Consider the following 72,089-nt stretch of genomic DNA (forward strand, 5'->3'; position numbering starts at 1 on the left):
TGAAGAGTGGCCCCCACTTGCCGCAACAAGAGAAAGCCCTCGCACAGAAACGAAGACCCAATGCAGCCATAAATAAATAAATCAATTAATTAATTAAAAATATATATATATATAATGTCTCCAGTGCTTCTTTTCTCAATCTATATAACTTAAGTCATGCCAGTATAACTATAGAAAATATGAAACTAGTATAGCCTGGCTATGGAGTGCAAAGTTGACAGTTATTGACAGTCATAACTAAGCAAACATCTTTACTGATCTTCAGCTTTTCAAAAGCAAACAGTATGTAAAGGATGCCATCAGAAAAGTGAAATGATTATCTACAGAATGAAGAAAATGTTTGCAAATCATATATCTGACAAGGAACTTGTATCTAGAATACGCAAAGAATCCTCACAATTTAATAGAGACAGATACCAAATTTTAAAATGAACAAAGGGTCTGAACAGACATTTCTCCAAAGAAAATATACAATTAGCCAATAAGCACATGAAAAGATGCTCAACATTATTATGTACCAGGGAAATGCAAATCAAAACCGAAAGGAGATAGCTCCTATCACCCACTAGGATGACTACAGACAAAAAAACAGGTAATAATAAATGCAAGGATATGGAGAAATTGGAATCTTCATTTACTGCTAGTGGGAATGTAAGATGGTACAGTCACTTTGGAAAACAATCTAGCAGTTCCTCAGAAGTTTAAACATAGAATTACCATATGACCCAGCAATTCCACGCCTAGGTATATACCAAAAAGAATTTAAAACAAGTATTCAAACAAATATTTGTACACTAATGTGTACAGCAGCAACTATTCACAATAGTCAACAGGTGGAAATAACCCAAATGCCCATCAACTGATGAATGAATATAAATAAAATGTGGTATATCCGTACAATGAAATATTGTCCATCAATAAAAAGTAATGAAGTACTGACATGCCACAACATGGAAGACCCTTGAAAACATTATGCTGATAGAAGATAGTCACAAAAGACCACATATTATATGATTCCATTTATATGTAATGTCCAGAGTAGGCAAATCTACAGAGACAGAAAATAGATTAGTGGCTACTGGAGGCTGGCGGGATGGGTACGGAAGGGAAGCAAGTGATAACGGATGTGGGTTTCTTTTGGAGTTGATGAAAATGTTCTAAAATTGATTGCAGTGATGGCTGCTAAACTCTGTAAATATACCAAAACCCACTGAATTGTACACTTTAAAGAACTGAATTGCATAGTATGTAAATCATATCTTAATAAAGCCATTATCAAAACAAAAAATAGACAAGGCACAGAAGACTTCGTCGTGCTTATCGTGCTTATAGAACACAATCGCACCAACCCTGACGTCTGACAGAAGCTGTAGGTATAACAGGAAGGGAAGGGGAGAGGAAAGATAGGTCAGGATACTGATATTCTCATTTTACAAAGGGGAAGGAGGTAAGAGTCCTTGTCATTGGTTGATGGAACTAAATTAGTCCATATAAGTAACAAAGATTGAACTATAAATATAATCATCAAAAATCTGGAGAATAAAGGAAATAAGAAGCAATAAGTAAGCTAAATTATCATTCGTCATAACAGGAAGTCAGTAAATAAAAGTGGCATAAACAGATTATTTAGTGATATAAAGACAACCTGTAGAACTAGAAACAAAAATGAACAAAAGTGATTATTTCTGGAGAGTACAGGAGTGGGCGGAATAAAAACAGAATGGGGACAGAACATGTTTTTCATGACAAGCTCATCTATTCTATTAGTTTGTTAATACCACGTGGAATCGTTACTTTGCACATCGTTTTCAGAAACAAATCAAACTTGGCATTACTTGAGTTGAAGAATCCACGTGAAGTAAGAATAAACTTGACGTCAGGAAAAATACTGAGGCGGATCATCGTCACTGAGTGAAACTGTGATTTCAATATATTACAGCAAAACTGACTCAAGTGTCATAGCCAAGGACTGCATCCCTAGTTAGGCAGTCCGGAAATATATGTTAGATCCTTAAGAGAACAAGAAACTCGTACAGAGCCCCTACCCTCTCTGTGGCAGTTAAGAAGCGTCATAAGGTCAAAGCTTCACCATGGCAAGAATATTCGAAACTCCTAACAACTTTTGGATCCAAAGACTTTTTCAATGAAAGAAAGCACACAGGGCATTCTCAGGACACGGCAGGATTTCCCAACTGGGAAAATACACTACACAGTTACTTAAACATAATCAGGGTTACAATTCTGACACTTGGAACTCAAGATTCCAGGCAGCCAAACTGGGGCACTTTTGAGAATGTCAGATGGTAGAATTAGTCATGAAGCCAGGCGACAGGCATGACCAGGAGTGACCAGCTTCATGCCTGTTGCCTGGCTTCATGACTAATATAATTCGTAATGCCAAGTTTGATTTGTTTCTGAAAATGACGTGCAAAGTAATGATTCCACGTGGTATTAACAAACTAATAGAATAGATGAGCTTGTCATGAAAAACATGTTCTGTCCCCATTTTGTTTTTATTCCACCCACTCCTGTACTCTCCAGGGTACCCCAGAGATCTAGGGGCCTTACAGGCATGGAAGGGGACTCCATGGTTATCAGAACCCAGGGGGCTACAGCACGATAAAGAACTTGCCCCCCACGTTCCCACTCTCCATGGATATCCTTGTGTGTGTGAGGAGATCAAGGTGCACATTTTGGGGAATTGGTGGGCCAGGGGTTAGGACTCCAAACTTTCACTGCCGAGGGCCCGGGTTCAATCCCTGGTCAGGGAACTAAGATCCCACTAGCCACGCCGAGCAGCCAAAAAAAAAAAAAAAAAAAAGGAGCATTCTGCAAAAGAGACCAAAACTAACACATTAGCTCAGTAGTTGGGTCAGGCTCCTGTTAAGTCCAGAAAAACCAAAATGCACATCTGAATGTCATGGCGAGAATAAACCACAGTTCTGAACCTCTAAAACACTGCCCCCAAATCAAGTGGGAACGAGCTAATGAGTTCCTGACTCTCCTAGATGTTCCTGCTCAAAATCTTCTTTTGCCCAGAATGCGGCCAAGCACTCTCTGCCCTGCGCAGGATATGTGGTTGGGTCATAAGAGATCTTGTCCCCAGGATCTGAGAAACCCTGGGATGGTCAGGCTTTGGGCTGGAATCTCTCCCGCAAAGACCCAGGGGGCCACCAACGTGGCTGGGGGAAAGGGGAGGCAAAGCAGACCCCCTCCTGAGGGCCCCTCAGATTCAACCTGCAGACCTGAGGCCCACCTTCTCTTCTGAAAAGCAAGCATTGGGTGGAAAACCCCATCCACTCCATTTCCGTGGTCCTGACAGCTCCACAGGGAGGACTCCCAAACCCAGGACTCCCCCTGACCTCCCCTCCCCCAGAGTTGACCCGGTGACTTTCCAGGGCTCATTATCCCCTCCGCAGAGGGCAGAGGAAGCCAGGAGCAGGAACTAGAATGGATCTGTGTTGACAAGGTGAGCATGTCCTGGCCCAGGAGGAGGGCGGTTAGGCAGGCAGAAGAGCAGCCACTGCGAAGGCAGGGTATCCTGTCTCCTCCACGGCCACAGAGAACTGTGTTTGGGGTTTTTAAGGACAAGCAACTGAATCTCCTTCGCCTCATCCCCCATCCACTCCCCGCCCATCCCAAGCCAAGCTTGGTCCCAGGTCCACTGTCTCCCAATCACGTAACTCCTCACACACCTGTATGCTCACCTATATACTCATCCTTTGGTCTTTAATAAAATCCTTCTGTAGAAGCTGGAATTAAATAATGCAGGGGGGTATTGTTTTGTTTTGTTTTTTAACCAAAGACACTTTCCTCCTCCCTTTCATTTCTCCTCCTTCATGAATTCAAAGTGGCCCGAGGCAGAACACACGCAGTACCTTCTTGCTTGGCTCCAAAATGCTACATCCAAGTCTCTCTTTACGGAAAGAAACTGCGACAGCACCAAGGCTCAAAGGGCCTTGGCCCATTCGGAAACGGAGGATGCGCTCAACTGAAAGCACCTTCCCTCCCATGTGGCTCCTCACTGAATCATCACTCTCCGTTCAGCATCCTTTGGATGCACACAATTGATTGGCTCTTATGTTGTGCCAGGTGGTTTTTTTTTGCTGCTATTTCAGTGAACTGAGACCCCACTTGCAGCCAAATGCAAGGCTCTGAGCTCAGCCTCGGCCCAACGAGGGAAGAATCTCTCTCCACCTAGCAAGAGCTCCAAGGTCTTCTAGAAGAATCTCACACGAGTCCAGGAGGAATCGCTCCATATCCACGGTCTAGGCCTTTATGAATGTCTTAATGAGGTCCCTGGAGACCACAGAAACAATGAAAGTCTCAAGCTAGAGGGGTGTGGAGGGTGGGAAGGGGATGGAAGGGGAAAACCCACCTAACTATTAATATTCTGTACCTTTTACACTAGAGCATTGTTTTATTTTCCAAAAACTCTGTTCCTGGCTGAGTATTGCTTTATTTTTTGAGTGCCTCCTTTATTTAATTAAAAAAAAGAAATTTAAATAAGTGATGTGGCCTACAATGACGATAGCTTTTTTTAAACACAGGAATGATTATATAAAATTAAATATTTAGAGATGAAATGACCCGAAGTTTAGAATTGTGAAAAACAGAAGAATTTGGCTGGGGGCCTTGCAAATCTGTTTCTTCTGGTCCCATAGTGAGGGGGTGGGGGCGGAAGAAGGGGGACAATGGAAACATACACTCTACCCATTTGCTTAATTTAGAAAGGAAAATGAATATGTATATATGCATATATGTATACACACACACACACATCCCCAGTGAAACACTGTTTTAGATACAGGAGTCCAAATGACTGGACACAGTGAAAATAAGGCTCTTTCTCATCCACAAGCCTGCACCTAGGGATTCAGGAATTCCACAGGACCCTCTGTACACTGCCCACAGGAACCAAATTCTCTCTCTGCCTTCTCACCCTCAAGCCACCTGTACTCTCAGGCAGAAGTTCCCTGCCATCACTGGCTTCTAGGCAGGGCTTGGACGTGATTCCCACGCTCTTACCTGCATTCCTCATTTGGGAAAGCATAGGCTTGAACTTCGCATCTATTAAAGTGCTGTCTCACAATACGCGTCTCCTTCAGGCAGTAAGTAACCTCCTTGCATCGCGGAAAGGAAGGGAGAGGTGTTACCACGCGCACCTAGCAGGCCCTCTGCAAAGCTCTGGGGAGGAATTCCTGCCCAGGCGCTCCAGAATGCCCGGGGTACCGACCCGCTCACCAGAACTCCAGGAATTTGGTGGGGAGCATGGGGGAGACAGGCCAGCACCAAGTCTTCTTTCTGGTCTTAGACGGGGAGGAGAGGAGTGGGGAGCTGGGAGAGACAACCGCAGGGGGAAAGGAGAGGAAGTCTTTGTCCTAGCTCTTTGGATGCGCACTAGAGTGCAGTTAAATTGTCCGCTAATGAGATTTCCTGACCACGTGCTCCCTTTTAAGTCCAGGCCCCCAACTGATTTGATCCCCAGGCAGCAGCAGGGGGCAAAGCTGCCTTCAAGCATCCCTAAGGGCCAGAGAATTCCCAGAACAAGTGCAGGAAGGATCAGAATCATTTCTGCGACTGGAATTTTAAATAAGTAGGTTGTCACATTACTCCACTGGCATCTAGCAATAATGCTACTGACCCGGTAGCTCGTATGAGGCAGCCTCCACTTGGGGTGGCTGAGGCAGGCCCAGGGGAGCAGAGGGCATGGGGAACATTCCCTGTGGGCTTCTCTCCCACTGGACAGACTGCAAGTCCCTCGCCTACTTCTTGTTTGTTTGTTTGCTTGCTTGTTTTGGTCGGTAAAGGCCCCTGGGATCTACGTTCAGTGAGGTGTTACTGGACCCAACTCAATAATTTGCTCCAACAGGCAAAAGGGTGTTGGAACAGGAAGCATTTTTTTCAATATCTTATTCTGTAGCCAAGCCTGAGATGGTCTTTTTCAAACTATTTATTCATCTGATTGTAGGTTACGGAGGGGCTTTTCTTGTTTTCGTTTTTCCTGTCTGAAACTGGCTTCTCTCTTTGCCTGAAGGAAATCAGCAGTGCTGATGGGGCAAAGGAAAAACAAGTCAAAACACATTGACAGCATTTTGAAGGTATTCAGTGAAATCAATTCTCCTACTTTCCCTAGTTAGACGACAACCTCCACCTGAGGTATATTTCTCTTCTATTCGAAGATAATTACCTAGGAACTTCGGCGTTCACCACTCCAAGACAACCTCCCTGGCGGAGCTTTTTACGGTGGGGTACAAAAGAGCATATTCTAGAAACCAGCGATTTACCAAACTTCTGCTACAAGACACAGCTCAAATTTCACTTCTACCAGGAAGTACTCCCTCCCGGCCTCCAGGTATCTCTTTGTTCAAACCTCCCTCCATCCGGGTATTATTCACTTTGCACAGCGGCCATTGGTTCAGCGCAACCACTTCCCACCTGGACTAGGTTTCCTCCTCCAAACCCAGGCCTGGGTCTCAGCAGAGCCTTAAGAAAGAAGGAAGGAAGAAGAAACTAAAACCTAATGGAAATTCAAATACAAAAGAAAGGAGCTGTAAGCGATTAGATAAGTAGAGTGAAACCTAAGAGCAAGTACAACACGCCCTGTTTGAAGCTGAAAACAGCAATCCTTCATGCTTTTTAAAATAAAATAGGAGTTGGGAGAACAGAAAACTGCAGAAAGGGGAAGAGACGCGGGGCCATCCTCTGCAATAGATTCCCTCTAACAGGGAAACATTATTCCAGTGTTTTCGTACGTAGCAGTCACTGCGCCAGTTGATTTATATTGTCGTTTAACTCCCACTCCCACTGCCACAAATGGGGATACTCATCATCCCCACTTTACAGACCCGGAAACTGAGACGCAGGGCGATTAAGTAGCTCGGTCTGGAACAGATCACCCAGCTCGTGATTGACGCTGAGTAGGCACTGGAAGCCGGGTTTCTGACCTCAGCGCCCAAGCTCTCCACTTCTGTTACAGCTCAAACAAAGTGGACGCCAAGTCAGCACGCGTGGGTAACCCGATCCGCTCTGACTGAAGAATGCCCCACAGCTGCTCCGCGGGGCTGCGTGGGTACCACTGAAACGGGCACGGATTGGCCAGCGTCCCCAAGGGCTCGCGCGCGTCCTTCAAGACTTGCCAACACGCAGGAAAAGGCAGACTCGGAATCCACCTGGACTGGCTCGGGGACGAACCCAGAGGATGCCACTGGAAGGGAGGTGAGCGTGGCTCAGTCAGCGCCCCGACGGCCGCCAATGCGAGAGGGCCTCTGGGTGTAGGGAGCCTGGGAGCGCCGTGCGCAGCGGGGACTGGGCACGAAGGCGCCGTCTGGGCGTCTATTCCCCGCAGCATCTCGCCAGGAGGCCCGGGGAGGGGGCGTCACCTGACAGCATGCACCAACTTCTCCCAGCTCGGAGGGGGGCTCGCGGCTGCAGCCGGGGGAGCGCAGTACGCAGCTCTCGCCCAATGGCGAGGTCTGTAAACAAAAGCGGGCCCCACGCGGGTCCCCAGCTGGGCGATGAGCGGTGCGGCGCGGCGCAGCAGCATCCGAGCGGTCGAGCCTGCAAGAGAGCTAGGCGGGACCGCGATCCGGCGCGGGGACCCGACGCACAGCCCCCAGGATCCCGCGCCCGGACGAGTCATTGTCTGCGCCCGCGCAGGAGACCGCTTTAAATGTCCCCTCCCAGGTCTGCGGCGGGTCCCCGGCCCTGTGTGCCAACCCCCAGGCTCTCCGCCCCGTGAGTCGGGTCCCGAGCGTGGCACGGATGGCCAAGGTGACCGCCCAGTCAGCGTCGCCGAAAACCCAGGCCTGGAGGTGCCCAAGTCAGGGACGGAGACACACACAGGGACACACGCAAGCACACGCACGCCCTCCCCGAAGTTGATAAAAATCAGCCGACAAATACAAAGTGCCGCCGCCGCCGCAGGTCAGCGCTGACCTCCTGCTGCCGGGAAGACCGAATGCCAACGCCTGGACACTGTCACTTCCATTCGGCGCCAGGCACCTCACCTGGGCGCCACTGGCTCGTCTCCCTCCTGACTGCTCCCTCGAGCGAAGGATGTCTCCCCTTGCCTCCCCTCGCTAGCTCCCCACCTCCCGTGTGGGAACGCGAAAACAATACGAGTAAAGCTCAATCGGGGGGAGCTAGGACCCGCCGGGAGCCCCAATGTGCCGGAGACTGGGGTCAGGACGTGCCCGTCACGGGCAGAGAGGCACCGGGAGTCCTTACCGCCGTCCCTCGGGGCGGCTCTAGCCAGCCGGCCGGCGCTCCCCAGGCTCGCGGTACTCACCCGCGACGTTCGTCCCGGATCTCCGCCAGGGGGCTAGGGACAATGCGGGGCCGCGGGGCTCCGGGGGCTGCGGACACAGAGGCGTTCGCGGCGCTGCAGAGCTGCGCGCCCGACGGCGGCGGCGCTGCTCTGCCCGGCCTCGCTTCGGCCCCTTAGCCGTCTGCCAATGGGAGCTGTCAGGGTGCCTCCGCCAGCCGCCTCGGGGGCGGGTCCGTGGAAGCCCGTGGGAAACCGAGTTCCGATTGGGCCGCCTGACAATCGCTCCGCCTCCGGACAGCCAATCAGAGACGGCGGACACAGGAGCGGGGCGTTCGGAGTTGGGCTGGAGTGACAACTGGCGCACGCTGGGTACCCGGGCTGTATCCCCGCCCGCGGCGCGCGGCCGGAGAAGTTCCCCCACCACGCACGCCGGAATTGCCTTCCCACTAGGCTCCGGCGGCGCGGCCTGGAGAGAGCAGGGGAAGGCAGCGGAGGCGCGGCGGCTGGGGAACAGCGAGGAAGCCCCTAACAAAGCAGCTCTGGGAGGGCAGAGCGGCCTCCGCCTCCTCCCGCAATAGGTCCGCGAAGCTGCCTGTCACTGTGCATAGGTGGAGGTGGCCAATGACGTAGAGAGAAGGAGCTCGAGTTGGCGCGCGCGCGCGCGCGCGGCTTGGTATCAGTGGGATTGGTCCGAGGTAAAGGATTTTCCTGCCACCTAAGGCGGAGAGGAAAGAAGAACGGAACGGGGGGAGGGGAAGAGCCAAAAAACATTGTACCTGCGACACGTGGTCTGGCTTGGGAGGCGTGTGCCTGACTCTAGGGGGAGACAGGAACTTTTGGACGAGAAGAAAAAACCCTAATGTAATCCCTTCCTGTGGATGCTGGGAGGTGTTAGAAGCTAACCAAGCTCCAGGTAGGGCACGGTGGCCTTAACAGAATCCTGGGGAGTCCAGGACTCACCGGGTTGACTCACCTTGCCCAGCAAGTACACTTGAAATCACAGGCTCACATTCACCTCCTGAGCAGTATGCGACTCGGGCTAAGTTCACGCAGACCTACCTCCTGGTCTCTTCTGTAAAATCCGGAAACGACGTTTGCCATTTACCTTTGGCGAGATTGTGAGGAAGAGGAAACCCGGACTCCGGCAGTAGAGACGCTAACGAAATCTCTTCCCCACACCCGCCAATGCCCCCTCCTCACCTTAAGAGCTTTGGACACCACCATTAAGAACAAAGGCTGGGGTGAATATTCACTACAACCTGATTCAGTGGACCCAGTCGCCCTGAGGGAGTGGGGAGGCCTGTGCCCCTGGGGTTAGCTGGCTGAAAACAAAAAGAATCCGCAAAAAGAGATGCCTGTGTCCTAGAGCATAAAACTAAACTGGAACACTGAAAGTCATCCTTGACTTCTCTTCCCTCCTCCTTCTCCCATCTTTTCTAGCCTCCTCCTAAATCCATGCCCTCTTCCCGATCCTCTCTCCCCCAACCACATCAAAGGTCTCCCATCTCTTTCCACCCCGGGCCTTGCCTCCTGAAATCTACTCTCCACACTTTCCACTTTGCAAAATCATCCTTCTAAACAGAAAAATCTCATTTTGCTCTCTCACTTCTGGGTCTCTTCCTTTTGCCCAGAGCCCACCTCACTCCCCACCCGACCCTCATACTTTCCCTTCACTTGACTAATTCCCACCCATTCTCCAGATCCTAGCTTAACAGCCAGTGCATCCATGCAGCAGACTTTTGCTGAACTCCAACTGCAGCATACAGTCTTGTAGACACTGGAAACCTGCCGAATCCAGTTAAGGTCATGCACCCATATCTCCTACCCCCAGTGCTTCCACCAACCCCTGTATTAAAGGAGGCTGAAATTGCCAGTTAATTATGGTCTCCTCCACCAGCACAGCACTTCACTGGATCCAGATTCTTAGCTACCTTGCTCTCTGCTGTATCCCAGTGCCTAGCACCGTACTTGGCACATTTGGGGCTCTCAAAAATACTTAATCAATGAATTATAGAGGAGCAAAAAAAGAGGCAAGAGCTTTAAAGATCCGAAAGGTTTCTAAAACATCAGTTTGAGGAGAATGGTTAGGATAGTAGATCTCAGAGTGGTATGTCCACCAAGTCCCATAATGGGTATTGCAAGAATGTTGAGTGAAGTTTGAGAGATTTTCCAAAAGACACACTTTCAAAGAAAGACCTCATCTCAGCCAAGACCTTGCCCAAACTTCTCAATGGAGACTCATTCCTTTGTGAGGCTTTTCATCCCAGGAGAAAGAGCAATTTCTTAACCTATTACAAGCCACCATCTTGGAAGGGGAATATATATATGAGAAACACACACACGCCAACACCAAGACTATTGCATGTCAGAGAAAGCAATCTTTGTTTTATTATGCCTCTGATACTTGGGTTTCTCGTACAGCAGCTGAAATTATATTTAAATAATATAATGAGTATCTGTCACTTGTAACTCCCCTCCCCCCCAAAATTATTTCTTCTCTGCCTCACTGAGGTCTACTGCCATCATGGCCCTCCTGTTAAGGAGGTAACATGGTTGCAAGACAGCTTCAGATGAGTCCTCAGAATGGTCATCTGCTTGCCTTGGGCATAGCTCTTTCGGCTCCTAAGAAATCGGAAAAGCGGTGGAGAGGAAGAACCCTGGAGTTACACTGGCTGGTTTGAATCCAAGCTCCACCGCTTTCCAGCTCCAGAGCCTTGTGCAACTTATTTAATCTTTCATAAGCCTCGATTTTTCATTCTGTGAAACAGGAGTAATACCACCTAATCCACAAGGATGTTGAAGGGATTAAAAAGAAGTCAAGCACAGCACACAGTATGCACTCATATAAGAAGTTAGCTATTGGGCTTAGCTAAGTTAACTAAGCTCTCTGACCCATAGTTCCCTCATTTTTTAAATTGGATAATAACATTTCATTAAGTGGTTGAAAACCATGAAGGAGACAGTAGAAGAGAAATGCTTAGCCCTGCCCATAAAGGGGAGATGGATACATAGGAAACCACCATTTGGGGCTTTTTGTCAATCGTTCTCTCCCTCAGCCCCACCTACATCAACACATTAGGACTTTGCCTCTCGGAATCTGCTCAGGGCTGACTATGGGAGGGTTTGTTCCCACAATAATGGTGTCACCACTGAAGTTAATGAAATTAGGCTGACCTAGCCTTTGGGTACATTTCTTGCCCTTGAAATCAAAAAAGCTACTACAGGTATCTGTACTGTTTCTTGTCTCTGCTCAGCACAGAATGCTGCTGCTTCACACCGTGGCGAAGAGAACGGGGCGTTTTGATTAAAACACAGACAAATGCCATCTGGCGTCCCATCTCCTGAGGGCACCGTTGACATCTCAAAAGAACATAGCATTGGCAATAAAAAAAAAAAAAAAAGTGGAGTTTTAAGGGTAGAATTAAGGGTTTAGGATAAAAGAACCCACAGAAGTTATATTTCTAGTTCTTGGCCCTAATTTCAACTACAAGTCAACATTTTCTTCCCCATCACTTCCTGAAAGCCTCACTAAATACAGTCATAGCTAAGTCACAGAAAATGGCCTTTCTCACTATCTCCCCGTATCTAAACCACAGAGATAAGCCCACACCCTCTCTCCTCTCTAGGCAGCCCTGCGCAGCCTCTGTTTCTACCTCCACCTTCCATTCGAACAGATGCTCCCAGAGGGCAGGGCTGTGGTCTTTTTCATTTCCTGCTGTAATCCTGCTGTGGTGTCTAGAACTGAGCCTGGCACAAAGTAATTGCTCAGTAAATATTTACAGAGTGAATGAATTAGCCTCTTGTGTTCCCTAAAACGAGGAGTTTGGCACTTATTTTCTCTTCTGTCATTTATTTGTGGATGACCTCTTTTTAAAAGGACGTGAGGCACCTTATTAAAAACACACATACCTCAGGACTTCCCCGGTGGTCCGGTGGTTAAGACTCTGTGCTTCCACTGCAGGAGGCACGGGTTTGATCCCTGGTTGGGAAACTAGGATCCTACATGCCACGTGGCGTGGCAAAAAAAAATTTTTTTTAAAAAGATATATTTGTCACAAAAGCACTTACTGGTTGAGTTATCATTTACTTGGGCACCCACCAAGAGAGAGGTGAGTGGTTTTCCAAAGCAGCTATTGTGAGTTTGCTCTGACTCATCCTCAATCTCTTGCCAAGAACCCCCTTCACCTGATAGATTGCCTCAAAGATTAGTAGACAGTTTGAGTTAAAATCTAGAACAAGGATGGTCACTCCTCTAGAGCTATGAGAAACAGCTGGAAGATGGCTTTAAAACCTAACCTAGGGACTTCCCTGATAGTGCAGTGGTTAAGAATCCGCCTGCCAATGCAGGGGACACAGGTTCGAGCCCTGGTCTGGGAAGATCGCACATGCCACGGAGCAACTAAGCCTGTGTGCCACAACTACTGAGCCCACATGCCACAACTACTGAAGTCCACGTGCCTAGAGCCCGTGCTCCACAACAAGAGAAGCCACCGCAATGAGAAGCCCATGCACTGCAATGAAGAGTAATGCCCTCTTGCCACAACTAAAGAAAGCCCGCATGCCTCAACAAAGACCCAACGCAGCCAAAAATAAATAAATTAATTAAATAAATTTATTTTTTTAAAAAGGGGAGGGGAGGAAAGAAGGAAGGGAGGGAGGGAAGGAAGAAAACAAAAAGGGGCACAAATTGGGACTTCCCTGGCAGTCCAGTGGTTAAGACTCCACGCTTCCAGTGCAGGGGGCATGGGTTCGATCCCTGGTCAGGGAACTAAGATCCCACATGCCAGACAGCATGGCCAAAAAATATAAATAAATAAATAAATAAATAATTTTAAAATACACATTGACTACAAAAAAAAAATAACACACACACACACACAGAAAAAGAGGCACAAATCAATAGGCCAGCGTTTCCATCTGGCCCCTAAGCTGACTCTCCCTCCGCTCCTTCTACCATATTGTTTCCTCCCTCCTTCCCCAGTACCCAGGACCAGCTTCACAGGCATATGACCTGTGCACCCCCACAGGGTCCTGCACTCAGAAGGGCCCCATACTTGGTTTATTGCTCTGCCAATGCTGCCTTTAAAAATCCTAATTTTTTTTTTTTTTTTTTGGCACATTGGGTCTTCGTTGCTGCACACAGGCTTTCTCTAGTTACAGCAAGCGGGGGCTACTCTTCGTTGCGGTGCACGGGCTTCTCATTGCGGTGGATTCTCTTGTTGCTCTAGGCCCGTGAGCTTCAGCTGCTGTGGCACGAAGGCTCAGTTGTTGTGGCTCACAGGCTTCAGTAGTTGTGGCATGCGGGCTTCAGTAGTTGTGGCTCACGGGCTCCAGAGCGCAGTCTCAGTAGTTGTGGTGCACGGGTCTAGTTGCTCTGCGGCGTGTGGGATCCTCCTGGACCAGGGCTCGAACCCATGTCCCCTGCATTGGCAAGCGAAAAATCCTAATTTTTGAACCACAAGCCTGCAATTTCCCTTTTGCTCTGGGCCCTACAAATTAAGTAGCCTGTCCCTTCTACACTTCTGCCACTCCGGGGTGTCTCACCCTTGGTCCTCCTTGACCCCCAGTTTGTACCTTTCCCACAGCAGGCACTCAGTATAACTAAATTAAGGGGTTGAACATAAATGTAAAGTAGCATTTGTCCTTTATATGCCAGAATGGACGGAGCATAGCCAGGTGTTATGTAGAGAGATGCCCTCGAGAGCTTTTATTTTTTATTTATTTATTTATTTATTTTGAGAATTGAGTTATTTGGGGTTTTTTTGGGTTTTTTCTGTTTTTCTTTTTGTTTTTTTTTTTAATTTTATTTTATTTATTTATTTATTTTTGGCTGTGTTGGGTCTTCATTTCTGTGCGAAGGCTTTCTCTAGTTGCGGCGAGCAGGGGCCCCTCTTCATCGCGGTGCGCGGGCCTCTCACTATCGCAGCCTCTCTTGTTGCGGAGCACAGGCTCCAGACGTGCAGGCTCAGTAATTGTGGCTCACGGGCCTAGTTGCTCCGCGGCATGTGGGATCTTCCCAGACCAGGGCTTGAACCCGTGTCCCCTGCATTGGCAGGCAGATTCTCAACCACTGCGCCACCAGGGAAGCCCCCTTGAGAGCTTTTAGATGAGGTGCAGCAATGAACACTCAGCTTACAAGGGGACACACTTGGATCTTCTCACTAGGGAATTCCAAGAAGACGAGCCAGGACAGCCCAGGGGCCACGAAAACCCCAGAGGAGGATACACACTCCCGTCCTGTGAGGGTTCATTTTATGTGTCAACTTGATGGAGGGCATGGGGGCAGGGGCGTGATGTCCAAACATTTGGTCTAGGTGTGTCTGTGAGGGTGTTTCTGGAGGAGGTTAACATTTGAATCAGTAGACTGAGTAAAGCAGATTGCCCTTGCTAATGCGAGGGGGCCTCACTCAGTCAGTCGAAGGCCTGAATAGAACCAGAAGGCTGAGCCTCCTGTGAGTACGAGAGAATTCCTCCTGCCTGATGATGTGAACTGAGACATGAGTCTTTTTTTCTTTTCTGGCCACACCACGCAGCTTGCAGGATCTTAGTTCCCCAACCAGGGATCGAACCTATACCCTCCACAGTGAAATCACAGAGTCCTAACCACTGGACAACCAGGGAATTCCCTGACACATGGGTCTTTTCCTGCCTTCAGACTCAAACTGAAACACCAGTTCTTCTTGGGTCCCAGCCTGCAGGCCTTCAGACTGAAACTGACACCACCAGCTCTCCTGGGTCTCCAGCTTGCCAATTACAGATATTGGGACTTCTCAGCTTCCATAATCACATGAGCCAGTTTCTTATAATAAATCTCTTCATATATCTATATTGATCTATATAAATATAGATATCTCCTATTGGTTTGTTTCTTTGGAGAACACTAATACCCATTCCAGTAGTGTTCCTTACAACCATTCACCCATTCAGTGTTCATCTATAGCCTGGCTACTCAAAGTGAGGTCCATGGACCAGCAGTAACATCACTGCCCAGTGTCAGAAAGGCAGGGTCTTGGGGAGGCCTTATCCCAGACACACTGAGTCTGAATCTACAGCACAATACATGCTTCAGGTGATTCATCTGCACATAGTGTTGGGAAACACATCAGCCCTCTTGGAAAATGCAAAGTCACCTGGGAGGAATGACAATATTAAAAACAACTTCTTAGTAAAGAGTTTGTTTAACCAAGGCTCTCTTCCCTAAGGACAGATGTTGGGAGTGGGGTGAAAGAGTGTTCAGAAGAGGACTTGGGAAGGCAGGACACTTTCCCAGTCATGACAAGCCTTCAGTTACAGAGAAAAGACCAAGGAAGCCTCAGTATGCAAACTAGCAGGCCAGACCAAGACAAAGAAAGCCAAGGTCAGAGAGGCCAGGCCAGGCAAATCAGGCCGCATCACAGCCAAGGAACCTAGCACTGCCTCCCCCTTGTAACGTGCTTGGTTGCATTTTATTTTCTGTTTTCACTGAAATGGCAGTTTGTGGAGAAACTCTCCCACTTGGCTGTGAACAGGCTCCGAGCGACAGCAGCACTCTGCAGAATTGGCAGGGACGGAGCTGCGGAATGTTTCAGAAACTTCAGGGCAATGGGACAAACAAACAACCGGGGGGGGGGGGGGGGGCGGAGCAGGGAACCCTCCTCAAAATGAGGAGAAAGAGTTGAGAATCAAAAACAATTACCAGGGGCTTGGGCGCAGTGGTTGGGAATCCGCCTGCCAATGCAGGGCACACGGGTTCGAGCCCTGGTCCGGGAAGATCCCACATGCCGCGGAGCAGCTGGGCCCGTGAGCCATCACTACTGAGCCTGCGCATCTGGAGCCTGTGCTCCGCAACGGGAGAGGCCGCGATAGTGAGAGGCCCGCGCACCGCGATGAAGAGTGGCCCCCGCTTGCCGCAGCTAGAGAAAGCCCTCGCACAGAAACGAAGACCCAACACAGCCAAAAATAAAAATAATAAAATAAACAATAAATAAAAATTAAAAAAAAAAAAAACAATTACCAGGACAGAAACAGAATCATGGACATAGAGAACAGACTGGTGGTTGCCAAGGGGGAGGGGGATGAGGGAGGGATGGAATGGGAGGCTGGAGTTAGCAGATGTAAGCTTTTATGTAGAGAATGGATAAACAGCAAGGTCCTACTGTGTAGCACAGGGAACTGTATTCAGTATCCTGTGATAAACCATAATGGAAAAGAATATTTTTTAAAAATGTATATATATGTATAACTGAGTCACTTTGTTGTACAGCAGAAATTAAAACACCACTGTAAATCAACTATACGCCAATTAAATAAATAAATAAATAAATAAATAAATAAATAAATAAATAAAACAATTACCAGGAATGCATCCACGGGTCTCCAAGTGAAAACCAATCTGATTTTATTTTTTCCACCTCCACCTGCCCCAGCCTGATCTTTAATTCATCTACATGGGAAAGAACAAAAGCTCATCTTAAAACAAACTGTAACTACTGTATGGTGGTGGGTCTCTGGATGATTTACCAGATCGTAGCCTATTGGATTCTCTCTTCACTTAGTTCACAGGTGCTGCTGGCCCAGTGAGGGTGAGGGTGAGGGTGAGGGCCGGGCAGAGCCTTTCCCACCCTTTCCCACGCCTCCAGCACCTGGGCAACATGCAATAAACAGAACATGCCAGAGCACATGTCTGCAGCTCCGCCTGCCTCAGACCACACATTTATTCTCCATTCTACAGAAGTGTCCTCCTCCCTAGTCTCACAGAAGTGTACGGAGAAGCTTGGAACGTGGCCATGCAGCCTCAGCACAACAGTCACTAGGCTTCAAGGGTAGGCACATCGGTGCAGTGGGGCCCCAGAAATCAACCTCTCCTCTCGGAATAAACACACACACACACACACACACACACACACACACACACACACACACTGCCTCGAGCCAAATCTTGCCTCTGTTCCTTCCCAGCTGTGTGACCTTGGACAAGTTACTTAGTGTCTCTGGGCTTAATTCCCCTTGTATTAGTCATCTTGGGCTGCCATAACAGAATACTGTAGACTGGGTAACTTAAACATTTACTTTAATTTAAAATAAATTAAAGAGGGACTTCCCTGGCGGTCCAGTGGTTAAGACTTCACCTTCCAGCGCAGGGGATGTGGGTTCAATCCTTGGTCAGGGAGCTAAGGTCCCACATGCCTCGTGGTCAAAAAAAGAAAACATAAAATAGAAGCAATATTGTAACAAATTCAATAAAGACTTTAAAAATGGTACACATCAAAAAAATCTTTAAAAAAAATAAAGAAATTAATTTTCCTTACAGTTCTGGAGCCTAGAAGTTCAAGATCAAGGTGCCGTCAGGGTTGGTTTCTGGTGAGACCTCTCTTGCTGGCTTGCAGACAGCTGCCTTCTCACTGTGACCTCACGTGGCCATTCCTCTGTGTGCACACTGAGAGAGAGCTCTGATGTCTCTTCCTCTTCTTATGAGGACACCAGCCCTATTGGACTGGGCCCCCACCCTTATGACCTCATTTAACCTAAATTATCGGGACTTCCCTGGCAGTCCATGGTTAAGACTCCATGCTTGCAATGCAGGGGGCCCGGGTTCGATCCCTGGTCGGGAACTAAGATCCCACGTGCTGCAACTAAGCACGTGTGCCGCAACTACTGAGTCCGTGTGCCGTAACTAGAGAAGCCCGTGTGTGGCAACGAAGACCCAGCACAGCCAAAATGAATAAATTAATTAGTTAATTAATTTAAAAAATAACCTTAATTATCTCCCATAAGGCCTTATCTCCAAATAGTCACATTGGGGGTTAGGGCTTCAACATATGAATTGGGGCAGGGGCGCTGTGGACAGACACAGTTCAGTCCATCACAGCCCTCATCTTTAAAATGAGGCTCAGGATATTGTCCCTCTCACAGGGATGTTATGAGATGAGGTGATACAGGAAAAACTTAGAACAGTACTCAGCCCATGCTGGGGACACTATGGATCCCGGACTGATTGACAAAAGGCTAGACTCTTTTTTGACAAGCTCACTAGGCATCTCTCCCTGGATACCCCAAAAGCCACATGAGCATAATCTCATCCTGTCTACTTCACACCTTCCCCAAACAACCACAAACAAGTCCCACTAACCTCTTCTGTTTCCCAGGTCAATTTCTGGCCTTACCATCTAAAGAAGCAGAGCCCAGGCTGGAAAAATGGGAGGCAGCTTGGACTGACCCTATCCCTTCCTCCTCTACTTCCACCTTCTACCCCTCTGTCACACACTCTCTGGAAAAGTCTCTCTGCTAAGTATAGAACAAAGGCCTGGCACTTTTTTACCTGGCACTGAAGTCCCATTCTGCCTTCCTGATTTCCCACAATATTCCTAACATGGACATGGGGTGACCCAGGGCTCCCCGAACAGCACCTTTTCTCTCCTTGGTCCTCTGCCTGGTCTACCTCTTTCCGTCCAAGTTCTCCTCTGTCCGGTGGGCTCCTGCTCACTGTTCAAGGCCAGGCTGGCCCATCACCTCCTTCGAGGGGCTCTCTTCTTCCTCATGGTTACCAATCACCTACGATGTGTGAGGCATTACATTATGCAGTTTATTTTATTTATTTATTTGTTTGTTTATGGCTGCGTTGGGTCTTTGTTGCTGCGCGTGGACTTTCTCTAGTTGCGGGAGCGGGGGCTACTCTTCATTGTGGTGCGTGGGCTTCTCATTGCAGTGGCTTCTGTTGTTGCAGAGCATAGGCTCTAGGCATGCGGGCTTCAGTAGTTGTGGCTCACAGGCTCTAGAGCGCAGGCTCAGTAGTCGTGGTGCACGGGCTTAGTTGCTCCGCAGCGTGTGGGATCTTCCCGGACCAGGGCTCGAACCCGCGTCCCCAGCATTGACAGGTGAATTCTTAACCTCTGTGCCACCAGGGAAGTCCCATTATGCAGTTTCTAATTCAATTTTTCATTTTATATTTACACCAACTTTCCTATGTTCTATAGTTTCCATTTAAACCATAAAGAGACTGAGTAGTTTGCCAAGGTCAGAGGGCCACTGCCTCATCCCCCCAGGCTGGATCTCCAGTTGCTTTCCTAGCCCTGGATTGCCCGGCCTCCCAAACAGAACCTGTCACTCCATCTTCAGAGCTGGTGCAGGCAGCCCACGGGTATGATGCTTATCACATTGTATTCCAGGGAAGAGAGGACAGCTGTACCTACTCCTAGAGGGTACAGCTCCTTCATAATCACGTTCCCATGGCCCAGTCCAGTGTCTGCCCAGAGGCAGAAGACTAGTCAGTTTTGGAGGAATCCAACGTGGGATACAGTGTCTGCAGGAATCCCGAATGGAAGACCTCATGTCCCATCCTGACCCAGCGTCCCATCTTCTCAGAGAGTCTGTTGGTCCATTTAGTGTAGCCAGGGATGGTCATCATTACCATACTTTTTGGGGGAGGTAAGGAATGCACACTGATTAGAGACAAGCCCTGATTTAACCAGCATTTAAAACTGCCTGCTCTGTGCTGTGTAACATCCGGGGCTGAAGACGGGGAGAAATGCAAAGGCGGAGAAGCCACAGCTTCCCCAGACTTCCAAGGCGCACAGGGAAAGAGGCAAAGGGGTCAAGCAAGAAATGAATACTGCCGGCCAGGGTGGAAGGGCGGTGCTGAGCCTCTGGCAGGAGCCAGCATCGGGCTTCCACGCTGGGATCCGAGAGTTTCTGTCTGGGCTGCTGCTAAGTCACAACTGTGATGTCTCCAATGGGGTCCGAGAGTCTCGCTTTATAAGTACGTACTGTATTCATTTGCTCAGGCTGCCCTAACAAGGCACTGCAGACTGGCTGGCTTACACAACAGAAATGGATTCTCTCGCTGTTCTGGAGGCTGGAAGTCTGAGATCAAGGTGTGGGCAGGGCTGAGACCTCTCTTTTTGGCTTGCAAGTGGCTGCCTTCTCACTGTGTCCCCACATGGTCTTTCCTCCACGTGCAAGCATCCCTGGTGTTCCCCGCTGTCCTAATCTCCTCTTCTTATAAAGACACCAGTCAGGGGGCTTCCCTGGTGGTGCAGTGGTTGAGAATCTGCCTGCCAGTGCAGGGGACACGGGTTCGAGCCCTGGTCTGGAAAGATTCCACATGCCGTGGAGCAACTGGGCCCGTGAGCCACAATTACTGAGCCTGTGCGTCTGGAGCCTGTGCTCTGCAGCAAGAGAGGCCGCGATAGTGAGAGGCCCGCACACCGCGATGAAGAGTGGCCCCCGCTTGCCACAACTAGAGGAAGCCCTCGCACAGAAACGAAGACCCAACACAGCCATAAATAAAATAAAAAAAAAAAAGACACCAGTCATATGGGATTAGGCCCCAGGCTAAGGACTCCCTTTTAGGGTAATCACCTCTTTAAAGGCCCTGTCTCCAAATACAGTCCCATTCTGAGGTACTGAGGGTTAGGACTTCAACACAGGAAGTTGGCGGGGTGGGGGGGGGCACAATTCAGTCCATAGCAAGTATCAGCTCCCCACTACTTCTTTTTTTTTTTTTTTGGCCGCACCTTGCGACATATGGGATCTTAGTTCCCTGACTAGGGATCAAACCTGTGCCCCTTGCACTGGAAGCACGGAGTCTTAACCACTGGACCGCCAGGGAAGTCCTGCCACCACCTCTTCTGTGAAGAATAAACGCACAACAGCTGAGGATTTGTAATCAGCATCAATACCCTTTCCCCATCGTGTTTGGGTCAGTTTTCTTATCTGAGTAACTCTTTGTTGGATTGAATTGAATTCTTTGGGTGGTTACAAGGGTCACTGAAGAGGTATCTTCTCTCCTCAGAAGGCTTTCTTCTCTTCCTTTTGAAAAGGAGGGGGGAAATGTGTTATGGAGACGTCTAAGTGTTTTCTTTTAAAAAGCCTGAGAGTGAAGGACAATAATGATTGTGGAGCTTTAGAATCAAAAAAGTGTAGAAGCCCCAGGGAGGGTGGGGGGAGCACCACGCCCAGGGCAGGAGGCAGAGACACCCCAGCTTGGGAAAAGCACCCTTTTCTCACAGCGTTCTGAATATTCTGAATTATTGCATGTCTGTGACTCAGCTCTGTCTATAGGTGCCTTTCAATAGCTGCATTATTCATTCCTCTCAGCATTTACATTTTTTTTTCTTTTTTTCCTTCTAAAACAAGTGTTGCTTTTATCGTCTCAAAACTTGTGGTATGTAGGAAGCAACATCCCAGGCTCTTGGAATCCCTGTTATTGCAAATGATTTTCTTTGATTGATCAAACCCCAGTGCTCTAACATATAAATTGGTAACTGAAAAACATTATAAATTGCAGCTACCCAGGCTTTTTTCCCCATGAATTCATTTATCACACCTATATTATCTGGGGACAGCTGATGGAAATATAAAAGGCTCACAACTATTTTTCCCCTATTCGCTACTCCAAGATAATTCCTGATTGGAAATAAAGAGCTTGGACATTGTTGCAAGTCATTTCTAACAGCCAGCTAATAAAGGACAAAATAATCCCTCCTGGTCAAAAAAAAAAAGTGTTTCATGTAATAAACACTAGTTTTTATCCCAAAGAAAAAATGTGTACAAAACAGGACTAACTGGTACTTTGCAGAAGTGGGTCACATGGAAAAAAATATCTGAGCATAAAACAGCTGTGTACCTTGATGGTATCAATATTATTTTAAAAACTAAAGAAGTTTCATAAGTGAATTTTGTTTCTCCTTGACTGACCTTCTACATTACTTTCCTATTGCTGCCATAACAAATTACTACAAACTTAGTGAAACAACACAAATGTACTATCTGGAGGTCAGAAGTCTGAAATGGGACTCAAGGGGCTAAAATCAGGGTGTGGGCAGGGCTGCATTCCTTTCTCGAGACTCCCGGGGAGAATCTGTTTTCTTCCCTTTTCCAGACTGCTGAGGCTGCCCATATTCCTTGGCTCATGGGTCCCTTCCACCTCTGGCCAATGGCATCTTTCTCATGCTGCGTCACTCTGACACTGCGTCTGTGCTGCCTCCTGCACAGGCTTTTAAGGACCCTTGTGATTATATTGTGCCCACCTGGATAATCCAGGATACTCTCCCCATTTCAAAGTCAGCTGACCAGCAGCCTCATTCCATGTGCAAGCTTAGCTCCTCCTTGCCATGTAACATAACATAGTCACAAATTCTAGGGATTAGATAATGGACATCTTTGGAGGCCTTTATTCTTCCTACTACACCCACTTCATGGGAAATAATGAAAATAAGGTGCATTTCAGGAGCCGTGCATGGTTTTTTTTCTTTTTTTTTAAACAAGAACTTTATTTAAACAGCAACACGCTTGACTTGAAGGGAAAAGTATCTAGGATTCATTTCTTTTAGAGTAATTTATCCCTACTTAAAGAAAGATTGCCCTACATGTAACAGCTACGTACAAAAAAGTTATAAAATTGTCCTTGGTTTTACAATGATAAATGAAAAACATTAAAATTCTCCAATTGAACAAGGTATGCAAGAATTTTTATGTTGTTCTTTTTTTGTTAAACAGTGAGAGCAAAATAACTTACTGGAATATAAAGATAAGAGCTGAATGAGCATGCCACTAATGGAGAAAAGGGGGTATCTTCACAGAACCAGTATTTTTCCCCATTCCATCTCCATTTGATGTCGATCAAAACATACCGTTGGCCGTTTAGTTAAAAAAAAAAAGGCAATATGCTTGTGCACATACACCAGTTACTTTAGGTACAATAAAGGAATGGGGAAGGGGAAAATGAAAGAATAGAGAAACTATACTGTAGTAGTCAGGATGTGGTGGAACCAAATTGCAGTTTTCTAATTGAGAACGTCTTCTTGGTCCGGAGGAACAGAATTCTGGACTAAAGTAGCAGGTTCCCTTTTGAGTAGACACCTCCTGTGTGCTGCTGGAACACATCAATTGCATCTTCATCCTCCATTTCCAACTGTGCAGGTGTGTCTGTTTCATTGATTGGCTGCCCATCAAATCGGAATCTGATCTGCCTCATTGACAAACCCTGTCGTTCACAATAGGCTTTCATTCGTTTACTAAGTGGTGTATGCCTCTTAATCTTCAACTGCACCACGGAGCCATCCTGCCCCGCCACCTTCAAATTAATACGATCGTTGTTCTCAGTCTTGACTCCTTCCTTGGGCTTTTCGTCAGATGCTGGCGACAGGGATTGCAAACTCACTCAGGTTTGACACTTGAAGGGAGAGGCAGTTTGTTTGTTGAACAGGCATTCCAGAAGGCTCCTCTGCAGATCAAAACCACAGTGAGATATCACCTCACACCTGTCAGGATGGCTATTATCGAAAAGACAACAGTTAACGAATGTTGACAAAGATGTGGAGAAAAGGGACCCCTTGTGCACTGTTGGTGAGAATGTAAATTAGTGCAGCCACTGTGGAAAACAGTATGGAGGTTCCTCAAAAAAATAAAAATAGAACTACTGTATGATCCAGCAATTCCTCCTCTGTGTATTTATCTGAAGAAAATGAAGACACTAACTCAAAAAATATATGCACCCCCATGTTCATTGCAGCATTATTTACAATAGCCAAGACATGGAAACAACTTAAGTGTCCATGGATGGATGAATGGATAAAGAAAATATGGTATAGATACACAATGGAATATTATTCAGCCATAAAAAAGAATGAAACCTTGCCATTTGGGACAACATGGACGGACCTTGAGAGCATTATGCTAAGTGAAATAAGTCAGAGAAAGACAAATACTGTATAATCTCATCTACATGTAGAATCTAAAACAAAACAAAACAAAAACAAAAAACCAAGCTCATAGATATAGAGAACTGAGAACTGATTGATGGTTGACAGGGATGGGGAGTGGGAGGTATCAGTGCAATGGGTAAAGGGGGTCAAAAGGTTCAAACTTGCAGTTATAAAAAAGATACGTCCTGGGGGTGTAATGTAGAGCATGATGACTATAGTTAATAATACCGTATTGTGTATTTGAAAATTGCTAAGAGAGTGGATTTTAAAGTTCTCATCATAAGCAAAAAAAATGTTTTGTAACTATGAGTGCTGATGGATGTTTACTGGACTTGTTGCGATCATTCACAATATATACAAATGTCAAATCATTATGTTGTATACTCTAAACAAGTATAATGTTATACGTCGATTATATCCCCCCCCAAAAAAAAATGATAATGCTGGTCTGAAAAAAAAGAGGTTCCTGCGTGGCTCTTACACGTTTCCTTTGTTAGGCCCTCTGTTTTGAATAGGTGTGTGTAAAGGGAGGCTCTGTTCAAATTAGATCTCTTGAAGAAAAATCTCTGGGGAAAATGTCTTCATCAAACATTGCTACTATCCGAGCCCTGGTCTGGGAAGATCCCACATGCCACGGAGCAACTAGGCCCGTGAGCCACAACTACTGAGCCTGCGCGTCTGGAGCCTGTGCTCCGCAACAAGAGAGGCCGCGATAGTGAGAGGCCTGTGCACCGCGATGAAGAGTGGCCCCCGCTTGCTGCAGCTAGAGAAAGCCCTCGCACAGAAACGAAGACCCAACACAGCCAAAAATAAATAAATAAATAAAAGAAATCATGTTCTCATGTGAAAAATTTGAAAAAAAAAAAAAAATTGCTACTATCTTAGGTTGGTCTTGCTCATTAAAATACACTTACTTGGGACATCGAAAAGAGAGAGAGGGGAGCTAAGGGTCACAGGTCATGTTCCGGGGGGCAGGAGCAGAGTTAGAACTTAGCCTGCAGGGAGAGCCCTCGGCATCGACAGCATGTGGGGAGGAGACAGGCTGCATGGGATGGAGGGAGAGGTCTCCCTGCCATGCGGTCTCAACAAAGGCCTCAGCCCACCCCGTGGGGAGGTCAGAGCGGGGCTGGCCCTTCAGGACAAAGTGCGGTGGGATTGGGGGTTCACTGGATGCCAGCTGCCCTGAGAAAGGGGTGTATCTTGTGGAGGCAACTTTCTGGAGTGAAACCAGTTTCCAAAGAAGGTGCATAGCCGCGAGCTGTCAGTGGACAAACTTCCCAGCAACTGGAGGAGAGAATTCTCCCGTCCTGAAGGGGAATTCAGAGTCTACATGAGCTTCTGCTCTCCTGGGCAAGCCACTAACCTCTCAGTGAAGGGGACCACCACCTGTCTGGCCCGGAAAGACCCCCGAGGCCTGTCTATCCTTCTGCACCTGCTCCGTCTCTGCCCTGGGCTTCTGTGATCTTACCTCTCAAATAAGGGACTTCTTTCGATGTTGAAAAGTGACAACCCTCTCACTGAATCAAGCCTGTAAATCTGGTTTAGTTTGGCGCTCAGTGTTTTAAAATTTTAAGACTTTGTTGCCAATATGCAAACAATTGAGAGACTTCCCCAAAATTCAGGTTTCTGGATTTTTTTTTTAGAAAGCAGATCTGGCCACACTCACCCTAAACCCCTTCAAGGCCACAGTTGTCGGACATGTCACAAGCCCACCAATGTGTCAAGATCCTCACCAGGCCTCCAGCCCCTGGGAACACATGCTAGATTTTGAAAAATATTCAGTTATTTAAACGTGGCTTCTAAGTTAATGCTCTTTTGTTTTTAACGTCAACAAATCAGCTAACCTTTTATGAAACCCCAAATGAACAAATCTCTCAATTACACATACTTAGCTAAGTAGTGAATATGAATTTTTTTTTTTTTTTTTTTTTTTTTTTTTGGCTGCGTTGGGTCTTCGTTGCTGCGCACGGTTTTTCTCTAGTTGCGGCGAGCGGGGGCTAGTCTTCGTTGCAGTGCACGGGCTTCTCATTGCAGTGGCTTCTCTTGTTACAGAGCACGGGCTCTAGGCACGCGGGCTTCAGTAGTTGTGGCACGCGGGCTCAGTAGTTGTGGCTCGCGGGCTCTAGAGCGCAGGCTCAGTAGTTGTGGCGCACGGGCTTAGTTGCTCTGCGGCATGTGGGATCTTCCTGGAGCAGGGCTTGAACCCATGTCCCCTGCATTGGCAGGCGGATTCTTAACAACTGCGCCACCAGGGAAGGTCCGAGAATATGAATTTGAAAGTGAGGAGGAAAGAAATCAAGCCCAATGAAGCATACTCCGTCCAGAACAATCCCCCAGCAAATGGTATCAGTGGATATGAGTAACACTTTGATTTTAAAGAAACCAATGTCAGTGACATTTGTGACATGTTACGGAGTAATTGCAATGTTTGTTATGGATCAAAACCCTTAGTGTGAAGCAAGAGTAAGAAATGACATTAAAAATTATTCTTTTGCTAGAGAGCACTCTATCTGCAAAGCCAAGCTACTCAAGGTAAGTGGCAAGTAGGAGTTTTGACGTGTTCCCTGGTGATTTGTGTTGACATGTGACTTATTCTACATCTTAGAGTCATTTTGACTCAGCACATGAGCCACCATTGGTGCAAAGCCTTCAGCATTACTTGTCTCCACTGTGAGGAGGCCTACCATGAAAATGGTATCGCTGGTAGATGGGAGGGATTGTAAAGATGCTCTTGGTGGCCTTCACTCTTTCCTCCTTGTTAATGGAACACAGATTTTGCTCAGGTGGAATGCGTCCAACCCTGGCACATCCCTAGGGGATGGATCCTGATTGAGCTAAACATGGCAAGGATATCACATTCCATTTTGATGGACGGTTACATTTCCAGCTTCTCTTGCAGCTATACCGGCCAAGTGTCCTAGTCTCTTTACTGACACTTTAGGAAACCTGCTGGGGTGCTTCTGAAAAAGATAATTTGTTTCCTGGTAAAAAGGGACAAATGTAAGAAGAGGGCTTGCTTGTGGCTCTCTTCCCCTTTCTTCCGGAGCTGTGGCAGCCACCTTACAACCATGAGGTGACGACCATTACATGAATGAAAAACCAACCAGGGTGAAATGAAAAATAGAGTCTGAATACTGGATGACACGGATGATCACCTGAGCCATCCCTGTAAATGCCTACTTCCAGCCTTTTTGCTGAGACAGAGGTATATTATCTAGTTCATTAAGTTTATATTTTTATACATTTTAAATTATTTATTTAGATTTTCTATTATGAGCAGCTAAGAATATTCCTAACTGATGAAGAATTTTGGAGAGCAAAATGCATTTAATGTCACAAAAGGTAAGATAATGCCCTATAACTTAGAAAAACACTTTGCCTGTGTTAACAATGAACTTTGTTCTATTATGGGCACCTTTTCAACCCAAATCCTATTGTGCACATACTTCTTGGTTTCTCTGAAGTGTATCAGTCTCAGGACTTAATGCTTACCTATGTACCACGTTGAGGACTTCCTTCCCTTCATTTTTACCTTAACGATTGGACAGGGCACTATTCTGGAATTTCTTATAACATGGTGAGCAGAGAGCACAGTCCCTGATGCCAGAACACAGACCAAGGCTTCATCATTTGTTGTTTCTCATAATCCACATCTCCCTTTTATTCCCTGTCTTTCCATCCTTTCTTCACCTCCCCCTTAACTCCATCATCAGTTTCTAACACCCCCTGAACCTGCTTCCCTGAAGGTCACCAAGGCCCTTCTAGTCAAATCCCAGGGTCTTTTTAAAAATTTACCTCTATTTTTTAAAAACTTATTTATTTATTTTCGACTGCGTTGGGTCTTTGTTGCTGCGCGTGGGCTTTCTCTAGTTGCGGCGAGCAGGGGCTACTCTTCGCTGCGGTTCACTAGTTTCTCATTGCAGTGGCTTCTCTTGTTGTGGAGCACGAGCTCTAGGTGTGTGGGCTCCAGTAGTTGTGGCATGCGGGCTCAGTAGTTGTGGCTCATGGGCTCTAGAGCGCAGGCTCAGTAGTTGTGGCGCACAGGCTTAGTTGCTCCGCAGCATGTGGGATCTTCCCAGACCAGGGCTCAAACCCGTGTGCCCTGCATTGGCAGGCGGACTCCCAACCACTGAGCCACCAGGGAAGTCCCCCAGTGTCTTAATTCCTCTCCACTCCAGGGTCTAGTTCAGTGCTCACCGTGGGGTCCACTGAAACCCAGCCCCTTTCCTGGCTCCTTCCCCAGAGCCTCCCGGCCTCAGAGAGCTAATCAATGCTGAGGGCTTTGGGCATCTCCTCTTCATTAGAAGTGACCAAAAAGCAGTGGACAGACACTTCTCCCTGGCTGGGTGGCCTTGTGTGAGTCATTTAACTTCTCTCAGCTTTAACCGATTAGCCTGTGAAACAGCTGCTCCACATATCCATAAGAGGCAAGTTTTGGGGCGCCTGCTCAGCCCACACCCACTCTTCTGAGACCCGCTCCCACCCATGGCCTGGTCAACCATGTGTGTGCTACATGACCCCGATGAACAGATTACTGGACTAGTGGGGGATGCCCAAAGACAGCTGATACATTGGCTGCTCAGTGACCAAATGTGTTCTTTTTTTCTCAAAAACCCAAGCAAAGAGCCCCAGAGAATGGTGGGCATGGGAACTAAAAGGTGCCGACGCCAGGCCGCCACCTCTCCCAGAGAGCACAGTGAAGAGCAATCAGACACAGGCAGCTGCTGAGGGATGCAGGAGCACCGAGCAGACAGACAGACACGAGGACGGGAGGCCGTCTCTCCCCGGAGCACCCGCACGACTGGTCTCATCTTAGAGCCCCAGGGCTTCCAGAGTCCCCTGGGTTCAGCTAGCTGTTCTTTGGTTCCAGGAGATGCCCTCGACTCCTTTGAGCCCACCGCCCTTTCATCTGTACTAACTCCTGTGACTCTCTGATCCTTTCAACTAAAAAGCCTTGACCAGCACAGAGTCTCACAGAAGTGTGATGAAGATGGGTAGCTAGGATACCTGTCTTCAAATCAACAGAAGATCTGTCTCCCTTGTGAAACCTCTTCAGTGTTCTATCGGCTCCCAAAAGAGCCCATAAAGTACTTTCTGAGTGGTCATTATGGGTTCAGCCTCAACGGGTTGGGCTTAGGAAAGTGGAGAAAAGGCGGGGATTAGAGCCACACAAAGGCCCTGAGGCAGATGTAAGCAAAGTGTGGGGGAGGGGAGGAGTCATGGGACAGACCGAGAAGGGAGCATCACCTGAGTTGTCATTTTGGACACACATTCCCTCTTCTAGTACTAGGAACCCTCTTTTTTTTAAAAAATAAATTTATTTTATTTATTTATTTTTGGCTGCATTGAGTCTTCATTGCTGCGCGCAGGCTTTCTCTAGTTGCGGTCAGCAGGGGCTACTCTTTGTTGCTTGCTTGGGCTTCTCATTGAGGTGGGTTCTAGGTGCACGGGCTCAGTAGTTGCGGCGCACAGGCTTAGTTGCTCTGCGGCATGTGGGATCTTCCCGGACCAGGGCTTGAACCCGTGTCCCCTGCATTGGCAGGAGGATTCTTAACCACTGCGCCACCAGGGAAGCCCTGGAACCCTCTTTTTTAAGAGAACCCACCCTACCTTATTGGGCAAGAGTTCATTCTTCCTTCCAGTACCACCACCACCAGCAGGTGGGTGAGCATGTGACCCTCATGGGCCAATCCCAGCACACTGCATTCTCCAGGTCACTGTGATTGGCTGAGGGGTGGGCTCATCAGCTATGACTCATAACCTGGCTGGGCCAATCAGAACCTCCCCTCCGGTTTTGCTATAGAACCCTTGGGGAAATGACATTTTCTCCAGATCATAAGCCATGAAGAGTGTAAACTGAGGGGGCAATCTTGGCCTCTATGTGGAGAGATCTGGACAGAGAATATGTCCCAAAGGAAAGTAGGGATCACAGAGAAGGAGGGGGCAAGGAGTCCAGATGACATCATTTGGACTCCTGAATCCAGCTATATCTGAAGCCATTCCCAACCCTTATACTGCTCAGTTATAAGGAACCAATATATCTCCTTTTCTTTCCTTTACAGTGGTTTGATTTAAATTTATATTACTTGCCAAAACAACAACAACAAAAACAAACAAACAAAAAACACCTTGACAACAATGGAAGTTAAGGGAGAGAGGTGGAAACAGGGTTGGACCAGAAGGGTGGTCTTTGATGACTCTGAAAGCCTGCAGGGAAGATTGCCTTGTTATGGTAAGTGGGTCCTTCCTGGTTGTCAGTGAGAGATGCTGTAACCCGCCTTCAGTTCTGATGCTTCCCTTGATGTGCTGAGGGGCACTGCACTGATTCTTTCCTTTAACTGTAAGAAGGTGCTAACAACATTTCATTTCAAATCATTAATGTAATACGTTTAGACAAAAGAGGCTATTAGTCTCGGAAAGGACTGCTTTAAAGACCATCGAAATGTGTCCTCTTTCTGCTTTCTTCTGTGTTCTGTGCTCCTCTCCCTGAATTCCCAGATACAAACTAGAGAATGCAGCAGTGCCTGGAGCAGAGTGGTAACATCCGGTATTATTTTGACAGCACAATTCAGGGCTGACCACCCTCCAGCGTGTGCACTTTGCTACAGTATGTGGCACATCCCTTCACAAGTGCAAAGAGAGCTAAGGAAACATTAGAGAGCTTTATTCCAGGGATCTTTAAATTTGGGCTGGAGAAAAGATCATATGTCCACGGGTAGAAGACAGAGGGTAAAGGGAATGCATAAGGAGTAGGATGGAAGATGCAGAAAGTAGGGAAGCAGGAGGAGATACGGGAGGAGGGAGCCAGCATAGGTGGGAAGAGGAAGCTAAGAAGAGTACAGAGAGGAAGGAGAGGAAAGACCAGGAAATGTTTAGGCCAAGACCCAGCTCCTCCTCTGGGTCCTCCGTAGGCAGGGACAGCTACATCATTTGTAGGGCCCAGTGCAAAACTCAGGTGCGGAGCTGTAAGCAGATAGGGTAGGGGGTCCCCAGAGAAAGAGAACCAGGCATGGCTTTCTTGACAGAAGAGAAGCTATTTTGTGATGTAAGTCTGGCCACAGTGCTTGCCCTTGAACAGGTCTCAGTAATCAAGGATCTTAAGAGAAGTGAGGGAATGCAGGAATGAAGGGAAAGCTGTCAAGAAACAACAGTTCAGCAATAAAACAGAGTCCTAGTTCCTCCTCAAGAGAGAGATGTATAACAATCTGATGCACATCTTTGCGATCTTCAGGAACTAAGGTCCCCACCCAGGTGGAGGAAGGAATGATGATGTTGACTCTCGTGACTTCTATCAACTAAAGCTTGGACTCTGTCGACCTTTGCCCCAATTCTATGCTGAATTCTCCTCTGCTCAAGCCCATTCATGAATGTGCATGTACCCTTAGCTTAAAACTTCCCCAATTTTGCTATTTGGGGAGACACTGATCCCCAGTGTTCTCCTTACTTGTTGCAAGTAATAATAAATCCTTCCTTCTCCAGATCTTTGACTTGGTTGTGTCTATTGGCTTAACACCCACCAAGAGGTGAACCCAGTTTTCAGGTAACAGAGCCCCTTGTTCAGAATTTACTAAGAATTTCAAGATGGTGACGGCAGAGCATTAAAGGAATCTTGGGCCCCGTGACTGCACTTGCCATGAAGCTGGCACTGTCTGTGGGGCAAGATGAACTAGATGAGGATTTTCACAGGGTGTTCTGTAAGCCTCAGATGTTCCAGGAACAAGAGGTTCCTTCATCTCCTAACTGGGAAGCAGAGCACAAGCCCCATTCTTAAAGATCTCCCCCCCCCACCACACACGCATATGAACACCTCCAAGAAGCCCTGGGGAAAAGAAACTTCTGTGACTTCATTTAAACCAGTGTTTCTCAACTGACCCGTGGCGTGACCACGGAAACATTGTCCCCCTAATACTCCGTGTTAACATCCCACAGAACCCATTTTGCAAAATGCTTGAAGATCTTGAGGTTCCTCGAGATCACCCATAGCAGCCCTTCCTACCCTGAGATTCGAGGCTCAAGAACCCGCTCTGCTTGGCCTTGGGGTGACAGCAACTTCCTTGCACCAGATTGGATGGTGGGGGGAGGGGTGAAGGAAGGGGATGGGAGTAGCCCCCAGAGTTTACTGTGGCTGCAAAACCTGTGGGAGGTTTTCCAAGATGAGACATCGACTCCCCTAAACTCCCCTTCACGCAAGCACAAAAAAGCCTTTGTTTTATTCTAAATGTATTCAAAATGTTCCCTCTATTTTAATGCCTAACCTCCCCAGAAATTTTTCAAAGGGAACTTTGATACCACATGTAGGACAGGGACTCCTTGGCTATGGTAAATAAATACAAAGTTTGTAGAAGACTTGCAATCACAGATCATTTTATCCAAAGTGTTGTATCATTGTATTTAGGGAGAAGTTATGCCCAGAACTCCCTGTATTCCAGTTCCTGTGATCAGGAACCCAGGAATTCCTCAAATTTAAACCATTATCCTTGACAAAGGTTAGTTAAATTTCAACGTTGTTGAGAAGAACAAGGTTTAATGCAGAAAATAACCCAGGTATTGGTTTTTGTTGTTGTTTGTTTGTTGTTATTGCTGTTGTTGTTTGTTTCTCCATACACAGTAAAGACTGAGGGTTTTGAGCAGATGCTCAAGGCTGGATCTCATCTGTTCCTCACTCCCTTTGTTGCAGTAGACAAGTCACTAAATCCTCTTCTCTGTGCCTTTGTTTTGTCATCTGTAAAATGGGAATAATAGCGGTAGTAAAGATTCTTCTAGCAGTACGATAACATGTGAGAAAGCCCTCTAAAATCTAACTGCAGCAGGCTTTGCTAAAGCACCTCTTACTTTCCGATTACAAACGTAAAGAGCCAAATCTCCACAGTGAGGCATGGACAGATGGACAGATTTTTAAATCAGAAGAAAAAAAAAGGGTTATCACAATACTTAGCAAGAATTCCCCCCTCAGTGGTCATTTTGCTTGGAGGTTCAAACTATAACCAAATGCGATGAAATATGCTTACTTTGGAGATTCTTAAGCTCCCTTTACATGAATCCTTCTGAAATATACCAACTGGTTCTTAGCGAGGAATCAGTTCAGCAGGGACTCTAGGAGAGCGCTGGTGCCGCCTGCCGGCTTGGAGTGGTATGACAAGTGTGCTCTACAGAGACAAAGGGAGGTAGCCTGGAAGCCCTAAATGGGGAATCTGAGAAACCTGGGCTGGAGCAAAATATTCTGGCCTGGAGCCTCGCTGTTCAAATTGTGGTCCCCTGGCCAGCAGCACGGGCATCACCGGGAGCTTGATGGAAATGTAAAATCAGACTGCATTTTAATAAGATCCTCCACCACACACATAGAAAACAAACTTATGGTTACCAAAGGGGAAGGGGGAGGGGTACATTAGGAATTTGGGATTAACATATACACACTACTATATGTAAAACAGATAACCAACAAGGACCTACTGTATAGCACAGGGAACTATACTCAATATTTTGTAATAACCTATAAGGGAAAAGAAACTGAAAAAAATAGATATATATGTATGTATAACTGAATTACTTTGCTGTACACCTGAAACTAACACAATGTTGTAAATCAACTATACTTCAATTTAAAAAAAAACAAAAAAAAAAACAGGGGCTTCCATGGTGGCACAGTGGTTAAGAATCCGCCTGCCAATGCAGGAGACACTGGTTCGAGCCCTGGTCCAGGAAGATCCCACATGCCGTGGAGCAACTAAGCCCGTGCGCCACTACTGAGCCTGCGCTCTAGAGCCTGCGAGCCACAACTACTGAGCCTGCGTGCCTAGAGCCCGTGCTCCGCAACAAGAGAAGCCACCTCAATGAGGAGCCCGCGCAAGGAAGAGCAGCCCCCACTCACCGCAACTAGAGAAAGCCCGCACACAGCAACAAAGACCCAACGCAGCCAAAAATAAATAAATAAAATAAATAAATTTATCAAAAAAAAAAAAAAAAGAAAGAAATGAAGGATGTATCCACCCCTCAACAAATAAAATATTACGTTAAAAAGAAAAAGATCTGGACTTCCCTGGTGGTCCAGTGGCTAAGACTCCATGCTCCCAATGCAGGGGGGCCCGGGTTCAATCCCTGGTCAGGGAACTAGATCCCGCATGGATACCACAACTAAGAGTCCACAAGCTGCAACTAAAAAAGATACCGCATGCCGCAACTAAAGACCCTGTGTGCCGCAACTAAGACCTGGCGCGGAAGGAAGGAAGGAAGGAAGGAAGGAAGGAAGGAAGGAAGAAGAAAGAAAGAAAGAAAGAAAGAAAGAAAGAAAGAAAGAAAGAAAGAAAGAAAGAAAGAAAGAAAGAAAGAAAGAAAGAAAGAAAGAAGGAAAAGAAAAATCTTCCAAGCAATTTATATGTGCATTGGAGTTCAAGAAACATGTTCTGGAGGATTTAATCTAGTGACTAAAGGTCAAAGGGGAATTCTAAAAGTAGGAAGCTACTTTAAATAAATTTATTTTAAAAACCCAGGTAGGGGCTTCCCTGGTGGTGCAGTGGTTGAGAATCTGCCTGCCAATGCGGGGGACACGGGTTCGGGCCCTGGTCTGGGGGAATCCCACATGCCGCGGAGCGACTAGGCCCGTGAGCCACAATTGCTGAGCCTGCGCGTCTGGAGCCTGTGCTCCGCAACAGGAGAGGCTGCAATAGTGAGAGGCCTGCGCACCGCGATGAAGAGTGGCCCCCGCTTGCCGCAACTAGAGGAAGCCCTCGCGCAGAAACGAAGACCCAACATAGCCATAAATAAATAAATAAATAAATAAATAAATAAATAAATAAATAAATAAATAAATAAATAAATAAATAAATAAATAAATAAAATAAATTAAAAAAAAAAAAAACCCAGGTAGGGATAGCAACTCACAGAAAGCTTAGCACTTCTGCTCTATTTAGTTCAAGTCCTTTGTCACACCAACCAGTAAACTTTGCCCCACAACTCTGCCCCACAACTCTGCTTTTCTTAATTTCATTTTCATCATATTTCCTACTTACTCTTTTGAAGGCTTTTTTTTCCTTCCACAGAGTTATTTCTACAATTTTATAATAAAATTACCCAGGAAAACAGGATTCCTTCCCATTACGGAAAATTTGTTTTACTATCTTATTTTCTGAATTACTGTCTTAGAGTTCCTTGGTTGCAAGCAACAGAAATGAATTCTGGGAAATATAAGCAAAAAACAAAATGTATTGGGTGGATATGTTGGTAGCTTATAGAATCAAAGAAAAAGCTGAGCAATGAGGTCTTAGAAAGGACAGGAAGCTGGCGCTTCCAGGGCCACACCTTTAGGACACACCCATGCCAAGTGTTTTCAGCCCTGCCTGTGTTGCTGATCAGTATGCAAATTCTCAGGACATAGAATCTGTTTGGCCTCACTTGGTTCATGCCTGGCCCTTGGAGAAGGAAGGGCAGGGCATCTCAGTTTCAAGACTCATTGAAAGTGTATCTAATGAGGAAGGCTGGGTTCAACGGCTGTTACAGTCAACATCCACCCTGATTGGTCAAGCATGGTAGTACCCATGTCACTCCAGTTTTTATATATTTTGACCATCACCCCTGGAGAGAGTGGGTCCTCAAGGAAAACTGAGGTGATTTAGCTGAAAAAGAAGGAAAGGATAATGGGCAGGCAAAATCAATAGATATTCTCTATACACATCTCTATTGTGAAATAAACATGCACCCACCAAGGTACTGATTGAAGAAGATACTGATAAAGTATTTACTCTAAAACCCATGTATCTGTATCTATTATTCCAAGAGGTATCCAAGAGGTTAAAGTGGGGGGGGGGGATATTTTTAACCCTTTACGCACACAATTGGAGCATTCAGTGAAATCTTGATGATCTTTGGCTTTTCAAGGCAAATCTACCTTCTACAACATCATCAGATTAAAACAGAAATTAAACAGTGGAAAGGGCTCCTACCTGCCAAGACTTCTGGCATGCATCACCCCTCTAACATTCTAATGTATTCACGGGAAATGTTATACAAATGGTGGGGGTCTTTTTTTCTTTTTAAAGAAGAGAGAATAAAAATGATTGTGTAGCTATGAAAAATACACTCTGTTACCAGAGCCCCATCACAGTTCTTGCAGAAAACATCTTGGGGGAATAAATAGCTGCAGTCTCATAGCAACATTCAGTTCGACAATGCTCAGAGCTGAAAGATGTTCTTGGGTTAGAAATTTGCCTGCAAAAGGATGCCATCCAGAGTTACCTTTAACTGGATAACAGAGTCAGTCCACAGCCAGGGGAAATGGGTCTCAATCAGGTAGTCCTTCTGCTTCCTTGGAATTTTGCAAGAACTGACCGATGTCCTCATAAAGCTAAATGAATGAACCTGTATGTCATAGAGAGGACTCCGTGACATACCCAGTAACCTGACAAAGGCTTCTTAGCGGGAAGAAAACGTTTTCTTTTACGTTCTATGCACTGGTCACACTTTACAAATAGCTTAGAATAATAATAATAATAATAGCAGAAAGGAAAAAATGATGGAACCCCCTCCCCATAGATGTATCTCCACAAGCAGTGCTGTTACATTCATTAAGTCTATCTGAAGTCTTATTTCTCTTCTTTAAAATTGTTCCATGAGGTTAAATAATCTATTTTTGTACTGTTGGAGGGATCTGGCATCCATGGCCCAAGTAATTAGTAAATGCACATTTCTTTGATCCTCTTGTTTCATTTTTAAAATCCAAGTGGTTTTTGCATTCTATGCCACCATCTATCCTTGTACATTTTAATAAGAAACTAATGTTTCCCAAACTAGTGAATATAACAAAAAGGAAACAGACTCATAGATATGGAGAACAAACTAGTGGTTACCAGTGGGGAGAGGGAAGGGGGAGGGGCAAGATAGGGGTAGGGGATTGAGAGATACAAACTACTATGTATAAAATAGATAAGCAACAAAGATATACAGTACAATACAGGGCATACAGCCAATATTTTATAATAACTATAAATGGAACATAACCTTTAAAACTAGTGAATTACTATGTTGTACACCTAAAACTTCCATAATATTGTCATACATCAACTATAACTCATTAAAAATAAATAATAAAAATTATGATAGCGTATGATATTACTTGTATGTGGAATCTAAAAATGATACAAATGAACTTATTTACAAAACAAAAATAGACTCACAGACATAGAAAACAGACTTCTGGTTACCAAAGGTAAACCAACTGTACTTCAATAAATTTTTTAATTTAAACAGTAAAAATAAATGAATAAATAGTAAAACAATAAAAATAATTTTAAGTACAAAAAAAAAAAAAAAAAAAGAAAGAAACTAATGTTTTCCGGAAAACTCTGGAGGCACATTGGCCCTCCAGGAAGTGGGGGCAGGCATAGGCCATGGTCACCTGGCTGAGATGGTCCAGTTTGGAGCAAAGGGACTAGGTTTCCAGCCCTGGCGCCATCGTCCAGAAACAAGGCCAAGATCAGGCCAGGAACTTAATTTTGCTGCACCTCAGTTTCCCCATTTGGGCAGTTAGGTGGTTTGTGTACACTCTCTAATGCAGCTGAAAAGCCTACCATTCTGGACATCTTCACTGTGGACTCCAAGGGTAGAACAGGGAATACAAAAAAGTGGCCAGAAAGCCACTCAGGAACCTACCATTGAAACTTTCTTTTACAACCCCCATCTCTGGTCCACAGCCTTTGAGGAGCAGGTCCAAGGAACTGAGGTATTGAACTGGAAGCCACAAGTGTAAGAAAAAAAAGGATCCAAGAGTCTATCCTTTAAATACCAAATCCTTGATTGGGCCGCTGTCCATCATCTGTTCTCTCTTTATCTGGAGCGAGCAGCCGTGGTCGGCACCAAGGCACCATCCACAGCGCCTGTCCTCTTCTGACGGGCATTGTCATCACTGAATGATGAGATGGGGGCTTATCGGGAGCTTGGAGGGATAAATGCGACCTTGGGCGACTGAATTAAGATTGGAAAATATCTTGACAGGCTGGAATAATGGATAAAATCTAACGTTTGAAATGTAATCAGGATAAATGGAAAATCTGGCTCACGGGTTCAGAATACCAAGTGCACAGAAATCGCTGATCTTGTGAAAAAAGGCCTAGAATGTTCAGTTTACTACATATCTCAGTCTGTGCCCGCAGGCTCAGCAAGATGACTCGACATCACCATCACCACTTCCCCAACCGAAGCAAACATGGCGTGGAATTTGCTGAATAAAACTAACCCAAGCAAGAGAAGGAAAACGTGCACTATCCTCCCATCAGGTCATGTCTGTGTCATTAGGAGTGATAGGAAGGAAAACAGACAAGCCCCAGAGAGAAAGACAGACTCCAGCCTGATGAGACGTGGCCTTGCAGGGCAGGAAGACCAGGAAAGAATCCAGAATTTAACCAGGGCTTAAAAAGATGAGGAACGTTAATGCAAAATCCCAACCACCCAAAGCAGGTGATAAAATAAAAAGAGAAGGTTGAGAAAGAATCACATAAGAATGTAAAAGAGTTGATGGAATGAAAATGCCAGATGGCAAGACAATAAGATACCTGGAGATAAAAGGAAAAGCAACCAAGCAGAAAAGGAAGTTCTATAAAGCAGGAATGGAGGCTGTGAGTCAAATTGGGGTGGGGTGAGAATTGGGGAGGGGAGTGACCGAGACCCAGAAGACGGATGTAATCCAATTACACCAAGGGCATGGGCTCGAGGGTCCCTTGTTTTGATGACCATAAAAAGGGTTCAGTGAATTCTTCCGAAGTTTGAGATTGGCTCAGAATACGTGCAGCCCAGATCCCTGTCTCAGCAAAAGCCTCTGTCTGATGTGCAATATTATTGTCCTTAAGCAGGTAGCCCAATTTTTCTGGGATGATAAAACTACTCCTTTCTGCCTAAGTCTTTTTTAAAAAATCACTCACTATTTACTAAAGTATAACCTACTTGCAAGACACATGCACATATCTAAATGTAGGGCTTGAAGAATTTTCACAAACTGAGCACAGAACCTTCATCAAGAAACAGAACAGAAGCAGAACAGAAGCCCCGTCACATTCCATTCTCATTACTACCTCTCCCCCAGGGCAACCTCTGTCCTAACTTCTGCTGATAGATTTGTTTTGCACCTGATATAAATGGAATCATGCAGTAAATTCTCTCATGAGAGTCATCCGTACTGTATGTGGTTGTAGATCATTCACCTCATTGCTGGGTAGTATTCCACTGGGTGAACACAGCACACATTACACATCCAGTGTTGATGGACATTTGTGGAGTTTCCAGTTGAGGGCTGTTATGAATAATACCGCACTGAACTTCTGGTTCATGGCTTTTGGCGGGCATATGCATGCATTACTGCTATGTCATAACAAGGGGTAGAATTACTGGGTCACATACACACCCTATAACAATATGATATCACTTATATGTGGAATCTAAAATATGACACAGATGAACTTATCTATGAAACAAAAACAGACTCACAGAGAGAGAAAAGACTTGTGGTTACCAAGGGGGAGGGATGGATTGGGAGTTTGGGATTAGCAGATTCAAACTATATATTATATACAGAATGGGTAAACAACAAGGTCCTACTGTATAGCACCGGGAACTATATTCCATACCCTGTGATAAACCAGAATAGAAAGAATATGAAAAATAATGTATATATACATGTATAACTGAATCACTTTGCTGTACAGCAGAAATTAACACAACATTGTAAATCAACTATACTTCAATAAAATAAATTTTTAAGAATTTTTTTAAAAATTAAAAAGGATATCTGAAAACTTCCACTGTCACTCTGGAGAACTGTGTGCAGATCTGAGCAGGATATTTATGAAATAGGCATTCTGAGAAGTTCATCTGAAGAGTAAGCTGCAGGTGACACCCTTAGTGAGACTGTAATAACCATGTCCCGTGAGAGCCACTGAGGAAGTGGGCATGTGGAGATGGAGAAGACACACCCAGGGGGAAGCTGACTTCAGATGTGAGAAGGGCTATAATGTTAGAAGAGCTGCTGGTTGAACCGGGTAGATTGAGCATATGCATTTATCTTTCTTTTTCTCAAAGACCCAATTAAAATGAAAGGGGGAGGGACTGATTAAGTTGATAACCAATTGGTCTCTTTTTTAAAAAAATAAATTTATTTATTTTTCTATTTTTGGCTGCATTGGGTCTTCATTGCTGTGCGCAGGCTTTCTCTAGTTGTGACGAGCAGGGGCTACTCTTCGTTGAGGTGCGCGGGCTTCTCATTGCGGTGGCTTCTCTTGTTGCGGAGCTCCGGCTCTAGGTGCGTGGGCTTCAGTAGTTGTGGCACGTGGGCTTCAGTAGTTGTGGCTCGCGGGCTCTAGAGCGCAGGCTCAGTAGTTGTGGTGCACGGGCTTAGTTGCTCTGCGGCATGTGGGATCTTCCCAGACCAGGGCTCGAACCCGTGTCCCCTGCATTGGCAGGTGGATTCTTAACCGCTGAGCCACCAGGGAAGTCCCACAATTGGTCCAGTGGTTAGAACTCTACACTTTCACTGCTGAGGGTGCAGGTTCAATCCCCGGTCAGGGAACTAAGATCCCACCAGACGCATGGTGTGGCCAAAAATTTTTTTTTTATTTTTAAAAAAACTTTGATGTTTTTAGATTTTTGACAGTTGTATAAGTACCTAGGGAGGTTTTGCTACTTAAGTCAGAAAATCAAGTCTAGTAGTTTTATACTAGACATGGTCCAAAGGTTAAAGACAATGAGAGATGAGAGAATAGGCAACAGCAGACAAGGTGTGTAACAAAATATTTTAAAATGGTAGGTGGATGAAGAAGCTGTGGGAGCTGAGGAGATGCCTGCAGAGGGGGAAGCAGAGGAGAAACCAGCACTGTATTCTACAGAACCTGGGAATGTTTCAGGAGGTCAGGCACAGGAAGCAGAGAAGTAGGAGTGAGACGTGATAGGACAGAAAGAGGGAAAGAAACATTATGGAAAGAGAAGATAAGGAGCAGAGAGACCCTCACGTCCCGGCCCCATTCTACACGAAGGGGTTGGGTGGCCACCAACTCTGCCCAGAGGAGAGTAGAAGCGTGAGGCAAAACTGCAGTAGAGAAGCCCTAGGTCAGAGATGCTAGGGGGTAAATGGGGTGGTAGAGGCACCACACTGAAAACAGAGTCTCTCAGTGGAAGCTCACATACTGGATGGTGAGACTCCCAGCCTCCATCCTCCTGCTCAAGCTCTAGGCAAGAACTTGATGAGGTTTTCTGGAGACACAAAAATGCCCCAGAGGAAAAACCCTGTAGATACCAATATTTGGTGCTCTCAATGAACAAACAAAATGACAGGTTCCCTGGCTATTATTGGTTAAGATATATTTGGTTGCAGGTAAGAGAACCCAGTCAACAGTAACTTAAATAAATATAGGCTTGTTTCTTTAATATAACAACAACAAAACTGGAAGTAGGCGGAAGCTGGCATTAGTTCAGCCAGTTAGCAATGTCAGTGAGTTTTTTGTTTTTTTTTTTTACTTTTGTGGTTTTCAATCTTCTTGGTCTCTGGACCCCTTTAGACTCTTAAAAATGACTGAGGGTCTCTGGACCCCTTTAGTCTCTTAAAAATGATTGAGGGCACTAAAGTGCTTTTGGTCATATGAGTTATACCTACTGATATTTGCTTTATTAGAAATTAAGATTGAGGGACTTCCTGGTGGCACAGTGGTTAAGAATCCGTCTGCCAATGCAGGGGACACAGGTTAAATCCCTGGTCTGGGAAGATCCCACATGCTGTGGAGCAACTAAGCCCATGAGCCACAACTACTGAAGCCTGCTCACCTAGAGCCCATGCTCCGCAACAAGAGAAGCCACCGCAATGAGAAGCCCGCGCACCGCAATGAAGACCCAACACAGCCAAAAATAAATAAATAAATAAAATACAAATTTTTTAAATGCTTAAAAAAAAAGAAATTAAGATAGAAAAAATTCAAAAACCCAAGAATACACAATCATGCATTCATTGGCTGTCAGAAAGAAAACGACATCACACGTCGGTCAGCCTCTGGAAAACTCCACTGTACACTCATGAGAGAACAAGGACAAAGGAAATAATGTCTTGGTATTAATATTAACACAGTTTGACCCCTGAAAGTTCCTCAGACAACATATCTCAGACAACATTTTGAGAACTACCACCTTGTGGCTTCTCCAGCTTCAGGCGTCACATCTAAACTCAGAGCAGGAAGAAGGGAAGAGGTGGGCAAGCCAGCCATATTGTCTTCTTGTCAAGAAAGGAAAAGCTTTCCCAAGAGCTCTTAGCCAACTTCCCTTCACAGCTCCCTGGCCAGAACTGTCACATGGTCACAACTAGCTGTTGTCAAAGATGAAAGCAAAGACCAAAACCAAACAGAAGGTTGTTTTGAAGTTTTTGAAGGAAACAGAGACAATTCAGAGAATAGAATAGCAAAAATCTTAAACCCATAATTCATTTCCTCAGAGAAGTACAAGGACCATATTGCATCCCCAGAACAAGAACAATATACTATTAAAATATTTTATAGCTGAAATAAAAATTTAACCAATGGGTGGGGAGATAAAGCTGAGGAAATCACACACACACACACACACACACACAAAGACAGAGCAAGTAAAATAGAAGAGATAAGATTTTAAAATTTAGAAGATAAGTACGTGAGGTATAACCATACACATCATATATAAATTGTAGAAAGGAAGAACTGAGAAAACAGAGAGAAAATTATCATGGAAATTTTTTATTTAAAATGCTCCAGAATTGAGAGATATGAGTTTCCCAATTCCTGTGTGCCCAGCAAGAAGAGGGAAAAACCCTCAAGATATGTCATTATGGCATTTTAGAATGCTGCAGACAAAGCAAGCTCCCAAAGGAAGAGAGAGAGGGAGAGAGAGACAGAGACAGAGAGAGAGAGATTTTGAGAGAGAGAAGTCAATATAAAAAAAGAAAATTGAGAATCACTTTGTATAGTTTGACTATGTATAGATTGCTGCTTTGAAAATAATTTTCCTTCATATTTTTGAAGGTATTGCTTCATTGTCTTCTAGCTTCTGGCATTGCATCCTGATCCTTTCTCTCTTTTTTTCTTTTTTGTATGTGACCCCTTTCTCTCTCTCAAAAATATCTCTCTCTCTCCATATATATATATATATATATATACACACACACACACACACACATATATGTATGTATATATCTCCTATTGGTTCTTATTGGTTCTGTTTCTCTGGGTGCCATGTAACAAACTGGGTGGGGGATTTCTATTATGACAAGAAAGAAGAGAAGGACAGATACTGGGGGACTGTTATGAAAAAGAAGTACTTATAAACTCCAAGAAGAGCAAAAAGGTGTACAAGAAAGGAAACGTAGCCATGGTATTCTACTTGGCTCACCAATGACTGATATTTTATTTAATCACAATAAGTAAACTCTGAAATATTGGTTTAACCAAAAATCATCATATAACTTTCAGGAGGGTGACAGGAAGTAAATGAGGGACAACAGATGGCTTCCAGGTGCTGAATGACCTTGTATATTAGGACCCTGCTATAGACCGAATGTTTGTGTCCCCTCCACAAAATTCATATGTTGAAATCCTAATTCACAATGTGATGGTATTAGGAGGTGGGGATTTGGGGGAGGTGATTAGGTCATGAGGGTGGAGCCCTCATGAATAAGATTAGAGCCCTTATAGAAGAGACCCAGAGAGCTCCCCTGTCCCTCTTGCCATAGTGAGCTGTCTATGAACCAGGAAGTGGGTCCTCATCAGACACTGAATCTGCTGATGCCTTGATCTTGGACTTCCCAGCTTCCAGAATTTTGAGAGATACATTTCTGTTGTTTGTAAGCCACCCAGTCTATGCTATTTTGTTATAGCAGCCCTAAGGGTCTAAGATAGACTCAATAGACAAGATCCAAAGTGCTGAATAAAGAAGTAGCTGTACTGCAGCATTTATAGGTGAAATGATATATCTTGGTGCCAGTGGTGGGAGAAAGGGGAGGGATAGGGTATGGGAGTCTAGGTGAAACAAGATGGTTTATGAGTTGATCATGATTGAAACTGGGTGAGGGATACATGTGGCTTATTATAATGTTCTCCTTACTTTTGAATGTTTGAAAATTTTTATAATAAAATTTGCAAAAATAATAAAATAGTAATGAAGTAGCACTTAATACTGCTTATTAAGTGTCTACCAGAAGAAAGAGCTAAAAGTTTAGAAAGAAATGCTCAGGAATGGGAAAGAATGGAACAGGGAACTGCTGTTTGTGGTATAAACTTTTCTGTAAACAAAATATGTAGTTGTTTTTTTTAAAATAAATTTATTTGTTTATTTATTTTTTGGCTGCGTTGGGTCTTCGTGTGGGCTTCCCCTAGTTGCTGAGAGCGGGGGCTACTCTTTGTCGTGGTGCGTGGACTTCCCATTGCGGTGGCTTCTCTTTGATGCAGAGCACGGGCTCTAGGCACATGGGCTGCAGTAGTTGCGGCATGCGGGCTCAGTAGTTGTGGCACATGAGCCCAGTTGCTCCGCGGCATGTGGGATCTTCCCGGACCAGGGTTCAAACCCGTGTCCTCTGCATTGGCAGGCGGATTCTCAACCACTGCACTACCAAGGAAGTCCCAAAATATGTAGTTTTTTAAATTATTATGAAAAAATAGTGATGAGGGGAATTCCCTGGCAGTCCAGTGGTTAGGACTTTGCACTTTCACTGCTGAGGGCGTGGGTTCAATCCCCCTGGTCTGGGAACTAATCTCCCACAAGCTGCTCAGCCAAAAATAAATAAATAAATAAAACTAAGCAAAGAATAAGAAGTGGATTAAAAAAAAAAAGAAAGAAAGAATAGTGATGAGACTAGAATAACACTGGATGAAAAATATGGAAATCAGACTTTGCCTCGCTATAACAAAGCACTTTCTCACAATGAAAATTGTCCAGAATTATATGGACTGTCTCATAAGATGATTTAAGAAAGACAAGGGACTTCCCTAGTGGCGCAGTGGTTAAGAATCCACCTGCCAATGCAGGGGACACAGGTTCGAGCCCTGGTCCGGGAAGATCCCACATGCCTCGGAGTAACTAAGCCCGTGCGCCACAACTACTGAGCCTGTGCACCACAACTACTGAAGCCCGCGCACCACAACTACTGAAGCCCGCGCACCTAGAGCCCAAGTACTGCAACAAAGAGTAGTACCCGCTCACCACAACTAGAGAAAGCCCGTGCACAGCAACGAAGACCCAATGCAGCCAAAAAAAAAAAAAAAAAAGACAACAGGATCACATGTAAATGATGTTGTCAAAGGTGGTCCTGTGCTGAAGGGAAGTTAGGGGAGGTGACTTCTAAGTAGGGTGGCCAGGTTTAGCAAATAAAAATAGAGGACACCAGTTACATTTGAATTTCAGATAAATAGTAGTTTTTAGTGTATGTCCCACGGTAAGGACGTTATACACTGGGACATAGTTATACTAAGAAGTTTATTTACCATTTATCTGAAATTCAAATTTCACTGTTTGTCTTGCATTTTATCTAGCAACCCTTGGGAATTCAGACATCCATCACTGAGTATAATCTGTATTGAGTCCATAATCATTTATCTTACTTTTTTTTCCTGTTTAACGCAAAGGTAATGCAGAGTTGAAAATAGAAAAACTGGAATTCATGGGAGAATCCCTATGGGCAGGGGTTGTCCTAGGAAGCATGAGAACACGAGGAAAGAGGCTCTGTCGACACTCACGTTCTCCCTGCCCACACTCAGGAATGGAGTGAATTGTATTCAAGTTATGTGTCTTAGGAGCTTTGACTCAGCCAGAGTGAGTCAGAGAGGCCTCCCTGTAGGAGTCAGCATCGAAGATGAATCTGTAGGAGGGTTTCCCACTTGAAGAGGTGAAGAGGAAAGAGCTGGAGGAAAAACGGAGTTACAGACTGGCGGGTATTGAGACCTTGAGAAGATGTTATAATTACAGCACCGGATGAGGGGGATGGAGAAGTGGGGCATGAGTTTGGAGAGGGTGGGATCTTAGGGACCTTCAAAGAGATTTGGGTTTAGTCCTGTAGGCCCTGGGCTGCTGTTTATAAAGAGGTACATGAAGATGATGCTATCTACCAATCCATTCTCTTTTCAGCTGTTTTCCCAAGGGTGGTCCTTTCCTCTCAAAAACATGAACACGAAGAACTGGAGGGTGCTAGAGCACCCTCAAAGAAGAATCCCTCAGAATCCAAATCAACCCATGGAATCACTCTTTATGATGAGGAAATGGCCTCAGAGAGAAGTCACAGAACTGGTCAGTGATGGAGTTGGGATCAGAGCCAGATCTCTTGACCCCTTTTCCAAATTGCCTCCTCAAACAGGGAGGCAGGTTGTACAAATGGGGAGGGGCACATATTCCTTATTGCATTCCAAGAAGATACATAGTCTAGGGTGTACCAATCTCTATAAAATGCAATGGCAATGGGACCTTCTGGAGTTGAGCAGTGGCCCTGTTCAAGCCATCCCCCAGGCATAATTGTAAGAGCACGGTTTTGAGAGACTGACCCAGGTGGGTGCTGTGGCTGTGACTGTGAAAACATTGGTTTATCCATATGCAGCCGGGTGGCTCATGGGGAGCCCAACCCCCAGGTCCTGGGCTCATTAACTCTGCTCTCGGGACTTCATGCCACTAATGAAAGCTCTGAGGGAGAGTCCCATGCCCCTCAGAGGGTTTGTGTGGTTAACGAGCCATCAAGTTTGCCAAAGCATTATCTCCCTGTGGCCCTGCCACCATTTTCCACGCTGTGGCCAACTCCTTTTCCCACTTCTCAACTTAGCCTTGTGGAAACTGAATACAGCAGTCAGCTCCAGGAGCCTCAGGGTTGCCATGGGTTACGTGAATTCAAAACTGAAGATGGAACCAAAACAGGCCCTTAAATATCAGCCCTCAAGTGGGAAGCTAAAAGGAGTGCTTCAGCACCTTAAAAGAAATCAGGTGACGTCATGACAAGGGAAGGATACTGCTGCAGCCATGAGCTGGATGGCTGCTGCCTGGAGCCTCGATGTGTCAACAGCTGCTAAAAATATCCTCTCTACATGGTGCCTGCAAGTCATGGCAAATACTCAGGGACATGAGAGTGAATGTCTGAAACGGTAGACCTGTGCTAGCCAACCCGGTCCCTGCTGGCCACGCGTGGTCACAAGCACTTGAAATGGGGCTTGGCTGAATGAAGATGGGCTGTAAGGAAATTGGCTATAATGGGTGGGTAGGGGAATAAATGTTGACGCCTCACTTCATATATCAAAATTAACTCCTGAAAGATGAAAAAATTAAAAGCAAGGGCAAATATAGAAAACCTAGGTGACCTTCAGATGGCCCCCGAGTGTCTAAGAACATGAACGACAGAAGAAATCACCAAGAAAATGAGACCTTTTAAAAAAAAATTAAAAGCTTTAGCTGTTTTTTGACAAATATTAATTTAAAAAAGGAAAAGAAATTATAGTTATGCCAGATACTCTGCTAGGTACTTTCACAAACATTATTTTTTGAAAAATGTATTTTTATTTAGATATAATTGGGAATTCCCTGGCGGTCCAGTGGTTAGGACTCGGTGACTCCATGCTTTCACTGCTGGGGGCCTGGGTTCGACCCCCGGTGGGGAAACTAAGATCCTGCAAGCTGCGCAGTGTGGCAAAAAAAAAAAGAAAAGAAAAAGATATAATTGACACATAACATTGTGCAGATTTAAGGTAAACAAAGTGTTTATTTGACACATTTATATACTGCAATATTATTACCATCATATGTTAGCTAACACCTCTATCTTGTCACATAATTATTTTGTTTTTGTGGTGGGAATAATTAAGATCCACTCTCTTAGCAACTTTGAAGCTTATAATACAGTATTGTTGGCTCTGATCACTCTGCTGTAGATTAGCTCTTCAGGACTTATTTATCTACTAGTTGCAAGTCTGTAAAAAGCATTAGCTTTAAAAAAATCATAGATATAAATAAAATTTAAAACCACATAAAAATGGGAAGTTATTTTCCATAAAGATTACATATAGTGGGGCTTCCCTGGTGGCGCAGTGGTTGAGAATCTGTCTGCCAATGCAGGGGACACGGGTTTGAGCCCTGGTCTGGGAAGATCCCACATGCCGCGGAGCAACTAGGCCCACGAGCCACAATTACTGAGCCAGCGCGTCTGGAGCCTGTGCTCTGCAACAACAGAGGCCGCGATAATGAGAGGCCCGCGCACCGTGATGAAGAGTGGCCCCCACTTGACGCAACTAGAGAAAGCCCTCGCACAGAAACGAAGACCCAACACAGCCAAAAATAAATAAATAATTCCCATTTAAAAAAAAAAAAAAGATTACATATAATGTACACCAAAAATTGATAATATGCTAATACCCCAATAATAGAATGAGCAATTCTCAGAAGAAATACAGATGGCTAATAAACATTAAAGTGTTCATTCTCACTAGTAATCAAAGGAAAGCAAATTAAAACCACCATTAAAAGTTTTTAAATTAAATTACATTAAGGCAGGCTTCCCTGGTGGCGCAGTGGTTAAGAATCCGCCTGCCCTCCCTGACTTCAGACTATATTACAAAGCTTCAGTAATCAAGACAGTTTGGTACTGGCACAAAAACAGAAATATAGATCAATGGAACAGGATAGAAAGTCCAGAGATAAACCCACACACATATGGGCACCTTATCTTTGTTAAAGGAGGCAAGCATATACAGTGGAGAAAAGACAGCCTCTTCAATAAGTGGTGCTGGGAAAATTGGACAGGTACATGTAAAAGTATGAAATTAGAACACTCCCTGACACCATGCACAAAAATAAACTCAAAATGGATTAAAGACCTAAGTGTAAGGGCAGACACTATCAAACTCTTAGAGGAAAACATAGGCAGAACACTCTATGACATACATCACAACAAGATTCTTTTTGACCCAGCTCCCAGAGAAATGGAAATAAGAACACAAATAAACAAATGGGACCTAATGAAACTTAAAAGCTTTTGCACAGCAAAGGAAACCATAAACAAGACCAAAAGACAACCATCAGAATGGGAGAAAATATTTGCAAATGAAGCAACTGACAAAGGATTAATCTCCAAGATTTACAAGCAGCTCATGCAGCTCAATAACAAAAAAACCAACAACCCAATCCAAAAATGGGCAGAAGACCTAAATAGACATTTCTCCAAAGAAGATATACAGATGGCCTACAGACACATGAAAGAATGCTCAACATCATTAATCATTAGAGAAATGCAAATCAAAACTACAATGAGATATCATCTCACACCGGTCAGAATGGCCATCATCAAAAAATCTAGAAACAATAAATGCTGGAGAGGGTGTGGAGGAAAGGGAACACTCTTGCACTGTTGGTGGGAATGTAAATTGATACAGCCACTATGGAGAACAGTATGGAGGTTCCTTAAAAAACTACAAATAGGGCTTCCCTGGGGGCGCAGTGGTTAAGAATCCACCTGCCAATGCAGGGCACACGGGTTCAAGCCCTGGTCCGGGAAGATCCCACATGCCGCGGAGCAACTAAGCCCGTGCGCCACAACTACTGAGCCTGCACTCTAGAGCCCGCGAGCCACAACTGCTAAGCCCGCGTGCTACAACTACTGAAGCCCGTGCGCCTAGAGCCCGTGCTCCACAAGAGAGGGCACCGCAACGAGAAGCCTGCGCACCGCAGCAAAGAGTAGCTCCCGCTCGCCTCAACTAGAGGGAGCCCGCGCGCAGCAACAAAGACCCAATGCAGCCCAAAAATAAATAAACAAATAATTTAAAAAAAAAAAAACAAACTACAAATAGAACTACCATACGACCCAGCAATCCCACTACTGGGCATATACCCTGAGAAAACCATAAGTCAAAAAGAGTCATGTACCAAAATGTTCATTGCAGCTCTATTTACAATAGCCAGGACATGGAAGCAACCTAAATGTCCATCGACAGGTGAATGGATAAAGAAGATGTGGCACATATCTACAATGGAATATTACACGGCCATAAAAAGAAATGAAATGGAGGTATTTGTAATGAGGTGGATGGAGTTAGAGTCTGTCATACAGAGTGAAGTAAGTCAGAAAGAGAAAAACAAATACAGTATGCTAACACATATATACGGAATCTAAGGAAAAAAAAAAAAAAAAAAAAGGCCATGAAGAACCTAGTGGCAAGACGGGAATAAAGACACAGACCTACTAGATAATGGACTTGAGGATATGGGGAGGGGGTGGGGTGAGATGTGACAGGGTAAGAGAGTGTCATGGACATATATACACTACCAAATGTAAAATAGATAGCTAGTGGGAAGCAGCCGCATAGCACAGGGAGATCAGCTCGGTGCTTTGTGACCACCTAGAGGGGTGGGATAGGGAGGGTGGGAGGGAGGGAGATGCAAGAGGGAAGAGAAATGGGAACATATTGTATATGTATAACTGATTCACTTTGTTATAAAGCAGAAGCTAACACACCATTGTAAGGCAATTATACTTCAATAAAGATGTTTAAAAAAAAAAAAAAAGAAAGCAGAAAAGAAAAAAAAAAAAAAAAAGAATCCGCCTGCCAATGCAGGGGACATGGGTTCGAGCCCTGGTCTGGGAAGATCCCACACGCCGTGGAGCAACTAAGCCTGTATGCCACAACTACTGAGGCCGAGTGCCACAACTACTGAAGCCCGTGCACCTAAAGCCCGTGCTCCGCAACAAGAGAAGCCACTGCAATGAGAAGCCCGCGCACTGCAACGAAGAGTAGCCCCCACTCGCCGCAAGTAGAGAAAGCCCGTGCACAGCAACAAAGACCCAACGCAGCCAATAAATAAATAAATAAATGTATTAAAGAAATAAATTACGTTAAGGCAAATTTTAAAAACTGTTTACTACAATTCAACAAAGTTTTGTTTTTTGATGGTAATCATTCATAGCTGATGGGAATACAAACATGGAAAATTTTTCTGGAAAGCAGCTTGCAAAATACATATGAGTCTAAAAGATTCTAAGAATGTTCCACTCTTTGACCTGGGAATTCCACTTCTATGGAAATTAACAGACCAATTTATGTGCAAGGATGTCCATATGTTCACCACCCATCATGGCAAAATAACTGAAGCAGCTCAAAATATGCAAATACACTATGGTACAATCATGGAAAAAAAAAAAAAAAGGATGTACTGTAAGCACGAAATACACCCTTGATTTCAAAGATAGTATGAATAAAGAATGTCACATTAATATTTTTAGATTGATTTCATACAGTAGTCAATATCTTGTGTTAAATATTGGGTTGCATAAAATATATTATTATATATTGAGTTAAATAAATTGGGTTTAATAAAAGATATTAAAATTAATTTCACCAGTCTCTATTTACATTTTTTTGTTATTGTTGTTGTTTGTGTTTTTGTTTGTTTGTTTGTTTGGTCACGCTGTGCAGCTTGTGGGATCTTAGTTCCCTGACCAGGGATTGCACCCGGGCCCTGGTAGTGAAAGCACCGAGTCCTAACCACTGGACGACCAGGGAATTCCCTCTTTTTACATTTTTAACGTGTCTACTAGAAAAATTAAAATGATTATACATGTGTGTTTTGATTCATGCGCACATGTGTGGGTTGCATTACATTTCTATTGGATAGTACTGCTTCAGGGCAGTGGGTAAATCCTTCCAGAGACTTGTCCTAACTGCCTCTCCACCCCAGTTTTTCCCTCCCACTCTTATCTTTCCCTTTCTCTTTCCTTTTCTACATTTTATACTCTTTCAACAAGGGACTACATTTTATACTTTTTCAACAAGCTTACTTCTACTATTAGATGGAAAGAATAATAGCTAACATTTTTTAAAAGGCTCAATAAATGCTTAGCACATTACCTTCATATGTCATATAATGCCCCCCCCAAATATGCTATAAGGTAGGTATCATTATTGGCACAGAGAGGTTAAGCTACATGTCTAAGGTCACACAGCTAGTAAGTAGAGAAACTACGATTCAAACCCCAGGTAGACTATCTTCCAAGCCCTTCTGTTCTACGTTGCATGAGAGAAATGGGAAATTGGGAAATCTGAATAGAAAGCTCTTTGGAACAATTGATTGTGTTTCCCCATTTGCATTGCCAGCTAGCCCTGGGGGAGATGTTGCTCAAGCTTAAAAGCTTGGTCAGCTTCTACCATGCATCTATCAGTGCTATGGACAACACTGTGTCTTCCCAAAATTTGTATTTGAAGCCCTAACTCCCAATGTGGTGGCATCTGGAGGTGGGGCCTTTGGGAATTGATTAGATTTAGATGAGGTCATGAGAGGGTGGGGCCCCATGATGGGATTAGTGTCCTTATAAGAGATACAGGAGAGCTTGTTCTCTCTCTCCCCCATGTGAGCATGCAGCAAGAAGGCAGCTGTCTGCAAGCCAGGAAGAGGGCCCTCACCAAGAATCAAAACAGGATTCCAGGCTCCAGAACTGTGAGAAAATAAGTTTCTGTTGCTAAAGCTCCTCCATCTATGTATTTTGTTATGGCAGCCCTAGAAGACTAAGATGATTGGACTCCTGAGTTGAGTCACTGCACCTGAGATAGCACATCTTGTGAACTTCTTCTTCATTAGGAGCCTATTGAAGAGGCTTTTAGCCTTGGAAGATGTGAACAAGCAGGGAAGAATCAATAAAAGAGGATGTAGAGATTTCCAGTGGAAGAAGACAAAGGAATGACCTAGCTGGGAGGGGACAGGAATGCCGGGCTGAAAACTAGTGAATATAGGGAGTTCCCTGGCGGTCCAGTGGTTAGGACTTGGCGTTTTTCACTGCCGTGGCCCCGGGTTCAATCCCTGGTTGGGGAACTAAGATCCCGCAAGCCGCACAGTGAGGCCAAAAAAGTAAATAAATAAATACTGAATAAAAACTGTTGAACAGAAGGAGGTTAGAGCCACATTGCATATGATAAAAGACCTTCAGGTTTTAAGGAAAATATGTAAAGTGAGCGAACAATAAAACAACCAATATAGGGATGGTTGCAAGTTGGATTTGTGGAAAGAAAATTTACCTGTTGACATGGCAGGTCTACCACATCCAAGTGTCTGAAGCTGTGGACCCGAACCATGGTGCCTCCGCCAGTGGCAAAGCTGGCTGGTTGGTGATTATTAGGAAAAATATTTAAGTACCAAATGTGACAAAGGATTCATTTTTTATACGTTTTATGGTGGATTGCAATGCTATCCCAATAATGCGTCCCCTCTCCCCACTTGTGCTCTCAGTGTGCTTTAGAGTGAAGAAAAAAGTGTGGGATTAATATTAGTGCCATAGAACATCCCTGGAGCTCCCTCATCTGTGCCACAGCCTGTGAACTGGGACCCCAAAGGGAGCGCGCTCTTCATGGGAACACATCTGTCCTTAGTTTCTTGGCAGAAATAAAATTTGAGAATAAATGGTTTAAAGGATGATAAAAGAGGATCAAGGAGCATCAAGGGGATCATGGCAGGTCCGGTGATGGTTAGCTGGCCACTAGAGGAGAGAAGAAGTTGATATGCAAAGGGATTTTACTTTAGGGGTTTTGGTATCACAGTGCAATAATGTGGATAGAGTGCCTTGAACCCAGGTAGATTGGATTTAGATCTCAGAGCCAGCACTTAGATGCTTACGGCCCAGGGGAATCTGCGTGAAGTTTTTTTCCACATCAACAACCAACTCACTGGCATCAACTGTTCAACCAACAATTCAATTTAATGCTGATACTGTCCGCCTGGAGTTAAAGGGCTGATACCATTTACCTGCAAGCTAAAGGGCTCAGCCCACAAGACTGCCCTCACTTTAGACCCAGCTGCAAATGGGGAGTCCAGGCTACCCACACTTCTGCCTGGCCAACTACAAACTTCGGGTTCCCATGGCCCCCCGCTCCAGATTTGGTAATTTGCTAGATTGACTCACAGAACTCAGGAAAACACTTTACTTATGTTTGCTGGTTTATTGTAAAGGATGCAAATGAACAGCCAGATGAAGAGGTACTAAGTCAAGAAGGGTCCAAGTGCAGGACGTGTGGAGCTGGAGCGTGTTACCCTCCTGACATGTGGATGCATTCTGGAAGTTCTCCAGATCTTGTGGTTCAAGAGTTTTTATTTTATCATTTTATTTTATATTTTATTTTATTTTGGCCGCGCCGTGCGGCATGTGGGATCTTTAGTTCCCCAACTAAAGATCGAACCCATGCCCCCTGCAGTGGAAGCTCAGAGACTTAACCACTGGACCGCCAGGGAAGTCCCTCAAGAGTTTTTAACAGAGCTCTTCTCTCCCTGGAGAATGAGCGGCTAAAAATTTTACATGATTGGTCTTTCTGGTGACTGCCTTCTCGAAGCTATCTAGAGGCCACAATGGGTCAGTCATTCGAATAACAAAGAAACCCGTATCACTTAGGAAATTCCAAGGGTTTTTGAAGTTCTGTGCCAAGAATGGGGATAAAGACCATATACAATATTTATTATTGTACCACAGCTGGGACGTCTCAATGGCTGGGGCCAGAATCATCTGGAGACTCACCACTCTCATGCCTAGTGTTGATACTGTCTGGGGGACCTCAGCTGGGGCTGTCAGCGGGATACCTCCGTGAGGCCTCTTCATGTGTTTGGGCTTCCTTACAGCATGGCAAGTCCCAAGGGCAAATATCCCAAGAGAGGCAGCCAGGAGGAAACTGTATTGCCTTTTAGAGACATGGAAGTCACATAGTGTCTCTTCTGCCCTTGCCGAGATTCAAGTTCACCTCTTGATGGTAAGAGGGTTAAAGTCTCATTGTAAGAAGAGCATGTGGAATGGGAGACATTATTGAGGTCATCTTTGGAAAACTCCTCTGCCACAACACTTAATTCAAATAGAAGGTAACTCATACGATATGATCCAGCAATCCCACTCTTGGGCATATATCGGAACAAACCTATAATTCAAAGAAATATATGCACCCCTATGTTCATAGCAGCATTATTCACAATAACCAAGACAAGAAAACAACCTAAATGCCCATCGACAGATGAATGGTTAAAGAAGATACGGTACATATCTACAATGGAATACTACTCAGCCATAAAAGAATGAAACAATGCCATCTGCAGCAACATGGATGGACCTAGAGATTATCATACTAAGTGAAGTAGGTCAGAAAGAGAAACACAAATACCATATGATATCACTTACATGAGGAATCTAGAATATACACAAATGAACTTATCTACAGAACAGAAACAGACTCGTAGACATAGAGAACACACTTGTGGTTCCCAAGGGGGAGGGGAGGTGGAGGAGGGGTGGAGTGGGAGTTTGGGGTTAGTAGATGAAAACTATTTTTTTAAATTACTTAATTTATTTTGGGCTGCATTGGGTCTTTGTTGCTGGGTGCGGGCTTTCTCTCGTTGCAGCGAGGGGGGCTACTCTTTGCTGCAGTGCACGGTCTTCTCATTACCATGGCTTCTCTTTGTTGTGGAGCATGGGCTCTAGGTGCACAGGCATCAGTAGTTGTGGCACGCGGGCTCAGTAGTTGTGGCGTGCAGGCTTCAGCAGTTGTGGCTCAAGGGCTCTAGAGCGCAGGCTCAGTAGTTGTGGTGCACGGGCTTAGTTGCTCTGCCGCATGTGGGATCCTCCTGGACCAGGGCTCAAACCCGTGTCCCCTGCATTGGCAGGAGGATTCTTAACCACTGCGCTATCAGGGAAGTCCCCAAACTGTTATATATAGAATGGATAAACTGTAGAGGGCACAGAACTATATTCAATATCCTGTGGTAAACCATAATGGAAAAAAATATGAAAAACAATGTGTATATATATGTATAACTGAATCACTTTGCTGTACAGCAGAAATTAACACACCATCGTAAGTCAACTATACTTCAATAAAATAGTTTTTTTAAAAAATAGAAGGTTACTCAGACTCAGAGGTTCAATGACTCTGTGGTGTACTGAGAAATATATTTGGCCTTTGTCCATAGTTCCTGGCTCAGATTTCATAAATCCCTGGAGTGGCTACTCACCAGAAAGACTAAGTGATTAGAGGGCTAGGACTTCCAGCCTCACCCACCATCCTGCAGGCAGTGAAGGGGGGCCGGAGATTGAGTGCAATCACAGGCCAGTGACTTCATCAATCAAGTCTACATAATTAAACCTGGATAAAAACTCTGGACATCGAGGCTGGGGAAAGCATGCAGGGTGGTGACCATCTCTATCTACTGGGAGGGTGGTGCACCCTGACTCCATGGGGACAGAAGTTCCTGTGCTCAGGACCCACCCAGACCTCGCCCTGTGTACCTCTTCATCTGGTTGTTCATTTGTATCCTTTATAATAAAATGGTAATTGTCAACATAGCACTTTCCCGAGTTCGGTGAATCATTCTAATTAATTATCAAACCTGTGGGCGTTGTGGGAAGCATCGAATTTGTAACTGGCTCAACAGAAGTGCAGGTGGGTTTATGGCTGGTGTCTGATGAAGTGGGGACACTCTTGTGAAGGACTTTGCTCTTAACTTGTGGCGTCCGTGCTCACCCCAGGTAGTTAGTGTCAGAACTGAATTGTATTTTAGGACACCACTTGGTATGGGAGGATTGGTGCTGGAACATGTCAGCTAAGGCCCCAGACATCGTAGAGCAAAGACAAGCAGTCCGCAGGCCGCCCTTTCCAAATCCTGACCCAGAGAATCTGCAAGCATAATAAAGTGGCTGTGGTTTTATGTCACTTACTTTGGGTTGGTTTATTTCACAGTCATAGATAAATGGACCCATGTGGTCTACCTTGAGAGTTGTAAGGACCAGAAATAACATAAGGAAATCGCCTCATTTGGGGCCTGACATAAAGCAAATGTCAGAAATGGTAACTCTTTATTTTTTTTAAGATTTATTTATTATTAATTTATTTTATTTATTTTGGGCTGTGTCAGGTCTTAGTTGAGGCACGCGGGATCTTCGCTGAGGCACGCGGGATCTTCGCTGAGGCACGCAGAATCTTCGTTGAGGCACGCGGGATCTTTTGTTGCGGCACGAGGGCTTCTCTCTAGTTGTGGCGTGCAGGCTCCAGGGTGCGTGGGCTCTGTAGTTGTGGCTCAAGGGCTTAGCTGCCCCGAGGCATGTGGGAACTTAGTTCCCTGACCAGGGATCGAACCCACGTCCCCGGTATTGGAAGGTGGATTCTTTACCACTGGACCACCAGGAAGTCCCGGTAACTCATCATAATTTAAAAAGTGAGAGGATTGTGGGAATTCCCTGGCGGTCCAGTGGTTGGGACTTGGCGCTCTCACTGCCAGGGTCCCAGGTTTGATCCCTCGTCAGGAAACTAAGATCCTGCGGCCAATAAATAAATAAACAAACAAATAAATAAATAGTGAGAGGATTGTAACCAACTAGCTGTATTTTTTGCCCCATCAGTCTTTACTCCTCTCCCCACTGTCCGCCGCACTTGCAGGAAATCTCAGAGTCAACTCCGTGTAGCAAAGATCCAATCACTTTCTTCTAGCTGGAGGTCATGAGGATGTTTTAGGTGCCCGTGTAGGGTCTGGAGCCAGCACCCTTTCGCAAGGCAAGCCCTTTTGCCAGCCTTTTTCATCTTTTGCCTTTTGGAAGCTGAGGTCCATTTTCATCTGGGGTTGACCCTAAGACTATTCTGCAGGCGCTCTGTGTACCCAGGCTCATCAGAGTCCTGCAAAGTTTGGGCGGGGGCTGGGGGGGTGGTGGGGAGCAGGTAAGGAATTTGCTCAGCCTCTGTTGGGAACGTGAATGGCTTATCTGTGAGTTCCCTCTCCCCTCTGTGTGCCACAGCCAGTGGAATCCCGCCTTGGAATCCTGCCATGGACTCACATCATTCCTCTCTGTGTTCTGACTTGCCAAGGAGGCAGAACAAAGGTTCTCCACCCACTCTTTGGGGCTATTAGGTAGACAAGGCCCCACCCACTCACTCTATTGCGTGTCTCCTGCCAAGCAGCTCTCCCTCCCTCCCTCTGACGTTTTTTCTCTTTAAGTTGAATTGTGAAACAGATGCAGTAACAAGGACCTGGATTCCAAGATCAAACAAACCAAAGCAAAGTTCGTAACCATGGAAATGAACCTTTGCATTAGATGATCACTGCCTTCAGATGAATAAAGCCCAGGAGCTTCCTCTGATGTTCATGCTCACAGCCATTGTGGGAAAGTTATCCAGTGTGCCTTATGGCTAGGCAAGTTATGTTAGGGCTGAACTCGGCAGAGGAAAAGTCAGGCACCGCCCCATGTTCTACGATGCACGCTGAAATGCTGAAAGGTATTCTGGACTGGGAATATTGTGCTGCTACACAGTTCAAGTCAATACACTTCCATGCGTGCCCACCAGGGGTCAGCACTTAGTAAGCACTTGCCGTGAGCCATGCACAGTGCTGAACATCTGCACTAAATAATTTTTTTCCTCAAAACAACCACATGGGGTAAATATTCTTATGGTTCCCATTCTACGGATGAGTAAATAGAGGCTTAGGGGGGTTAATATCCAGGGCCACAGAGCCAAAACAAGGCAAAGCTGGGATTTGCACCCAGTCTGTCCAATATGAAAGTCTAGCCACCCAATTACCAGCCTGTACCATATCCTCTGCTATAAATGCCAGGCACTGGCCCTGCTGCCCAGGGTACACAGAAAATAAAACCCATTACACTCCATGGACCTTTACTGAGACCCTATTCCATATGATGGACTGTGTCAGGTGCTATGGAGAATAAAAACTAAGACACAAGAAGATAGCTCATTACATAGTAAAGAAAGGAACAGCAAATCTTTCTTCTCTTTAGATTATTGTATAAAATGTAATGATAATGGGGAGGGGGAAGGGTAAGTTGGGACGAAGTGAGAGAGTGGCATGGACATATGTACACTACCAAATGTAAAATAGATAGCTAGTGGGAAGCAGCCGCATAGCACAGGGAGATCAGCTCGGTGCTTTGTGACCACCTAGAGGGGTGGGATAGGGAGGGTGGGAGGGAGGGAGACGCAAGAGGAAGGAGATACAGGGATATATGTATATGTATAGCTGATTCACTTTGTTATAAAGCAGAAACTAACACAACATTGTAAAGCAATTATACTCCAATAAAGATGTTTAAAAAGAAAAAGGAATGATAAATCCCTACCCTCGCCTTCACGGACCTCTCAGGTGGTCAGCTACTAGCATTCGGAACGTCACCTTAGCATGAAAGTCCACGCCAAAGGACTGCTGAAGGTCAAATTGTGTCCCACAGAAGGCTATGCTGGATCCTGACAAGCATGGAGGGAAGACAATGTGGAGAGACACAGAGAGAAGATGGCCATCTACAAGCGGAGGACAGAGCCAAGGAGCAGCTGCTCCCTCACGGCCCTCAGGAGGAAGCAACACTGCTGACATCTTGATTTTGGACTTCTAGCCTCCAGAACTATAGGACAATAAATTTCTGCTGTTTAAGCCACACAATTTATGGTGCTTTGTTATGGTGGCTCTAGCAAATCAACACAGATTTTGGCACGGGTGCCTGTGAATGTGACGTTATTTGGAAATGCAGTCTTTGCCTGTGTAATTCAGATACAAATTAAGGGAATTCCCTGGTGGTCCAGTGATTAGGACTCGTTGCTTTCACTGCCAGGGGCCCAGGTCAGGGAACTAAGATTCCACAAGCTGCAGGCCAAAAAAAAAAAAAGATGTAAATTAAGATGAGGTCATAATAGAGTGGGGTTGATCCTTAATCCAATATGACTGATGTCCTCATGAGAAGAATAGAAGAAACACAGAGATGGAAACACATAGTAGGAAGACAGTACGTGGCAGTGGGGGCAGAGATTGGAATTATGTAGCTAAAAGCCTAGGAACGCCAAGGATTTCTGGCAACTACCATAAGCTACAAGAGAGACGTGGCACAGAGTTTCCTTTGAGCCTCCAAGAAGGAATCAACTCTGTCAAATGACACCTTGATTTTGGACTTCTGGCCTCCAGAACTGCAAGAGAATAAATGTTTGTTGTTTGAATCCACCTAGTTTGTGGTACTTTGTTATGGCAGCCCAGTTCACCATGGTTCCTGGTTTTGTGAAAAGAAAGCAATCTTTCCTTAACCTTGTGTTTCCTTCTTCCCGTGTCTCTTCAAGGACCTCGTAACCGCTCACCTAAGCTTTGGTCTTTCCAGCCCTGCTTTGAAGACCTCCCCATCCTTGTCTGCTAAGAGAGTCCCCTCCTGCTCTAGGGCTGCATCTCCTCCGAGTCATTCACACGTACCTCTCTCTGCCTCCCCAGGCCCTGGAAATGCACTCGGCTCTCTGCTCTCTTGTTGGTTCTCCCTGCACCCCTCTTGATTAATTATACGCAGCAAAAAGATTGACTCTGCCCAAGGGCGGGATGGAGAGGGAGTGGAAGCTGGAGACGTGGGATGAGACCAGACGTTGAGCAGGAAGCAAGTCTCATATGATCTGCTAAGGAGTTTCAGCCTCATAAAAGGGGATGCAGAGCTCCTGAAGGCTTTGAAGCAGGAGAGTTCCTTTGTTTTCACATACTTATTGAGTGCTTGCTGTATGCTAGGTACTGTGCTAGATGCAGGAGAAATGTACCAGGCAGGAATGCTTTCCTTCAAGTGACAAAACACCTGACTGGCAGTGACTTAAACCACAAGTACACGTATTGTTCATCTAACAAGGACACTGGTGTCTTCAAGGACCCAGGTTTTTTCAACTGTTCTCATGTTTGTTGCCTCGTGGTCTTGAATGGTGACACCACTGACCAAGACAGGTGTTATGGGCTGAATTGTGTCCCCTCAACATTCATAGGTTGGAGTTCTAACCCCTAGTACCTCAGAATGTGACTGTATATGGAGAAGGAGCCTTTAAAGAGATGATTAAGGTAAGATGAGGTCATATGTGTGGGCCCTGATCCAACATGACTCGTGTCCTTATAAGAAGAGGAGATTAGGACACAGAGACACACTGAGAAACACCAGGGATGCACGTATACAAAAGAAAGAGCATGTGAGGACACAGCAAGGAGGCCATCTACAAGCCAAGGAGAGAGACTTCAGAAGAAACCAAACCTGCCGACACCTTGATCTTGGACTTTAGCCTCCAGAACTGTGAGAAAATAAGTTTCTGTAGTTGAAGGCATCCAGTCTGTGGCAGCCCCAGCAAACTAATACAATATGGGATACAGGGGAAGAACAGGCTGGGGGTGGGCGGGAGGGAGGAGAGCCGGGTCTCCACACACTGATTCAAGCTGTTCACTCACACCGGGGTGCTCTCCTGTCCCCAACCAGCCAGGCTCAGCCAAGTCCCCTCGGGCCCCCCAATCTCACCGTATTCTCTTAGAGACCTCAGTCTCCCTGGGACTCGTATTTTAGGGCAGAAGGTTCCCCCCACCCCTCCTAGACCGTGAACTGCTTGTTTGGTTTTGAACATTTCACATGGTTGCTTGAAGGGAGAAAGATTTGCTGTTCCTTCTTTTACTACGTGATGAATTATCTTCTTGTGTTGTCATCCTTTTTCATTCACCAGGGCACCTGCACAGAGTGCCTCATACAGAGTAGAGCCTCAGTAAGGTCTCTGGAGTTTAACAGAATAAAGTGTGAAATGGGGAACCTGGTAAAGTGCAGAAGATGTTGTAGGGTCACCAACGGCTCTGCGATAAAATAGAAGCTCAGCCTCTGAGGGAATCCTGAGAGAGCTGGGGTGGCCCACGCTCCTCACCCCTCTGTGCAGGGCATTTATCAGGAGAGGAGGCAAGGGGTGTGCGTGTGTGTGTGTGTGTGCGCGCGTGTGTGCGCGTGTGTGTGCGTGCAATGAGGCTGTCAGCGGGGATGTGGGTGGACAGATGGCCGGCCTGGGGTGGAGGCTGATTTCATTCCCCTTCCTTCAGGGCCCTTGCAGGTTTCCAGGTATGAGACCGGCTACAATAGGCTGAGAAACACTACGATTTTTTTTTTTAACGACACCAAGTTTAAGCAGTGGGCCTTGAGGAGAAGAAGAAAAATTGGGATTTCAATGCTTATGAGTAAGACGAGAGAAGCAGAGATTAGCTAACACCATGGATGATACCTGGATTTAAGAAGGTGTTAAAGGAAAAATTACTCCGATGAGGAGCCACAGGGGAGAGAGATGGGGTTCAACTCCAAGTACAGCAAGGACAAAGGGCAGATTTATAGCCAAGGAGCAGGGTGACCAGGCCAGTGCGTGGAAAATTACTGAGAGGAAACATCAGGGTAGAGGGGTCCTTGCTAAACTGACCTAACAGCGTTCTTGCTAAAGGCAGGGCAAGGACTTACACGTGAAAGTTTGGAGATGAGGAGCTTGATCAGATATCAAGGGTGAGGGATTCTCTTTAAAGTGACTTAGTAGAAGCGAAGTAAGTCAGAAAGAGAAAGACAAATACCATATGATATCACTTATATGTGGAATCGAAAATATGGCATAAATGAACTTATCTATGAAACAAAAGCAGACACACATAGACATAGAGAACAGACTGGTGGTTGCCAAGGGGGAGGGATGGAGTGGGAGGCTGGGGTCAACAGATGTAAGCTGTATACAGAATGGACAAACAACAAGGTCCTACTGTGCAGCACAGGGAACTATATTCAATATCCTGTGATAAACCATAATGGAAAAGAATATTAAAAAAAGAATATATATATGTATGTGTATATATATATGTGTGTGTGTGTATATATATATGTGTGTGTTTATATATATATAAAACCAAATCACTTTGCTGTACAGCAGAAATTAACACAACATTGTAAATCAACTATACTTCAATTAAACAAATAAATAAAGTTACTTAGTAGGATTCTTGCTAAAACTGAGGGGCTGGGGTGGCCCAAGGTGAATGCCTAGTCGAGAAGAGAGCATCTTGTCAACACAGCCCCACGGAGAAGCACATAAAACACAGGGCGGGAACTGGAGGTCTAAATATGGGTAGAATGCAAATATAAACAGTGTTGTGTAATATCTGTAACTATGTATAATATTTTATACATTATTTATAGATGAAGTTTTATATATACTGTAATATTTGTAACAATTATTTTTCTTTTCTCTAAGTAGATTTGATAGAGGAGAGCTCAGCAGAAACCACATTTAAATTTTCAATCTCTTATTTCCTGAGAAGTTAACATTTTGATGAATACTGATGAAATCTCATGATACCACATCCATGATTTAGACAGTTTCGGCCTAAAATTTTCTGAAAGGTTATACAACTATGGTTGTGAAATCAGTCTCATTAATCTTTGATAAACTGTGGCGAAAGAAAGAAGCACTAAAAGGTCAGATCTGGGCAAAGTTTGTCCCAGTTATCCATACAGTCTGGTTCCATTCCTAGAACACTCAATAGTTCAACAACGTGACTTAGGAATACATAGAAAATTGCTGGAACTATGAAGAAAACAGGGAAGTAAATTCCACTAAATCCAGAAAAGTGGTTCCCCAAGGGGAAGGAGGGGATTCCTCTTGGGAGAGACACATATTGGGTTTCTGGGATTCTCCTGACATTCAGCTTACTGATGGTGGGTAGTTCCAGGAATTTTTGATTTGTAGTTATTTATCAGTTAGTACATATTTATATTTTATGCCCTTTTCTGTATGTGTATTATACCACACACTTAAAAGTTAAAAAAAAGTTTATCTTAATTTTCAAGAAAGGAAAAATTAAAGAGGAGGCTTTCAGAAATTACACACCAAAATAATTCTTGAAAAAATATTCTAGAACAAGTAACTGAGGACGTGGAAAGAAAGTGGTGATGCTAGGAGCTTGCACTGGTTCTTTTAGAACAAGTTGAGCCCAAAACATCTGAGTTTTGTCTTTGTATGGAGTTACTAGACTAGTGGGTCGTAGATTGTAGAAAGCATTCTACAAGATCTTTCATGATACCCTTGTGGACCACACAGAAATGTGGGCTGGACCAAAGAAAGCTTATCTGGAGGATGCTGAGGTTGCCTTGCTGTGGATGCAAATGTTTTGATACTTTCCGGGTAGAGAGGTGAGTTCTATGCAGTGTTATGCCACTAAATGCTTAACAACTGGATTTCTGAGGGAAAAAGTCCTGATTTGTAGTGTTTGCCAATTTCTGTGGTGTAAATACTCCCACTGTGACTTATTTCAAGTCTGTGTTTGACAACCGACTTGCAAAATTTTTGAAAATGTTGCCGGCCAATCTAAGCTGGCTTCACTACACTGCTGGGTCTATGTCTTCTCTTTTGGATCTAGACAGGTTTGATTAAGATGTAGAAAACAAAATTACGGTTACTGGGGGGTGGGGAGGCGGGGGGAGGAATAAATTGGGAGACTGGGATTGAAATATACACACTACTATATATAAAATAGATAACTAATAAGGACCTACTACTGTATAGCACAGGGAACTCTTCTCAGTACTCTGTAATGATCTCTAAGGGAAAAGAATCTAAAAAAGAGTGGATATTGGTATATGTATAACTGATATTCTTTGCTGTACAGCAGAAAGTAATGCAATATTGTAAATCAACTATACTCTAAAAAAAAAAAAGAAGAGTCCAATGCAAATGACTCTCTGGAATTGCAAAACCTAGTCATAAAGGCTGTGCAATTTCTGCTCTGATGCTGGAACACTCTCTGGGAACACCTTCTGGGAGCCCTGAGCTGCTATGTCAGAAGTTTGACCACTTGAGAGTGCCATGCTGGAAAGGCCACGTGTAGAATCCCCCAGCTGAACCCAGCCTCCCAGCCATCCCCACCAACATGCCAGATATGTGAGGGAAGCTGTTTTGGACTCTTTGCACAGACTCAGCTACCAAGTGACCCCCATCAGTATCACCCAGCTGAGCCCTACCCAAATGCCTGACTTCCAAAGTCATGAGATTTAATAAAATGCTTGCTTTAAGCCACTAAGTTTTGGGGTAGTTGTTCTGCAGCAATAGATCATTGAAATACTTCCCACACCCATTTCCACGCATTTCTCGACTTGAGGCTGGACAGTGGGACACTAATTCCAAGCCTCCCTTGCATCTAAGTGGCCACGTGAGAGTTTTGGTCAAGGAGATGTAGGCAGAAACCCCTGAAGAGGTTTTCACTTCCTGAATTAAAAAGGCAAACGTTTAAGAGGAGAAGCCTTTGTGCCATGCCTCATTCTTCCCAGCGGGAATGCAGATATGATGGTTTGAGATTCTGCAGCTATCCTGTGTCAGGAGGACAAAGCTGGACTGTAAAGAGAGTGGGAAAGGAAGAGAGAAGGGCAGAAGTCCTTCATCTGCCTCTGGATCTTTCATTACATGGAAAAAGGAAAATCTTACTTGCTTAAGCCATTGTTTGTGGGGATTTTTGTTATTCACAGCTGGAAGCAATTCCAATGGACATACTTTAAAGAAGCCAATTTGTAGCATGCTGAATGATTAAAACCAAAGAAGCTTAATCAGAGCTGGTTTCATGACTGTGTGATCTGTGTAGTCTTGCAGGGTCTGACAATCAGAAGGGCCCACACTTTGTTTAATGCTCTCTTGTCTCTGTCTTGAAATTCTGAATTTTTGAACAAGAGGCCCTGTATTTTCATTTTGCACTGGACCCCACAAATTATGTAGCCAGTCCTGGTTTTAATGAGTCAGTATGACCCTAAATGAAATTTGTGAATGATCTGTCCTCAAACTTGGCCACGTAGACGAGAACATAGAAGACATTATCAAAGTTGTAAATAGCACAACATTTGATAGATTATCAATTAGTTAGATGACAGATTTAATATTTAAAAGGAAATCTAAACTGTCACAAAGCCCAAATCAGGAAGATGACATATATCAAGAGATAAATGAGAGATAAATGAGAAGCCTGTATTCAGAATTTCTTTTTTAAATCCACAGGTCAGAGCTGTATATCTGGAAGGAACTCTGCTATAGGGACAGGGAATCAGGGCTTTGCCACTGCTGCTACTGTGTGTCTTAAGTGAATCACCACGTCTTTGGATCATGATATCTTTATTTGCATGGTAAGGGGTTTAGCTGGGTAACACCGGATTAATCTAATTATTGGGCTTGGTAATCTTTTGCCATATAGTGATATTTAGTAACAGCATTTCATCTGGGAAGGAGCCATGTACACATCTCCTTTAAGCCAGGTGAGTGGGTGAGGATTGGTACCCACTGGCCTCGCACACAGCGTATACCACACACATACATGTATATATTTATATAATAAATATAAATATTATATGTGTGTTTAATAGTTATAAATGAAATTATCATATATATAGTTATGGATCATTTGATTTTCATCCCATTTTATTGTAGTCACCCAGAATAGACCACATTATCCAATAAGGGTTTGTAAATAATAAACTTCCAATGAGAAAAACTGATGATGTAACATTTTATGAACATTTCCCAAAACAATAAAACAGAATCCAGGTGTCCCAGGCCTGAACCACTGTTATCAAAACAGAACTTGCCTCTTCGTCATACTGCAAGGATTAAATGAGGAGAGCCAAGCAAAGTGCTCAGTGAGTTTTTACAATATAGTTATTCTTCACCTAGTCATAGCCAAAACTACAAGCTAAACTCCTCTTTGGCACCAAAGACGTGAAATTCCAAGGAAACCAAATCAGTTAGAGCTAGATGTTGATGCTGCCCATCTTTGAGGGGAAAAAACATGAAGAAGCCAAAGTGGGAGAGAAGGAAAGAGCTGCAAACTTTGTTTCCATTTCACCTTAACCTACAGCTGAGGACAAAATGGAATTTTCCCCAAATCAATGAGTCAGCAATCAACTAGGTCACCAAGACAACTGTGAGGTGGTGGTGCCACCTGCTGGTCACAATGCAACAATTCTGTGACAATTGAAGCTGGATTTCTTGGGGGGGGCGGTAAGGAGGAAATTAATGATTAATGTTTTCTTTGTATTCTTGTACAACCGATCTTTTCCAGAACTTGTGTGCTCAGCAGGTAGTATTGACAGTGTTCGAAACTGTAACACACAAGGCAAATTCTGAAGCCCACAAATGCCTGATTTTGCACTTACCCATGTGATAACTAGGGAAAATACAGAAACCTTGTTTGCATAAGACAGTGTGGTTGAAAGAAAATGGAGTTAGTCACCTGAGTTCAAGCCAATTCCAGTTCATTGGCTTGCTGGGTGCTGTCAGGTGAATGACTTAACTGCTCTTAGCTTTCCTCTGATATAAAAACTGAACTATTAATAGGGTCTTTGAATGGGGTCTGGCTGCACCCCAGGGTGATGGCGTGTCTTGATAACTTTACAAAGGAAGAAACAGTTTCCAGACCCTCAACTTCCATTTACTGTCTTTTCCAAGGTTGATCTGCCTGACAACTAGAGTGGATGCAGCGTCAAGCTGGTTTTCAGTCTCCCTCCCTCTTTATAATTAATCTTCTCCCACTTTACAGAGGAAGCATCCCTGTCACCCACCCTCAGTCTCACTAAAGTGCCCCGTCCTTAGGCACATTTTTGGTGTCCCGGGGCACCAAACAAAAGGGAAATGGCAGTATCTCTGTGGACGCAAGAGAAATGACTGATGACTGAGTCACGAGTCCTGATGAATCAGGTTGTTTCTCATGCATTGTTAAACAAAATTTTGTTAAACAAAATTACAGGGGGACCTAATTGAATTGCCCATTAATACAGCATTAAAATTAAATTTGATGAAAGATGACTAAATGATTTCTGGCATATCATGCTGAAGAAATTTAAAGAATTGAAAGACATGGCTGTAACAAAACTCCTTCCAGACCATCTTCTGATTTATGCGAAGCCAGTTTCTCTGAGCATATATCGTTTTTTTAAAAAAAGTACTAGAGGGAATTTCCTGGCAGTCCAGTGGTTAGGACACTGTGCTTTCACCGTTGTGGGCCCAGGTTCAATCCCTGGTCGGGGAACTAAGATCCTGCAAGCTGGGCCGCACAGCCAAAAAATGAATGAACGAATGAATGAATAAATAAATAAATAAATAAACAAAATTAAAAAAATAAAAAGTATTAGATAATTATAGATTTACAGGAGGTTGCAAAGATAATACAGAGGTCTGACATACCCTTCAACCAGCTTCCCCCAATGGTTAATCTTCTGTAGCTGCAGTACAATATCAAAGCCAGGAAACTGACACTGGTGCAGTGTGTGTGTGAATAGCTTACTTATACCATTTTATCACGTGTGTAGATTCACAGAACCACCACTACAGTCAAAGTATAGAACTATGCCATCACCACAAAGATCTTCCTGGTGCTGCTTCTTTATTCTCACATCCACCCCTCCCCCCCACCATCGCTAACCCCTGGCAACCACTAATTTGTTCTCCGTCTCTGAATATTGCCCTTTCAAGAGTGTTATATAAATGGCATTATACAGTATCTGACTTTTTGAGATTGGCTTTTTTTAGTCATAACGCCCTTGAAATTCATCCAAGTTGTTCCATGAATCAATTTTTTTTATTGCTGAGTAGTTTTCCACAGTAGTTTTCTATATGAAAAGCGGGGATAGAATTGATGCCAAAGCCTGATTCATTCTAGCAGTAAGTAATTTTTGTCACCAACAAGATAAACTCAGTGTCACCAAAAAATCATCCATCTCATTAAGATACATATTTTTAATAAAGTTACTTTTTATGTTTTATAATTGTCAGTATCTTTGTTGTTTTAATTGATTGTATACTACTGATCATTGCAATTGTACAGTAATACAAATTAAAGAAAATTTAAACCTTACAGCCTTATGATCATAGGAAATGGAAAATATTTAAATTTATGCAATTTTGTTGGAGAGAAATGATGGCTGATCAACAAAAGCTCTTCAAACATATATTTGGGTAGAACTCCATAGGGGATGTGGAACAGAAACACAAGTTGAAGGAGGAAAGGAATGATGCAAAATTTCTGACTGTTAAAAGGGTTTGTTCACTATTTTGTAAATGGATCATGATGGGTATTAAATCACTGGGGTATTAAGGTTCCACAATATGCATTTAAAAGTGATCTGAGATTTAAAAAAAAAAGTGATCTGAGAGATTTTATCTGTTTGTTTGCGGTAAGAACACTTATCATGAGATCTACCCTCTTAACAAACTTTTATGTGTACCACACAGAACAGTTAACCATAAGCACAATGTTGCAGGGCAGGCAGATCTCCAGAATGTATTCATCTTGCATAAGTGGAACTTGATAACTGAAAAAGTGATGTACGAGTTTTATTTGAAAATGTCAATACCTACAGTATCGGAGTAATTACGCCCTTTGCAACAACTTAAACTTAGCATGAAAAATGGTTTTTTAAATGTTAAAACTAAAAAGCATATGGGGGAACACCACTTTTTGAAAATTCTTCCGTGACATATGTGGTGTTCATTCACTACCGTTCTTAAGTGATTTTGGCAAAGCGATTTTGAAAATTTATGAGGTAATGAAATGAATGTAACATGAACAGGGTGTCCCTCTTACATAACAGTGTTCCCATAAATGTTCATTGGTATCCTGTTAAGAAATCAGTCCACACTAGTCAGGATAATTTCAGTGAGAGTAACCAAAATCTGACTCACACTGGATTAAGTAGAAAAGAGAATTTATTGGCCTAAAACTAAAAGGGTGGGATGGCTGGATCCATATGCTTAGTTGGTAACAGGAATCCATGTCTCTCTAGGTGTTCTGGCTCTACTTTCTTCCCTGATGGTTTCGCTTAGGGGCAGGTTTTCCTCATGGTGGCAAGATGGCTGCAGGTAGCCCTGGACTCCCATCCTCCCAATTAAGCAACCCTGGTGGGAAGAAAACTTCTCTTTCCCAATAGGTCCAGTGAAATGACAGGAACTGAGTTTTACTGGCCTGGCTTGGATCATGTCATGGCCCATCCCTGAGCCAATGACTGTGGCCATAGAAATGGAATGCCTTTATTGGCTAGGTCTGGGTCATGTGCCCATCTCTGAACCTGGGGAATGGGTCAGCCCCACTCAATCCACAGGCAGGGAGAGTGAAGGAGTTGAGGAAGATCAGAATTCTACCAGAAGAGAGAATGGACAAGAGAGGAGCCAGAATGATAGAAGGCTGTTGTATCACCTGTCAGCCAGCAGGAATTCACTGAGTTGTAGGGGTTACAGAAATAGAAAAGTCATAGATCTTGTTCATTATTAATGGATGTGCTTTGAACTTACTAATATCAGTAAAATGCTTAGAAGAGTGTCTAGTACAAAGCAAGTACAGGTTAACTAGTGTCCTAGGTCAGGTTCCTCAGCAGCAGAGCCTGAGAGGGATTCTTGTTCTAGGATTTATTGGGGGGGTGGCTCTCAGGGGAAGGGGATGAGGGAAGCAGGATGGCGTAGGAAGATAGTGGACTAAGCAAAGGTGTGGTTGTAGCTGGAGACTAACTTCACGTTGATCCCACAGGAAGCTCTGGCACGAGTGGCACCACGGAGCTGGTTCCACTTAGAGCAGGGGGGCTGGCCTTGTGTCCGCCTGTTCAGGGGGTCACCAGCTGTGGGCTGCAGGGGTGGGCTGAGGGAGCATAGCTTCCCATGCCCTGTGCTCCTGTGCCTGGAGGGCACTTCTCTGGAGAAGGGGTAGCTGTGAACCGTGATCAACACTCACAGCACGACTGACCTAGTCAAGGGAATCTGGGCAGGAGATCAGCAGCATCTGTACAGTTCCCGTCTTTATTTTTACTGAGGGCACAGAAATAAAGATAAATAATGACGAGGTCCTGTATTCCATATAGGAAGTTCATTTCCACTTGGGCAAAACGAAAGGAGAAATAGTTCTCCCACGGAGCACTCCTGACCATCAAGGCAGAGTGGCCTCAGAGAGAGAGAGAGCTCAGCACGCCAGTTAGAGGGCCCGGAGAAGGTTCTGGGAAAAAAAAAAATGGAACTTGAGCTGTCACTCTAAGGGTAGGGAAAGCTCTGGATGATAGAGAAGAGAGAAAAAAAGATGGGTGATGGGGTCAGTGCTTTCCCGCAGTTTATACTTAATTGGTGGAACTCTGACAGGAGATGGACGGGGGCCAGGGGCGTCCATGCATATGACAGACTCCAGGGAGTAGAAAGGAGGGTCTCCAGATAGGCAGAGAGGATCATGTAACACAGTCACCCTCAACTTCCTGACAGTGATCCTCTGAGCGGCACATTTGTTAGCACTGTGTCACAGGTGAAAATGTTGAGGCACAGAGAGGTTAAGCTATTGCCCAAAGTTGCACAGCTGGTAAAGTAGTGGAGCCCAGGCCATCTGGCTCTAAGGTTGGCACTCTGATCCTCCATGCTGTATTGCCCACCTTGACGATGGCACGGGAACTAGAAGAGCGTGGCCCAGGCTTGGTGGCCACTGACTTTTGGGCAGAGGGAGTCAGGGTGAGCTGGAAGGCACAGCCCCACCTGGGAGGGGCAGAGGCATTGCCAAAATCTCAGCTCAGGCTTCTGCAGCCCTGCTCCAGCCTGTGGGATGAAATGCCAATTGGGCAACTGGGTTGGCATAGTGAGGACCTGAGCGGAGGAGAGGGAGGAGGGAAGGCTGGGAAGACAGGGCTTGGGAAGAAGGAAAAGCCAGGGGCCAGGAATGCAAGAGAACAAAGGGCTTCAGGGGAATGGTCAATCTGGGGACCACAGAGGGAAGCCAGGGGTCCAAGGTAGAGGCCCCACCTGGGAGCCGGGGCGCTGGAGCAAGGCAGGGCCCACTCTGGGGCAGCTCCTGCCCCGAAGACAGGACTTGGCTGCACATCCACTTTGGAAGCATCTGGGGAGGTTTTGTTTTAATTTTTTATGTGTATGTGGTAAAATATCCATTTTATAAAATTTACCATTTTAACAAATTTTTAAAAAAATTTATTTATTTGGCTGTGTCGGGTCTTAGTTGTGGTGCATGGGCTTCTCTCTAGTTGTGGCACACAGGCTTTCTAGTTGTGGCACATGGGCTCTCTAGTTGTGGTGCGTGCGGGCTCTAGAGCACACAGGCGTCTTAGTTGCCCCGTGGCATGTGGGATCATAGTTCCCCGACCAGGGATCGAACCCGCGTCCCCTGCATTGGAAGGTGGATTCCTAACCACTGGCCCAACTGGGAAGTTCCTTTTTTTTTTTTTTATTTTAACAATTTTTAAATGTACAATTTAATGGCATTAAGTACATTCATCTTGTTGTACAACCATCACCACCACCCATCTCTAGAACTTTTCATCATCCTAAACTGAAACTCTATACTCATTAAATGATAACTCCCCGATCACCTGTCCCCTC

General features: G+C 44.9%; 1 pseudogene; it reads right to left on the minus strand.

Moving 5' to 3' along the window:
• Nucleotides 1-22,915: 22,915 nt before the first annotated feature.
• LOC137765980 (small ubiquitin-related modifier 2 pseudogene) lies at nt 22,916-59,289 on the minus strand (annotated as a pseudogene).
• Between the last annotated feature and the right edge of the window lie 12,800 nt (nt 59,290-72,089).

The sequence above is a fragment of the Eschrichtius robustus genome, chromosome 6 (assembly GCF_028021215.1).
Source record: "Eschrichtius robustus isolate mEscRob2 chromosome 6, mEscRob2.pri, whole genome shotgun sequence".
Classification (NCBI taxonomy): Eukaryota; Metazoa; Chordata; class Mammalia; order Artiodactyla; family Eschrichtiidae; genus Eschrichtius; species Eschrichtius robustus.